Source organism: Uranotaenia lowii, chromosome 1, assembly GCF_029784155.1.
Source record: "Uranotaenia lowii strain MFRU-FL chromosome 1, ASM2978415v1, whole genome shotgun sequence".
Taxonomy (NCBI): Eukaryota; Metazoa; Arthropoda; class Insecta; order Diptera; family Culicidae; genus Uranotaenia; species Uranotaenia lowii.
This window is the reverse complement of record NC_073691.1, coordinates 84,931,334-85,003,422: the sequence shown is the minus strand read 5'-3', so window position 1 is coordinate 85,003,422 and position 72,089 is coordinate 84,931,334. Positions and strand designations below refer to the sequence as shown.

Here is a 72,089-nt window from a genome sequence, read left to right as displayed (position 1 = left end):
AAATGAACAGACACTGAGCTGAACTAGAGGCTGCCCTTTACAATAGAGGATTGATGTTTTCAAAGTTGTTATATGATAGTTTAATGGCATTGCGGTGAACTTTTTACTACGAAAATTCTTGATAGAAGAATTAAAGATTGAAATTAAATGACGGATAGACAAAGCAGATGCTTAATAGAAGGAAATTGAAAGATGTTGGAAATGAGCCAAGAGCATATTTTATGGAAAGCTTTAAAGGTGCGTTCAAGACCTTTGTCCCGCATCAATTGAATGACTGGGAGAAGAAATAGCGAGAGGCGCAATTACGTTCACCCATACATCCAACCCGATGGATTGGCAAAGCACGTGCTTCTCAATCGGACAAAAAAGTCTAGACCGCACGGCTCTGGTGAAGCTTTCCTATTGCTGAGCCAGTTCAAGCGATGTGTTATTGGTTTTTTCGGATTCCGTTTTTATCGGCAGCGCTACTTATTGTACTCACGCAAGTACCGTAAACGTCCCTACTTTTGCCAACTATTTATTTTTGAACAGTATTTTGAAATATTTTCCCCTTATTTAAACCTCCCAAAGCCAAATGAAAAATAATCATAAAATAATCAATAAAAAATCATTTGGCTTTGGGAGGTTTAAATAAGGGATAAATATTTCAAAATACTTGGTAAAATCCGTTTGCACTTGCCCGAGGTATCTGAAATGAAATGAAGATTGAAATTAAAAAATAGAAGCAAAAGAAACTTTGATTACTGTTAACCTTCTCGGCGCAAAAATCTACATTTTATGGTTCTTTGTGATTTTTGCATGAATTTCTAGAAAATATTCATACCACCATCGAAGCATGAACAGATTTTTTTTCGATATTCTTAATGAAAAGATAGGGTCAGTTAGTTAAAATCTTTTAAAAGGCCCTCTTCATAAAAGAGAGAAAATTGCTTTGATTCAGTAGAATAACGTAATTTAAATATATTTTTTCACTTTTTAAAAACCATTCTTTTCCTTGATTCATTATTGGGTTACAGCTTATCCATAAGAATTTATTTACACTTTTTGCTTAAACAATTAAAAGTATAGTAATTTGCAGTAAAGAAAAGTCGCCAGATGCAGTTTGGCATTACTTCAAGTTGTAATGTATCATTTCTTCAAACATGCACCGAAAGAATTCTTCACATGAACGCTATGTGAAAATGTACATGGATTTTTGCCACCATGAAAATCTCGTGAAACCTATGTGAATTTCAGGTAGAAAACAGAACTGGCGCAGCAAGCAGAATTCCTGTAATTTTCATATGAGTTGTAAGTGAAAATAACGTAGGTCGAATGTGAAAAGGGAAGCGTTCTGCTACAAACGATTCACGTAGATTTTATTGAAAATGTGTTGATTTTTTTTTGGATCCGATGCACTTTTTATTTTCATTGGAAACTTTGTACACTTTACATACCTTACACATAATACCGCATCGAAGATGGTATTTGGTTTGCCTCCATAGTGATTGCCTGGTCGTCCTAGCTGCCCCAATTCTGAATTCTGATAAAATAACAAAAATGTAAATGACGAATACACACAAACATTTTAACTACTTACGAAAAACCAGCTTCTTTATCACCTAGAATTTCTCTTTCTGATAGCACCAACTCCGCCATATTGAGTAGTGTATTCCGTCACAAAGATTTTACTTGAATAAGTTATTCAGAGCTACGTGAACGTCACACAGAGTGCACAAAATCCCTTTGTACTTGGTGGATCACTGGATTTACTCGTAAATCGAATGTGTCTTCGTTTTGACAGCAAACAGCCATGTGAATTTCACGTACGGATCAGGAGATTTGTATTAGCTTTTAATTGATTCACGTAAGTCGAACAAAAATTCACGTATTGAGCGCCTACGTGAAAATCCAAGTGAATTTAACGTTTTTAATTCGGCTAAGTGTGGGAAGGTATTTAGGTACGAGATATGTATTTATGAGTGTTACAAACCTGTCTGCATTGCAGTGTTAAGATGGGAGGAACAAAGGGAGTGCTATATGAATTGCGTTGAATAGCTTGGAAGCTTATCAGGGCTTCCATATAAGTTTGTTGACATGAATCGAGAATTCATCGAGAGAGGTTGTTTGCATACGAAAAATTTGAGACCCTTCCTTATTTCTGGGTAGAGTTGGAAAAAAGATCTTTATTCATATTATATTTGGCATAATTCAAAAACTTGTGAGACAAATAAAGCGAAATTTTGCGTCATTTAGAAACAAACAATGATTTAATAGAAGCACTTCTTGCATTGCAAGAGGGAAAGGACTGGAAGTCTATATCATTAAAACATACATTTTGACATAATTATGAACTTTTAGAAGCTTATAAAAACAGAGTAAAATTTTCAGATCTTGTAAAACAAATCTAGAGATCAATTTTAAGTAAATATTATTAAAACATCTTTGTACTGTAGTTGGAAACTTCAGGTGTTGCTCTTTCTTTTAAGGCATTTGCTTCTATATTATGTTAAAATTTGGTTTGAAACGCTGTCTAGGCAATGAAACTGAATTTTAATTATTTTAACAAATTTTATTAAATTTTGGAAGGTGGAGCAAAGCACACCGGGTCAGCTAGTTTATTTATACGCTTTGAAGTAATTGACAACCCGCTTTTTATCGGTAAGAAACCAAATGCATCAAAAATTAATTATTTTTCTATGCACTAGTCACTAAAGGGTGATACGGTCAAAATTTGGTCAATATCAACTTGACTTATTACTTTCAATTTTGCATTTAAAAAACCTGAACACCCCTCATTTTGAAGTTGTGTGTGCGCGTAGAATGTTGCTCCTATTTTGATATTAAAATTCACTCTTCAGTTGTCAAAATGCCGTCCAAGGAAGAAGAGCAGCGTATCAAAAATTTTCTCGCGCATCGCGAAAATCCGAGCTACTCGCACGCAAAGCTGGCAAAATCGCTAAAAGTTGCCAAATCAACCGTTACAAATGTAATAAATGTGTTTGGGGAACGTTTGTCGACAGCCAGGAAGTCTGGATCGGGGGAAATCGAAAAACGGAAGCCGCTAAGACGACAAAGAGAGTTGCCGGTAGTTTCAAGCGAAACCCTAACCTCTCTCTCCGAGATGCCGCAAATAAGCTGGGTGTATCGTCTACAACCGTGCATCGAGCCAAAAAACGAGCCGGAGTATCGAGTTACAAGAAGGTAGTGACTCCAAATCGCGATGATAAACAAAATACGATGGCCACAGCGCGTTCTCGAAGGCTGTACACGACGATGCTGACGAAGTTTGACTGCGTGGTAATGGACGACGAAAACTACGTCAAAGCCGACTACAAGCAGCTTCCAGGACAGGAGTTTTATACGGAAAAAGGAAGGGGAAAGGTAGCAGATATTTTCAAGCACATGAAACTGTCAAAGTTCACGAAGAAATATTTGGTTTGGCAAGCCATCTGTTCCTGTGGCTTGAAAAGCAGCATTTTCATAGCTTCCGGGGCTGTCAACCAAGAAATTTATGTGAAAGAGTGTTTGAATAAACGTCTGCTGCCTTTCCTGAAGAAACACGGTTGTTCCGTACTGTTTTGGCCGGATTTGGCATCTTGCATTACGGTGAAAAGGCCATGGAGTAGTACGCCGCCAACAACGTGCAGGTGGTTCCCAAGGACAAGAACCCTCCCAACACGTCAGAGCTCCGCCCAACTGAGAAATACTGGGCTATTATCAAGTGGAACCTAAAGAAGACCAAAAACTGATAAGGACGAGCAGCAGTTCAAGGCAAACTGGCTGTCTGCGGCGAAGAAGGTGGACAAGGTGGCTGTACAAAATCTGATGGCAGGGGTTGAGTATAAGGCCCGGCAATTCGGATTTGGAAAAGCGGAAGCCTGGCTGTATATTTTTCCTGAATTTTATACTAATTAAACTTGAAGAAGAAATTTAATTTGATTTTTTAAATATAAATTTTGACCGTATCACGCTTTATGTCGCTTCAATCTTAAAAATTCGTTGCAATCGAGCCGGTAATGCTCAATTTGTTTTGGTCAATTTAATAAGGATAAATTGATGATCTTGATTTAATTAAACCAAATGGCAGGCATGGTTTAAGTTTTTAGCCCCTAAAGATTTGAATCCGGGAATCTCCAAACATCTCCTACTTACCCCTCTTACCAGCTAACATTAAATCTTATAACATAGTAATAGAAATAATAATATAGTTCGTTTATGAAAGGGCACCCATATCCCAGCATTTGGAAAAGCGATTTATGAGATTTAGTTCTGATTTGCATTTTGTCTTTTGTCATTTTTGACTGAATTATAAAAATATTTATTTAAAAGAATTTGGTGATTGTCCGAAAAATATTCATACACCAACAGTGTTGGTATTTGATAATGAAAGCAATATAAAGTTTGTAGGTGATATCGTTAAGCCAATCGTCATACGAGGTAAAGTTTTTTACAGCATCGAAAAATGAAAAAAATTGTACATCTATTGCTCGATTTTTATAATTTTTTATTAAAATCAAAAACTTTAAAAAACTCTTTCACGATGTTAAAAACTATGTCATCATCAATTTGCTATCATTCAATGATAACTTTATTACAGTATATTGAAATAAAAATTGAATGAATGTTGTGGTATACAAATATTGCATCTAACCCTGCTTTTGTATGATGCCCCGTTTGACGGTAAATTAGGGAGTAAAGCAGAAGAAGACATAAATAAATCATGTCTTGAAGTTGTATGTTAAAAGTTTAGGAATTTAGGATAAGTGTGCGCTCTTGATCAATAGCACAAGTCCACAAAATAAAAAAAAACTCCGATGTTTTAGATAACTTTTGAAAAATGATAAAAATTCTTTTAAAATTTGTGCGCTATTAATTATTATTATTGCTCTAAAATATTACAAATATTTTAAAAATAAATAAAATTTAAAAAATAACAACAATTAACATTTCCGGAGACCACGAGTAATTTTGATTTTAAAGAAAAAAGTTATGGAAGTTTTGATTTCGTTTTTTTTTTCTACACCACAAAAAACGGGAATATTGACGAAATTTTAGAGAAATTTGATTGCGAATTTAAAAAATTTAAAAACATTTAAAAAAATCAATATGCCAAATCGTTTCGCAGTCTGCAAAAAAGTTGTTATATGAGTCAAGATCTATAATATCAAATAATCAATAACTTTCTTGAATGATGTGAGAAATAGCTGTAATCTTATCTATTCCAAATTTTGAAAATTGTAGAAATTAATTTTTCCTCAACGTTGCATTTCTGAAACAAGAACATCCAGGCAAGATCTGGTTCCATTAATGTAGAATAATAAATGGATTCAAAATCTGCACCAAAAATTCTGTTCCCCTGTGTAGTATTCAGTATGAAAATACTAAACGATACGTGTTTAGGAGTTTAGAGTGAGTAACACAATAAAGTCGCTGTCTTTTTAACATAAAATATCATGTTTTAAATCAAGATGTCAGCAAAATAGCATTTTTTTTAAATATTATTTCAATAAAAATTTTTTTAAAAGTTCGATTCGATTTTCATACCGAATACCGATTTTTTCGGACTTGAAAATACCGATTTTAAAGGGGCATCGCTGCTTGAGCAGCACTAATTGCTTCTTCATCTGACCGTAAGCTGCGGCAAACCCGAAGCAATCGACCATGTGCTCGCTCGGCAAAAATCCCGAGTCCATAGGTGGTGGGCAGAGATGCCAATGTGCCTGATTTTTCAGGTATTGCCTGAATTTTCGAGGCTCTGCCAGACAACCTGGGAGATAGAGAAACACGAGAAATCAATAGTGGGAAAGATCACATGCAGGATTATAACATGATGTTTCGATAGAAGGCCCACCAGTTGGTCGGCAGATCTCGATTTCTCGTGTTGGCCGATTTCTTCACGTTCACCGTGGTGAAATTGGCTAACGCGCCATTGTACTAAAGCGGAGATTGCAGGTCCAAGTCCTGCCAGATACAACGGCTCATCTTTTCCGAAAAATTCATGATATTTACGGCTTATGTTCTTTCGTTCTTTGTTTCTCTAATTCTTTCCATCACCTACGAAAATGTAATTGCTTTATTTTTGTTTCACTTAAAATAACTGTCGAAAAGAAACAACTCTCCCATTTGGCTTCCTAAACAAGTCATTTACAAAAAAAAAACCTTTATCATTCAGAAGCAAAGGTCATCCGCAAGGCTACATCAATTTGTCAGTTGGAAAAACATCATAAAATATCGCACCTTTCCAGAACATCTGCTGGCCGTACAGCATAGGTGCCACGTATTAAAAAATAAAACGCTGCACAAAAACATTTGAAGTGATTTCTCCCTTTCATTCGCATTCATCATTATGACGATTTCTATTATTCCAGGTACTCCGTTGACTTTGGTGTTGGGTATCGGATCCTGATTTGATTTTCCCGGTGTCCTTGAGTTTAATTTAATATTTAATATAAATATTATTTTTCCCTTCTTGAGTGGTTCCGGTGCTGTCAAATCGTGTGCGCTTCTTCTGTAGCAAACTATGAACAGCCCATAGAAGAAGATATGATAATCCCGCTAAAAGTGCTAGAGAGGGCTTCTCTTGGGAAGTAAAAATTACAAAAAATTAAATCCTTCTTGCCATTCAGTTTGCTGCGAATTTCCATTTCTAAATGATGATAATTGCAAGTACACTGGCACTTGCTGGTTCATCCCTGCTGCAGAGTCTTATTTACCTGAACTCATTTTTTTTTGCAAAACTGATCAACTGATCTACGTTTTGTGTGTTTGATGGAACCGAAACTACCGTTTGACACTAGTAGTGAGGGAAAATTGGAGACTCTGTGTTGAGCAAAGCGTAATCATTCCAAGGAATCCCAGAGCAGTACCAAAATCAGAACCTGGCAGTTCCAGGGCAAGGATTAGAGAATCGTATCAAGTTTGCCGCATTGCAACCTGCAAACAGAACCGGGGCAACAAAGGAGTGCATTCTTTTTTTTATCTCTCCCCTGAGCATGTTGCTAAATAGTAACAACAAAGTCAGCCCCTTTTTGGCTTTGCGCTTTCGCTCCTTTTTTAAGGGACTTGATGCCGCAAAAGATCGGACCTCGGAGATTCACCGAGTTCGGTGAAAAGAAGATGAGCCACCGAAAAACAGAGGCCGCAAAAGGCAAAATACCTATCTGCTAGATAAAGAAATGTCAAAACGATGGTAAACAATGGCATCCAGTGCTCTTTTTTCCGGCATAATTGTTTTAAATCCGATCTATTAGCTTAGGGATTTGCGAGAGCCATAGGGATATTTTTGTAGTAAAGTGGACAAATACTTTCTGCTGAACGTGGCAGAGGCTTCGATTGATCCAGTACCTGGAATTCCCAAAACAGTTTTCAATGGCTTATTTTCAATCATTTTTACAGACTGGTTTCCATAAGATTTTAGACGAACAAACAATGTGTTAAGAAATATATTATTATTGAATAATTCGAAAAACTTTGACCCCTTAATGTCTCGGATTGTTTTAAAACAACACCAACTAAAATCAAATTATTTAGAAAAGGCGTAGATATTGTTGAGTCACATTTTCACAAAAGGTGAACCAGAAAATCAAAGAAATTGGTTAATTTTATTTTTATTACTGACTTTTTCATTTATGTAAGAGATATATGAATGCTACTTGAGAAGATAGGTGAAAATTATATAACTTTATACACACAAAGAGGTTAACTGGTGTTGGGAAAAAGTGGTAGAAATTTTGTCACTTTTAGCACATTTCGAAAATTTAGCCATGCAAAAACATTTTCAAGATCTGTGGCCTTCAAGTTTTTTTTAACAACACGGGTTGTAGTTTCGCATGCTGTGATGCAAAAATAGCAATATTTCTATCAAATACGGCTGAAATAGAAACAGTGCTGTAAAAAAATACAACGCCCAAAGATCTTGAAAACATTTTTGCATAGTAAAATTTTCAAAATGTCAAAATTTCTACCACTTTTTTCAACACCAGTAAACTTGCTCTAAGCAAAAAAAAAACATAGCATCATTTTATTTTTTGCTTGTTAAAAATGAATGATTGGCCTTCGCCAACATTTTTTCCTACAAATGAGACCTTCAGAACCAAAGGGGCATATTTAAGTGCAAAGAGTGTCGATTTTGAGTTTATCATGCCAAACAATTCTTCATACTTCAAACTTGTATATACAAGTCGGACTCGATTCTATGTAGACTCGATTACCCATGATTCAATTTTCCGTGTATTTTGACTCGATTATCCGTTAAATTTGTTTTTTGCAATTTAATTAAAAACCAATAATTTTGTCCACGTTTGGAAAAAAGTTTTATTAAAACTAAAGTAAAAAAGTTATGAATCAAAATCATCATTCCAAGCGTATTTGTTCTTGGAGTTACAGAAATCCTCCTTAACCATAAATGTTTTTCTAAAAGCAAACGGCTTTCCTCTGCCTAGCGCCGAGGTATCAAAAATAATCTTATCGTTTTTTATCACATTGGTATGTTGATCCTCACTTCATGAAGGAATCGCTGTAGTCGAAAATGTATCATAGTCTCAAAGAATGAAGAATCGTTATTGGAATTCAAAACGCTCTTCACAATTTCTTCATAATTCATTACATCAAACGATTTTTCTAAGTTGTAATATCTGTTCCATCAACTTTTGTTGAATTGACGACATTAGTGGCCCCTGATAGCCACCAGCGTGCTGGTGCGGAATATCATCCTCATCGTTGAAATCTGCTTTATTTTTTTCCTAATTTCTAAATGGAAGACGATGGAGCTTCATCGTGTTGCATTCCATGCCTCAGCTACCCAAAATAATGCATCTTTGATGTTAATATGCTGAAAACTTTCGTAAAATTCTCCGGAAAGATTCAGAAAACTTCGCATCAGTATCTACCGATAACTTTATTTTATCATTTGAATAAAGTATAACCCATATCGGCTGGAGCAATGCCGTTGGAATTGAGGGCAACAAAGATGTTGAAATTGAGCCATCGACAGTTTGAGGATCTTCAGCTTAAAAGTGGGCTGAACAGTTGCAAATGTGCTACTTTATGGGGGGTTAAAGAATTTACAAATCATACACGCAATTTGGAAATTATTACTCGTTTATCATCATAGGAAGCTTAGCGAACCATCAACATTACTTAATGGCCTGAACGTCACCCATTTATTATTAACTTTTCTTCCTGGCTCCAATAATTTATGTATTGGCACAAATGCGGAAGTATAGGTGGACTTTTCCAACCAAGTCCACTTTCATTTGCATTGAAAATCTAACACGCGGACATTAATTTTCTCCTATTTCTTATTTTTGAAAAGCGTTAAAAACCATTTATTAACATTCAGAAATAGTAAAATAATACGGGTTTTATGTTTTAATTGATTATCCGTCGGATTCAATGATCCATTCCGAAAAAATGCGGGGAAAGCAGAATCAAGTCCAGCCTGTATGGTGATTTTTTCAGATTTGTTGAGCCTTTTTTTCATGCTTTCATAATTTTAGAAAAATGTATGGAAAATGACCAAACACAACAACTTAAAAGCTTGTTTTCTCGAAATTAGTTTTCGAATTTCGAAATTTAGTTTTTATCCACTTACCAAAAACGGTTAACATACAGATTCCTCACTCTTACGGAAAACGGAAGACAAAAAAATAAGCGCCACCATCAAATATGACGGCAGAAAAGCAACTAAAACACATATTAACACATCCATGTCCCTTCTGCTTTCGACAAATCCGGTCAGGTCCAGCTTTTTCGGAATGATACCTGGAGGATGACGTGGAATACACCTCAAAGCTCTGTGGTCCGATCTGGAACAAAAGCAAAGTATTATGACGAGAACCAGCACAACTAAACTAAATGATATCTAAGAAAAGACTCACCAATCTGTTCCAATTTTCACATATTGAGCACCAAACAAACCTTGTTCCGAATGGCAAAATAGCTTAACCTAGGGTTGCCATTCGTCCCGCAAAAGCGGGACATGTCCCGCTTTTTGGATGAATGTCCCGCCGTCCCGCTTTTTACTCAAAATGTCCCTCTTTTTTCATGGAAAACCTTTATAAAAATCACTGACTTACACTGTAAAAAATCAAACTTTTGTCTCAATTTCAATTCGTTGGTTCAACGCAAAAAAAATCGAATATGTCGTTTTCCCTCAAAAAGACAACACAACACTCCTTTTTTTTACTTGTCTTTTTTCTCAAAATAGGCATCAATTTTTCACATAAAACCATACTGAACAGTAAAATTCTGATTCTGTTAAGCGCGCTTGCAGCACTTTCAACCAAACAATGTAAAAAACTTTGGTATGAAGAAAATATTGTACAAAGTTTGAAATGATGGAAGTTTTCATGATTTTTTAAAATTAAAAAAAAAATTAAAATATATGTGTTATTTCACAAAGGTTTTTACGCGATATATCAAATCCGCTGTTTACATGCACTTGAAATAATTCTCTCAAATAGCGCGTTAATTTGCGAGAACAGTAGAAAATAACCGTGTTTATGGCAAAAAAACCGTGTAAACAGAAGTCTTGTAGTAAAACTGAACAAAATCCGCGCATCCGCTTTGAAAAAAACCTTTGTGAACTTTCTATGAATAACTTTGGCTGATGGTATACGTATAAAATTGGCAATACAATTAAGCCTTTTTTAGAGTTTCTTAAATGTCCCGCTTTTTTCGGCTGTGTCCCGCTTTTTTGACGTGAATTGTCCCGCTTTTTTTTCTGAAAGTATCTGGCAAGCCTAGCTTAACCTTAATAAACGAGTTCGGAAAATAGTTACTTTTTTCGAGATGTACTGTATCGTTTTGTTTAGCTTAACTAAGGTCAACTTTACCTCGCTACGAGGTAAGATTTACCTTTTTTTACATTAACCTTGTTTCTAGGTGAATTATACTTCTTATTCAGCTCAATTCAAGTGAACTTCACCTCGCTACGAGGTAATATTTATCTTTTTCGGATTCAACTTTTTTCTCGGTGAATTGTACCTTTCTTCCAACCTCGCTATCCTTGCTATCTCGGTAAATTTTTCCTTTTTATTATTTTCTGTGTACTGAACCGATCAATGTGAACTTCAGTATTCATGAGTTTTTGAGGTCGGAGATGGTTTCTTAAATACTTTCAAACCGCTCCGATTTGAAGGAATGGGGGCTCCCATACAAAATGCATAGGGCCGTGGTAAAAGACCTCCACTGTTGACGATCCGGAGCCAGCGTCTTCACTTGGTCCCAGTCAAGATTCTCGTCAACAGTTCGGATTTCAGCGGCTAGGCTTCGCCGCCACGAGTTTCTGGGTCTGCCTCTTCTGCGATGACCTTCTGGATTCCAATCTAGCGCCTCTCTGCAAATCTCGTTTCTCTTCGCAGCGTGTGCCCAATCCATCTCCACTTACGTTCCCGGATCTCGATTTCTAGCGCCCTTTGATGACACCGGCGATGTAGTTCCTCATTCGAGATCCAGTTGCCAGGCCACCAAGCGCGGATGATATTCCGCAGGCAGCGATTTACAAATACTTGCAGTTTTCGCGTCGTTACCGCATATGTGCACCAAGTTTCGCACCCGTACAGCAATACGGATTTGACGTTTGAGTTGAAGATTCGGATTTCCGTTCGTAGAGATATCTGGCGTGACCGCCAGATGTTTCGGAGACTCGCAAACGCAAATCGGGCATTTCTGATCCGGGTTTCGATGTCTTTTCTGGTACGACCATCAGGCGCTATCTGGCTACCAAGATACTGGAAGCACTCCACTTTCTCAACTTGTTGCCCAGCTACCATGAAACTGGAGGGATTTCCTGTGTTGATCTCCATCGACTTGGTCTTTCCGACATTGACTTTGAGACCTGCTGCCTTGGAATTTTCGGTTAGGTCGTCGAGTTTGCTCTGCATATCTGGTTGTGTTTGGGTGAGCAAAACAATATCGTCTGCCAGGTCAAGGTCGTTCAGTTGCTCCACTGTTGAAGGATTCCACGGCAATCCTCGGTTCGGTGCACAGTCAATCGATCCAATCAGAATCTCATCCATTACGATTAGAAAAAGTAGCGGTGATAGAATACATCCTTGTCTCATCACTCCAGCAGTTACCGGGATTGGTTCGGACAAGACACCGTCGTGCAAGACCTTGCACGAAAATGCCTCGTACTGTGCTTCGATGAGATGGACTAGTTTCTCTGGGAACCCTCGTCGCCTTAGAGCCGCCCAGATGTTTTCATGGTTCAGTCGGTCGAATGCTTTTTCGAAATCAACGAACACCAGCAGAAGAGAGTCCTGGAATTCGTTGATTTGTTTCAGTATGATTCGTAGCGTTGTGATGTGGCCCACACATGATCGTCCGGATCGGAATACAGCTTGTTGCCGTCGGAGTGTAGCGTCGATTTTCTCTTGGATCCTGTTCAGGATCACCTTGCAGAGTACTTTGAGGGTTGTACAGATCAACGTTATGCCTCGCCAGTTACCGCACTCTGTCAGGTCTCCTTTCTTCGGGACCTTTACGAGGATACCCTGCACCCAGTCGGCTGGAAATGTTGCAGTATCCCAGATGTCCGCGAAAAGGCGGTGCAACATTTGTTCTGACGGGGCAGGGTCGGCTTTCAGCATTTCAGCAGGGATGCAATCGATCCCAGGTGCTTTGTTGGATTTCATGTTTTTGATTGCCGCTTCTATTTCAGCCAGCGAGGGCGCTTCCGAGTTGACGCCATTTATGCGACTCACTGTCGGCGCTTTGAGCTGCGGGTTCTGTTGGCCATCGCTATTTGTGACTCGGAAGAGTTGTTCGAAGTGCTCAGTCCATCGTTTGAGCTGATCTGTTCGATCGGTCAATAACTGACCTGCTCGGTCTTTCAGCGGCATTCTTGCATTAGTCCGTGCACCACTGAGGCGGCGAGAAATGTCATATAGTAATCGGCTATCTCCATTGGCGGCGGCTCTTTCTCCCTCTTCGGCTAGGGAGTTTGTCCAGGCTCTCTTGTCTCGTCTACAAGCTCGTTTAGCTGCCTTTTCCAGCTCCGCATATCGTAAGCGGGCGGCTGCTTTGGCTGACCCGGTACATGCCTGCTCAATTCCGACTTTTGCCTTTCTCCGATCATCGACCATCCTCCAAGTTTCATCCGACATCCATTCGCTCCTTCTTCCACAAACTTTACCGAGAGTCGTGATAAAGGCATTCTTGATTCCACACCACTGTTCTTCGACTGTTCCGTCTGTCGGCAGTTCCGAGGCTCGGGATTCTAGCTGTTCAACGTATGCCCTTTTCACCTCTGGATTCTCCAACCGGCGGACGTCGTATCGACACCCGACTTTCTCCTCGCGCCGTTGGACATGCGCAACTCTCAGTCGTATCTCGCCAAGGACGAGGTGATGGTCAGATGCAATGTCTGCGCTTCGTTTGTTGCGGACATCAAGAAGGCTCCTTCTCCATTTTCGGCTGATGCAGATGTGGTCAATTTGATTTTCTGTTCGGCCATCTCGGGATACCCAAGTGACCTTATGTGCTGGTCGATGGAGGAAGAGCGATCCACCGATCACCATGTTGTTGTTGCCACAAAATTCTACAAACAGCTCTCCGTTTTCGCTCATCTGTCCTAGGCCATGGCGCCCCATGATGCGCTCAGTCCTGATTGTCGGAGCCAATCTTTGCGTTGAAGTCGCCCAAATGGATTTGAATGTCACCCTTCGGAATTCTCTCAACCACGCTGTTCAGTTGACTGTAAAACTGCTCTTTCTCCTGCAAGTCGGCAACGTCAGTTGGCGCATAACACTGGACCATTGTAAGGTTTCTAACCCGTGTTCTGAAACTGGCTATGATTATTCTTTCGTTTATCGGTTCCCATCTAATGAGGGCCGCGTAGGCCTGCGGGCTTAACAGGAAACCAACTCCTCGTTCGCGAGTAGCATGTTCTCCTCGTATGCCAGAGTAAAGCAGGACATGCCCGGATTGTGTCTTGTGTTCTCCAGTATTAGGCCAACGGACTTCGCTCAGTCCCAAAATTTCAAGCTTGAGGCGGCTAGCCTCTCTAGCAAGTTGTTCAAGCTTGCCTTGTTGGGCAAGGGTTAAAACATTCCAAGTTCCAATTCGTGTCCGTGTTTTCATGCTAAAGGTCGTCGTCAAAGTTCCAGGTCTATCATTTCTTTCGGAATCCGTAACAATTTCAAATCAGGAGCAGTAGGTTGTTAGCCTAAAGTCCCTATCCCGCGATGGGGCTGCCATCTTGGACTTAGCTGGCGGGAGCTGCATTTCATAAATTCAGCCGCTTGCTGCAAGACAGACGCTGTTTGAGCCATGATGCCTCTAGATATGGTGGTCTCACTTTGGCAAAAAGTAGACGAAGGTTGGATGCGGAGGAGGAGCCGAAATTTGACAGCTGGCTGTTCGGCTGGCTGCTGGCTGGCTGGGATGCCAGGTGCTCTGATTTTTTGTAAAACACGAAGTTTTGCCAATCACCAAGATATTGCTTAGACACAGATTTCGCCTTGATTTTTGCAAATATAATTCATAGAATCGAAACAAAATCTTCCGGCTGAGCTCCGGGCTGGTAAGCAAAGCTGGAAGAAGTTGGACCTATAAACGACGGTGCCAGCTTTGTCGGTAGCGGTGAGTAACATTAATGTTGCATTACTTATTGCGGAAATTGCACCTTTTTAGACTCCTGTGCAAATAATTTCCACGCAGAAATATTTTCGCACTGACGCACACATAGACAACCCGTGTCAGTTTTTCAAATCAGCCGTTGCTCGCTTCTGATTTTTGAATCACATATCCAAACGGCATAATCGTTATTGTTTTGACGAAAATTATTATGAAATGCATGCGAACCAAGAAGTTGAATAACGAAAATTGACCGATCAACAAATGAAAAGAAACGAAAACAAAAAACATAATGCATTCTGTACATTCAGGTACAAGAATGTACAGAACAAATAAATCAAGCATTATTCGGGCGTTTTTCGAATTACTGAAAAATTAGCCAAAAAATTATGGATTCACTTACATTTTTTACTGATACACCAGTCACAATTGTTTTTAATTCAATTCTATCCAAAGATGTAAAGAATATCGATATTTTTTTTGTCATTGTCTATGTATAGGTCTGTGAGCAGATTTTACTGCGCGCAAATTATTTGCACGGGGGTCTAAATAGGTGCAATCTGCGCAGTTTGTTGAAGACGGCAACGGTGCGTATGAAAGTTGATTTTTTGGTAGAAATAATTTTAAGTAACTGAACTCTGATGTTGGTCCTTTTTTCATATAGTCCCTTTTCAACTTTTAGCACATGATATTTTATATAAAGAATGTGATGGTGTTAATGAGTGCGGAATTGTTACCTGTCAAATCAGATTCTCTCAATAGTCTAAAAATTCATGCGATTGACAATATGACAAATTTATGCTTATTCAACACTTTTTTCTTTCAAGAGCTATCTAGAAGCAGCAGAAAGTCATCGAATCGGATGGTAACATGGCGATGCGTTACATTCCATCGTCCGAGAAGCGCCCTCCTGCAGGAACATCCGATCTTCATCTAGATGAAAAAGCTGCTTCAGGAGGACCCCCGTCTGTTGCCATCGCTGCTCCAGAAGATCCAATCGAGTAATCCGGATCTGATGGGTAGCATTTGGGAAAATCAGATGAAGTTTTTGGTACTTTTGAATGATGGGACCGATGAGCTGAAATAGGAAAATAGGCGCAACGTTAGGCGCCTGAGCAGCATGACGATAAGTCCGATGAGTGGGTTGGGGAATCAGTTCGATCCACTGCAGACTATTGATTGTCTAGAATGGATTGAGCCCCTGAAGGATTCTGCAGGTGATGCTGTCCAATTGCTAGTCATCCTCAAGTGCAGCAAAGCTCCAGCTCAGCGCTGCTCGTGGGTGGTGGTGAAGGTACATTAACTGAACATGTTAATATTGAAAAAGGCTTAAGCAGTATTTACATGATGCAACAGTTATTTGAAAAAAAATTTCGAACCATAAAATCGTTTATCATTTAATCATGAAAATTATCAATAGCAGAATTTATAGCATTCCTTTAGCAGAACCGATTTACTTTTATTTTCATCCAACACTTTTCGATTGGAGGGAAACAAAATAGCTCTTTGGATAAGGTTACAAGAATAAGGAACAAGCAACATCCGGTTTAGGGTTTTGGTTGTTTGTTCCACCCTTTAAGATCCTTTCTATCATAACGGTCAATGAAAAGTTTTTCTTTTTCGGAACATACGGATAGACCGAACTGTATTGTAATTTTATTATAAAAAAGTGTTTAGAATACAAATTAATTCATTGAATATACTCATATCATTGCTTTTTTCCGAAAACTCAATTTAAATATAATAAAATAAACTAAACCACAGTACGGTTTTAAATCTTTTGATGTTTCGTTTACGATTGGCTTGTACACATACACACTTTTTTGCCATCTGATTTTTTTATCTCTAACATCTGGCATCCCTGGACCCCTTTTTTCGTAAACACTACAGCTAGCTGTCAAAACTTTTTTCAATATGGCGGAATGGCGATTTGGCATATGAGATCACCATACTAGAGCCATCATGGTTTGAGCCGCCCCTGACCTGGAGAACAGACGCTCGGTTGTTGTTGCACGCCGCCCCTGACCTGGAGAACAGACGCGTGCGGCCACCTTCTCAGTCTGCATGCGACCAAAGCATCCACCGGGGTGGGGTACCCGATCTCCGCTTAGGTTACTCGCATCCCAGCCGGCACCACGGGGAGGTAGAGATAGGAGTTGTGAATAAGAGGTGATATGACCACTATGGGGTCTCGTGTTGCACATTATCCACCGTTTACCAGCCAAAGTTTTCAACCTTCCCGGTTTCTAAAATTCTATCAAAAGCCTACAAATTCTGAATCAAAGCAATCGAAAAATTCCTTTTAGTTCAACCACAGTAAAGGAAAAGATACCGATTTTACGATAGCAACTTACTATCTTCTTCAGACTGAAGAAGATAGTAAGTTGCTATCGAAATACCGATATCTAAACCTTTCTTTTACCGTGGTTGAATTAGAGGAAATCTTTCGATTGCTTTGATTCAGTAGAATTATTCAACCAAGTAGGCTCACAATACATAGCTTCCAAATTCAAAAAAGGGGGGCTTCAATACAAAATTTACAAAAACTGACAAAATCTCAACAATCCTTGAAGGATTTGTGTTAAAAATTGATAAGCGTAAGCGCTCTGTCATAATGACATGATCTATTAAATTGACAAATGAGTTGTAACTAAATTTGATGATATTTAGACGCTTCCCGTTTTAATGAATGAAGACTCTCATCTATACAATATAAAAATGAATGTTTGTCTGTCTGTTCCCTATAGTCTTGGTTTATGGTTATAAATGGTTATAAATTTTGTATGTAAGAGTTTTTGGGATCGAAGATGGTTTCTGAAATAATTTTAAAACGCTCCGATTTACAGGATGAGAGGGGGGTGGGGAGTTCCCATACAAAATTAATGAAAATATGACACAATTCGAACAATTTCCGGAAACTACTCCGTTCATCGTGAAATTTGGCGTGTAGCCATTTTCAAGACCAGGAATGATTTCTAAAATACTTTCAAACCCCTCAAAATCTTAAAATTGGGGGCTCCTACATAAAATTAACAATAAATTGACCAAATTTAAAATTTATTCGGAAACTACTGAATCGATAAACGTGAAATTTGGTGTGTAAGTGTCAAAAAGGGGGGAGGGGCTCCAATACAAAATTAACAGAAAATTTACGAAATTTTTACAATCCTTGAAGGATTTTATGTTGAAAATTGATAAACGTAATCGTTTTGACATAATGTGATGATTTATTGAATTGACAAGTCAGTTTTTACAAAATAAAATGATATTGATAGACGCTTCCCATTTGAATGTAAAGACTCTCATATTTGATAAATATTACAAAATTTAATGTTTCCATAAAGTCGAGCACACTTTTTGATCATACATATACAAATTTGCCTGTATCTGAATACTCCTCCCGTTTCACAAAGGGCGATTTTTTTTTTTATTTGAAGGGTTTATTTATTGTATTGAAGATTCCTCCTATTTTTTTTCTAAAGGGTGGCTCCTTCAGCCTTCAAACCTTCAAAATACTTTGAGACTCAAAACAATCTTTAAACTCAAATACAATGAAAAATAGAATTATAAAAAAATAGAATATAAAATTAGAATTTAAAAAATAACGAAATCCCGTGGCTTGGCTAGGATTTCGAGGGCAGTTGTAGCTTGCCCTTCTGGTCAGCAAAATAATAATATAATCAGAAAGAAAAACACTTTATTTCAGATTTACTTTTAGACTTCAGATTGATTGATTGGATCCACCAATTAACCCTCATTCAATTTTCACTGTCAGTTGACAAAAATGTTTCTTCCAACCAAAAAGTGAAATTCATTGAAGGAAACAAGACAACAAAAATAATTCAAATGTTGAATATAATCGCGCTTGATGAAACAGCGTTTCAGCGTTTCATCCGGTTTTCTTCGAAAGGCTGGCTATCCAACATTTTCCGAAGACCTCGAATTTTATTGTACAAATTAAGAATTTAATAAACCTCATCATTTAGATGAAATTCTTCTGCGGTGTAAAGTGAGCCATTGGTATAAATTCGAAATGAACTTATTCTGATCCGAAATGATGATTTCATTCCTAGCCTTGGCAGCTGCTGATTGCACGAGCGAAACTCTCCAGCCAGCGAGTGAATTTATTAAAATACCGCAATGCTAACCATCTACAAGAAATGTCATAAAGCTTTTTACCCATTCCAGTATCAATTTGAGCACCCTTCGAGGATGTAAAAAATGCTCCGCTGTTTATAATTAGTTTTTTCCCTCCATCTGCATTATTGTCAATGAAGAAATTCAATTGTTTTTGGCGATTGTAGCGAACCAGAAAACTTGTTGAACCCTTTGTTGCATTTTACTCGGTTCCATAAGTTCGATTCCGGTCAACTGGACCATGTGACACGAAAGTCGAAACAATATGTAGGTACCTATGCGAGAAAACAAAAATACACCTTCTCAAGAGAGCAAACCGCAATTTTTAATTTATTCCATTGTTGGCCGTGATTTGGTTTCTTTATCCAGACAAACGGATCAAACAATGCCTAACTGTTCAGGGCGTTCTATTGCGAATCCACGCTTCCAATCGGAAGAGGGTGAATTCAACTCGGCACCTATTTACCGACTCAACCGACGACAGCCAACGAAGAAACGGCAAGAAACAACCGAAAAGGGGGAAAGGACTTTTTGGCGAACTGTCGCCACTTGAGCGCCTTCACAACTGGCAGTGGAATAATTGCTCAAGTGGCCCTCGAGATTGGTACAAAATGTTGATACATTTGAAGAGGCTTTGGTGATTTTGCTTCGTGAGTGAAGAGAAAATCTGTCGCATGCATCAGAATTTAGCGCAATCGAAGTTTTGCCGATTTTTTTTATTGAAAACGCACTTGAGATGCTGTGTGGTACTTTGGACGTACAAGCGGGCAAAGATTAATTTGAAACATTTCCATCGACCTTCGGGACCTCAACGCATTCTGCTAGAGAAGAAAGAGTTCCCATTCGAAGCTGTTCGAGTGGTTGCTCGCTTATTTGCGAATCGTTCTCACGCTTTTTGTTGTAAAAGGAACCCGACATCATCACCTGGTGCAATTCTGTGGCTTTCTTATGGTGGTTACTTGAAGTCAGCTCCAGGGTGCCGAGAAGATATCTTAGTTTTTCACATGACCTGCACTTGAAACTTGTCTGACCGTAGTTCACAGCCGATAGCCGAAGTTTAGCGTAGCGACTTTAATGCCTTTACTATATTTTTGATTTCTCTAAAGACTTTCCCATGAAGTTTGTAAGAATTTGAACTAAGGCTATTAAGGTTAAGTTGAAATTATGATTTTTTTTTCTGATAAACCAACGGAGACTCGGAGAAATATCTACTTATCTGGAATCAAGTTTAAGGAACACACAAAACTTTCGAGGCTCCACTTAGCAAAAATACCGTGTTACTTTCGATTAGCAATAAGGGTTGTTTAACTAACACGATAGCAAAAAGCTTAATTTGCTTGATTTTGCGAAAACTAATTTTGTTAGCCGCATAGAAAACAAAAAGTGTAGTTACGAAAATTCTATGACGGAGTTGCTTTTGGTGAACAAGCGGACGACGAAATGGTGGCCTAGTGTACACAGGAAGCATACAGGTAAGAATCAATCTAGACACTGATGGATTTTCCAGGTTTTCAAGTGGTTTTTTATACCAGGTTGCCGTAACCAGCGGATAAAACACCAATACCCGGGAGTCAGCAGAGAAGTTGCAAAGTCCTGACAGGATGGAACTTTGTTGATTCCGGTTGGCCGACGATAGAAACATCCGGAAAACCACCAGTAAAAATCCTAAACACATCTGGAGCATCTCAGTCCAGGCGCCGGAAGAAAATCAAAGTGAGTAAAAGTGTTGTGAAATAGATCAAATATCAAAAATAAAGTATAGAAAAATAAAAAGAGTTTGTGTATTTTGTGTATAATCTGATACCCTACGTTTCGAAAAAAAAAAATTGTAAATTTGCTCGGTATTTTTCATAAGTTTTTGCTAAAATTTCAGTATAAATTTTCTATGGCTCATTTTTTCCTTGTTTGCTAAAATTTTAGCTAAAAATAATTGCTAAATGTCTAGCAAGTCAAATTTGAGCAAAATTTTGCTAATTTTCGGCCTCGAAAAGTTTGTGTGTAGATTGTCTTTGATACAAATTATTTACTCTGATTGTAAAATATTGCGTATTTAGGGGCCGTCCATAAATGATGTCACGCAAAATTTGGAGAAAATTTACCCCCCCTCCCCCCTCTGTCACATATTGTCACAACATCCGTAACCCCCCATTTCAAATGACGTCACGTTTTCCTAACCCCCCCCCCCCCCACCTTCCCCTGGAGTAAAATTTTTGACCCTTTAGAAATTTGATAAAAAATGTTGCTATTTTCAAATTCATCAGTTTTATTCTAAGAATTGAAAAAAAACGTTAACAACTTTCAACTAGACTTCAATCATTGCTTAAAACACATTTCAATCATGAGTCCATAATCCATGTTGATGACTTTCCATATCAATGATCGGGTAAGTCGAGGCAGCAGCTGCAGCATCAGCGACGATGTCGAAACCATTCAAATCTAGTTCTTCTTCTTCAATTCATTCGCAATCAAATCTTCTCCACAGGTTAGAATAGCCAAGCAATCCTGTTCAGATTTTGCCACAATTTTAGTGGGACGGACTTTCCTGAGTGTTGCAGTGGAAATGTTCTTGAGAACTTTCATATGCTCATAAAATTGACCAAAAGTGATTACGTGAGTATAATTATTCATTCAGTGAATGGTGCAAGTATAATTTTATTGAATTTACGATAAAATTATTTGTTATTGTTATTGCTATTTTTTTTTTTTTTTTTGAAATGATAAGTGATGTCACGCACAAGCTGACCCTCCCTCCCCCCCATGTCACAAATTGTCACAAAAATCGAAACCCCCCCTCCCCCCCTAACGCGTGACATCATTAATGGACGGCCCTAGAGAAAAATTGGATTCAGGCAACGGTAGTATTGCTCTTTCAGATTTATTTTGGATTTTCTCAACTCTTCCTGAAGAAGAAGAAACACTACCGCAAACCAGCGGTGCGTAAACTCGCTTCGGAAAGAATCATTCGGCTGATTTCTTCCGAGTTTAACTTGTTGTGTGCAGATTGATTTTATCTTCGTTCCAATCATTACGTAATTGCACATAAAACGAAGAGAACAGTTCTGCATTGATGTTTTCCATGCCTCGCAGGAATAAAATCACACCAGCGAAGCGATACAACAGAACGAAGCTTACCGTACACGAATGCACACGAGCGATCGTTGCCCGACGGGCTGAGTTAACATTCCTCGCACCCTTCTCTCGCTCGTTTCCCGTTCCCTTGTATCCATCACTTTAAGCCACGCCCCCATGCGTTGTCCGATTGATGTGTTCGGCTGCCGAACGAAAACTATTTGAATTTTGAATTCGCAGAACTGTACGCACAGAGAACAGACGTACAAGCTCGAACAAAAAATCTTCAGAAAAGTGTGTAAGAATTTGAAAGCTATCATCAGAAAAATACGTTAAAAATTGACTGAAAACAGTGCCATCTGTTGCGCCGTTCAAAAGTTACAAATCAACTTCTGAAGCGCTCAGTTTTCGAAACGGCGTAGTCGTATATTAAGCACAGAGAACAGAGTTCGGGCTGGAGCTCAAGACGTGTGTGAGATTACCAACCTAAGATTCAAACCAATTCGTAAGTGGACTAACATCCATAAGATGTCGCTACCAGTGCACTTATTTTTTTCCTTTTTTCGACACGCTTATAAATTAATACTCATAGCTTATCTTAAAGGAGGCCAGTGCAATATATTACAGTAACACATGTTTTTATGTAAAAAAATTTAAAAACATCATGATTTAAAAAAAATGCCAATCATATTCCAATCACACTTTAATCGCTGTCATATGTCTCAGCATATGCCCCATATTGTTCTATCAATATTGGCGCTGAATTGAAAGTTGAATTCCAAGTTTTGGAGTATGGGCTGGGATTTTACTATCAGTAAACAATTTCCTAAAACAGAACTTGTGAACATAAATGTTATAATTGTAAATTATGGGTCGATATTCCGGTTAATGTTACCTGAGATTGATACATGAGGACTTGTAACTCAGGATAAGTAATCAGTATAGAAATGAATAAAGTTATTATTAATCATGATTTACAAGTCCTCTTCTATCGATCTCAGGTAACATTAACCGGGGTAATTTACAACTATAACATTTATGTTCACATATTCTGTTCTAGAAAACTATTTACCGATAGTAAAATCCCAGCCCATACTCCAAAACTTGGAATTCAACTTTCAATTCAGCGCCAATATTGATACAACAAGGCATATGACAGCGATTTACGTGTGATTGAAATATGATTTGATTTTTTTTTTAAATTATGAGGTTTTTAAATTTATTACACAAAAAATGTGTTACTGTCATATATTGCACTGACCCCCTTTAAGATAAGCGATGAGTATTCATTTCTAAGCGTGTCGAAAAAATGAAAAAAAAAATTGTTGTACTGGTAGCGACATCTTATGGATGTTAGTCCACTTACGAATTGGTTTGAAACTTAGGTTGGTATTCTCAAACACGTTTTCAACACATTTTTGTTCGGGGCTCGCTATCTGTTATCTGTGTATTAAGTCATGAGCAAATTTACCAACATCTCAGTAAAACTAACGGCTTCAATTTATTGCTTGATTAATGCAATTAGAATTACCTTTTACTACTCAAAATTTTCCTTTTTTATTTAAGCACTACTTTGGCAGAGAATATCTGTCATTTTTTGGATTAAGCTTTCGCACTTCTTGAACGGTTTTCGAAGTCGGAGGAAGCAGCGGCTATTTACAGTCAAATAAGAACATTCTGGACCATCATTCTCACCAAGCATCTCAAAGCGGGTTTCATTGTCGTGTCATATTTGCATCCCATTGTGCGGAATTTAGTACTTCTTGCAAGTTTGAAGAAAATACCGGATAAATTTTAGGATACTTACATTTTTTACGCAACATGACGAATGTGTTACGAAACTTCAACAGCGATTTTCTTGAAACATGCCAAGTAGCTCATAGGACCTGTTCAAAACTGACTTAAATTTGGTTATTTTTTTCAGTTTTGTTCTGACAGTTCTCTTTGGTGTGTTTGGAGACATCTGGTGTCCCAGCCAAAAAACAAAAATGGGTTCAAAAAGAGCGTTGGAATTTTTACACAAGTGTCGTGGGCTAGCTTGTACGTCTGTTCTCTGTGCTGTACGTTCGCTTTGCTGATGTTTCCCCCGATTGCTGTTTACTTCTGCCGAGTTTACCCGAAGCTTACTTCCTGATGCTTTCCGAGTTGAACTTTCGATAGCATCATTGCAGTTTGAGTTTAACGAAATAAAATCGTTCTGCAAAGAAGGGCAAAGTGCGAGTATGTAAACTCACGATTTTAACATCTCTGCCGCAAACGTCAAACATGGAAACCGAACTTTGAAACTGAAATAAATCTTCAGAACACTTTCATGCGTTGGTTTACTAAGACAAACATCATGTTTCAGAATCAATCATGATTGTTCAGCAACAACAAGAAGAAGAAAGAATGCAGAGCTTATTTCGAATTGTTTTTTTCCGCATTTCTATACACAAAATCGAAGGATTAACATACAATATAATGAATTTTTCTTACAAACTTTGAATCTTTTGCAAATTTTTGTGTTCGGAACAAATTGTCAAAAACTTATTCCAGAGTTTAGTTTTATTAAAAATGCCAAAAAGTAGTTCAATGACTTTTGCCAGTTGCTGATGTTTTTGTGCTTTTCATCCGCAAGGATGATTCAGTGCTCAAGATTTTTCAATCAAAAACGACTGAAAAATGATGCAACCTCAAAAATTACGTAGTATTTTTATCATGTTTATTCAGAAATTGTTTTATGAAAAAAAATCCTGAAACCGTGATAAATTAATAATAATTAATAATTATTTAAATATTAAGTAAAAACCAATAACTTCAAACAGCTTTGTTGCAAATCGCCATTCGACTCAATCAAACAAATATTCTGCATTGTTTGGGAACTGACAACACAAATACTTCCGACAATCTAGTACAAACATATTTTTTCTTCGTTTGAAGTTCAACATCTGAAGTTAAATTTAGTGCTGGTGCGATAGAAATATTGAATAGAAATTAAACTTTAAATCCTTAATTTGAATGAATTGAGTCAACACAAACATTCAACATTATCACATAATATACAGAACAACGAATGTTTCAAATAAGTCATAAATGTTTTAAAGTAACCGACTCTTATCGATATCTAATAACTCACAAAACTCGCCGAGAAGTCGATTCATTTATTCAAATAATAATTTATTGCATTTTTAAAAACGATATACATACATATCAAATGATGATTTGCTTAAGTGTTTCATGGCAACACTGACGAAAATGCAACCTATCAGCAGAGCTGTCAAATTACGGTTGTCAAATTTCGGGTCTATCTACCGTTGGGAAAATCCATTTTCTCTCTGAATACGCAATAAGACCCGAAATTTAACAACCGTAATTTGACAGCTCTGCTGATAGGTTGCATTTTCGTCAGTGTTGCCATGAAACACTTAAGCAAATCATCATTTGATATGTATGTATATCGTTTTTAAAGATGCAATAAATTATTATTTGAATAAATGAATTGACTTTTCGGCGAGTTTTGTAAATTATTAGATTTCAATAACAGCCGGTTACTTTAAAAAGCATTTACTGATTTGACTTATTTGAAACATTCTTTGTATGTATATTATGTGATAGTGTTGAACGTGTGTGATAATTCAATTTATTTAAATTTAGGATTTCATTCGCACCAGCACTAAATTTAACTTCGGAAGTCGGACTTCCAACTTCCGACGAAAAAAAAATTTTGTTTGTACTAGGTTGTCGGAAGTATGTGTTATCAGTTCCCAAACGATACACAATATTTGTTTAATTGAGTCGAACGACGATTTGCAGCAAAGCTGTTTGAAATGTAGTTGGTTTTTACTTAATATTTAAATAAATATTTTCCCGGTTTCATGATTTTTTTGTATACCAATTTTTGAATCTTCTAATAAACACGTAAAAATACTGCGTAATCTTTAATGATGCCGGCATGCATTTTTCAGTCGTTTTTTTGGGTCATCCGCAAGGATGATTCATCTCTCAAGATTTTTCAGTCTTAAGTAACGACTTCTTTCTTCAAATAACGATTGAAAAATCTTGAGAGATTAAACATGTTTGTGGATGAAAATCACAAACAATCAGCAACTTAGAGAAAGCTGGCAAAATTAATTTGAAAGAAAATGTTAAATGATATACTTTTTTGTATTTTTACCAAAACTAAACTCTGTTTTTATTTTTGGTTTATTTATGACACTTTACCACCTACCCAGACAACCATTCGGTGGGTATTTCGAATTCGCAACGCAAATATACGTGCAAATATACGTGTAAACATATCGTATATGATGTAGCAAAACCAGTATATACGTATCATTTTGGAGGCCATATAGGTACATTAGCAAACATATTCTTGATTTGGATTGTATTAAATTACGATTTGCACGACTTGTCATGCGCATCATTTACGACTACCCTGATTCTTTTTGGAATATACTATGACAATTTACATCATCGTATAGATGATTGAGGTTGTAATATACGACATTTTTCGTAACAATATGGAAAGTTTGACGACTTATTTGGTCGTCTTTTGCGACTTGGGTGCAAGGCTCTCATTTTCCGTCAGTTGAATAAAATAAGATTATTATTATTTTTGTATTTTTAACCAATTGGTTTATTCATTCCCATAAATAATAATAATAAGATTATTTCAAAGAAATGCTTTTTTGCTGCCAAATTCAAGTTTATATCGTACAAATTTATTATTTGCCTGACCTGGACTTGATCCCCTGACCATACGATCTGCAGCTCATGATGCTTCCTCGACGCTATCTGGAATATATAAATTCAAGAGGATTTTCTTCAAAGGCATTAAACCAAAAGCAAATCGTATATTTCTATAACTAAAATCTTTTAAATCGTAGAACACGTCATCGATGATCTAAAAATAGATCAGCGTTTTGAAGTTTCTTTTAATACGATTCCAATCATCGATGTCCCATTATCATAAACGATTTTATTGAATATTTTTGTATTCTTTTACGATTGCCAGCAAATACGTTTTACGAAAATCAGACATGCGAATTAATTTGCAAAGGTATACGATTGCATGCACATTATTACGAATCAATGCAGTTATATACGTTTTTTATTTCGAACTATTTTATGCATAGCACGACAAAATCTCTCAGTCACGGCTGATCACCGTATATCCACAGACAAAGTATATCTGTCGTTTCACGGATTTTTTGCGAATTGTCGTACACAAAGGTCGAGTTCATATGTACATAATTACGAGTCTCTCTTCTTGTCGAAATAAAATCATGCAATGCTTTTAAATATACGATAAAGAATATGCATGAACCGCACATTGTAGGTGCAGATATACGAAAATGAGTATGAATAACATTCTATACGATGTAATCTGTAAAAGAAAATACGACTTCTGGTTGTCTGGGTAGTGGCATTCGTGTCTAAAACTCTGGAATAAGTTTTTGACTATTTGTTCCGAATATAACACCGAATGTAACACCGTATAGGGACCGTTCTTCAGTTTGTCAATTAAATAAAGTAAAAATAAAAGAAATAAAAAATGTGAAAATTTGCCAAAAAGGTTCAAAGTTTGAAAGAAAATTACTTTTTATTGTATGTTAATCCATCGATTTTGTGTACAAAAATACGGAGAAAAACAATTCGCAATTTGCTCTGCATCATTTTTCTTTTTCCTTATGATTGAAGTTTATGTTCTTATGTTCTGTTTAAAGCATAAATGCAATATTTTTTATCGGCATAACGTAATATTGGAGTTTTTTTATTCAGGATACATTTTTCCCTATTATAAATATCCTACCACTTTGAAAAGCAAAATGTATTAAAGTGAGTCGAAAGTGCAGCCAGGAATTGGAAGCTATAGATGATCAAAGGAATTTTGAAGTCCGTTAGGGACACGCTCATTTTCATTTAACCATTCTTGAATGAAAAATAACCATTTTCAGGTTTTTACTGCAGAACTGCCAATATGGTTATTTTTCATCAATATTTTAAGGAACAATTTTAACCATATTCCTAGTTTTCGAGTATTATCCGAAAAAAGAATGAAAATTTAACCTCAATCGAAAAACAGAACCAAAAAAAAACATTGTTTGTCTCCTCAATCGATCTTGCTTAAAATCAAATTTTTCCTAACAGTTATTCCCAAAAGACTACACTGGTGCAATTATTATCGAACAAGGTAGGTGAACATTTTTAAACATTAGCAGTGAACTATAAAAACTAAATTTATTTTCAGGAATCGGATAATCTCACCGAATATTTCGTTACCGTGAATGGAGAAACCCATTCCCAGCAAATGCAGGACTTCGCCCGATGGAATCTGGCGCGACAACTGGCAAGACAACAAGCTGCCGGATTCGAATCATGCGACATACAGAATCGAAACTTATGGCCATCGAATGTCGGTCGCACCGACAACTTGAATGATCCCAGACGGCCAAAATCTTCCTTCCGACTTAGCCTGGAGGAAAAAGGCAGCGGAGTGGATCATGTATCGCTAGGCAATGGTTCACCGCTCAGCTTTAGCTCCGGATTCGATCGACATATTGCGGACATATTGGCCGGACCGCACGGCAAAGTGTCTGTACAGTTTGGTGAGTGACGGGCAACTTTCGTCCCGGGCTTCTACGCTGGAAAGTGAATTCTTTGTCTCAAGTCCGGATCTTAACACGGGCGATACGATTTTCCTGCAGCTATCTGAAGAATGTCAGTTTTAAACATAGAACCATGCGTGGCCTGGGATAACTCTACGTACGAATCTTGAACTCCTGAGGAAACTAAGTGCATGGTAACAAGAAATTGTTGTTTGCACTGCAGTCAATGTAATTTCTATTTTTAATTCCAGGTTTTCTCGTACTGATCTGAACGATATCCACCTAGTTAGATAATCAAAATTTAATATGGGCTGGACCTGTTCAAGGTTTAGCGAAAAATATTCATGCCGCACAAGATTTGCTACGGAATTTTAAGTTATACGATAAAACCATCACACGATTCTAGGCCCATTAGTGAGCAACCGATGCCTCTATTGTCTCGTAGGATTTAAATTTCATGAAAAAACATTGAAATGTAACAATAGAATGATGACATAATTCTGACAATAAACAAAGCATTCCGAAATCAAAAGTTCTTTCTGACTATCCCAGATGAAATTTCCATAAAATAAAAAATTGTATTTCAATAAAAAATAACCATTTTCCAACTTCTTCGTCATATTCAATACGGTTGAAAAATAACCATATTTCTACTTCTCCCCGAAAAGTCATTTTATGGGTTCTCATGAAGAACTCATAAAATGACATTTCCCGGGAAAAGGTCAAAAATGGTTATTTTTGAAACATAAATGGTTTAATAGTTTCTAGCGTGGAAGTCATTATTTTCGTTTGAAAAATGAAGTTCACAGATAAAAAAATGTAACCTTACAATACAAGTGATTTTACATTTTTACATCGTCGCTTGAAATTTTTTGAAAAAGAGTATAGCAGCTCAACCATTTCTTTGAAAATTACATGTCAATGCATGCTTATTCCAGCGCCAGCGGCATTTTGTCAGTTTTGTTTTGTTTTCATTCCTGTTCGTTTCCCGTCCCGTGCTGCGTCGGCATAAGTTGTTAGTCATTTTGTTTCAATCAAATATTCGATCCTGATTAAAGGTAAATCAATATTGAAAATAGTTGTGATTGACTTAATAATTTCACACTAATTGCTGTTATTTACAGGAAATTAATGCTGCATCCCCAAATCATCATAGCTGTCTTACCGCACCAGCCGTAGAGCCGCCGTCGTCGGGGGAATCGGCGACGAAGATCAGTGCAAGTGTTGATCAATTAGCAAGTGTGATAAATGTGAAATAAAAGTTTTTTTACTGCATCAAACCGGTGACTTTTTTCTATTTTGCGAAACCACATCCTGTCCAATAAGATTCGTGAGATGTGCTAAATAATGTAAATGTACAGTAAACAACAGCATTTAATGCTGCCGGGAATTTACATGAGATGTGCAGTATTATCACTTGTAAATAGCCGATTCCTTTCTACCCATGTAGTTGCATGTAAATCTACGTGAATTTTTCTAAGTGTGTTGTATAGATACCCAGACAGGAAAAATCGCCCGAAATCGGCCCGATTTTCGTCCGTTCATCTGCTCGACCGGTCCGAAATCGTATAAGAAATCGGGCCGAGTTTAGTAGAAAATCGTGCGAAAATGAAACACTTTTTCGGACGACGATAAGTTTTTTCAACCAGTTCGAGCAGAACAAATGTCAAAACAAGCGGACCGTTTTCCAACCGAATCTGAACGGTTTTCGAACAGTTTCTGAGCCGATTGCCGTAGCGTCCTTCCGAAAAAAGAACCGATTTCGGACCGAATCCGAACGATTTTTCGAACCGTTCCTGGGCCAATTGCCATAGCGTCCATCCGAAAAAAGGACCGATTTTGGACCGAATCCGGACGATTTTTCGAACCGTTTCAGGGCCGATTGCCATAGTATCCGCCCGAAAAAAGGACCGATTTCGGACCGAAACCGAACGAATTTTCGAACCGTTTCTGGGCCGATTGCTATAGCGTCCATCCAAAAAAAAGACCGATTTCGGACCGAACCCGAACGGTTTTTCGAACCGTTTCTGGACCGATTAGCATGGTTGCCATTCATTCAGGTTTTTCGGTTTGTTTACAAAAAGCTAAAGACTTTTATTTGATTTATTTTATTTTTCAGCTTTTTTTCTTCTAATTAACTCTTTTGCTGCCTCTCCTACTACAAAACATTGCGATGCCTGGCGCAAGTTTCTTTTTTTTTTGAGCGATTCGTTTAACTTCAGGTGTAGATTAAATCCTTGGGATGACAACCACATCATGCGAAACCATCTTCGGGGTCCAATGTTGTGAGGAAATGACTTGACGTTGTTCAAGTTTTCAACTCGAAGCTCATTCGTCATCATCCGAAGGTAACATGAAAAGAAATACAATAAGAAAAAATAAAGATAGGATAATAGTTCATATCATCTATCAATATATAATAAGAAGCCTAGCCCAAACTAATAATAAATCTACACACTATTAATTTGTTGGTGTAAATTTATGTCAAATTGGACGCACAAAATTGAAGCATCATTTTTGACATAAAATTACACTACAAAAAACAGAAACGCTTGAAGCCATAAATTATAAGACATAAATTGAATGGCATTTATGACGTAATATTAAATCATAGATGATGTAAATTTATGTCAATTAGGACGCACAAAAGTGAAGCATCTTTTTTGACATAAATTTAAATCGTAAATGACATTAAATTGCGTCGTGTGAAATATCGGTAACGTAAACTTTCCAAGACATAAATTTTTGAGAAATAAATACACACTATTAATTTTTTGAAGTAAATTTATGTCAAATAGGATGCACAAAATTGAAGCATCACTTTTGACATAATATTACACAAAGAAAAACAGAAACGCTTGAAGCCATAAACTCTCTGCCATTAAATGTATGGCGTATTTGACATAATTTTATATAATTAATGATGTAAATTTATATGAAATCGGACGCACAGAAGTAAAGCATCTTTTTTGACATAAATTTAAATTGTCAAAGATGTAATATTGCGTTGCGTACAATTTTGGTGACATATGCTTTCGGAGACATATAATTTTAGAGAAATAAATTTTCATGGACATAAATTTTTGGTAAACTTTCACACTTAGCGAAAATACTTGTTATTAAACGCTATTCAAGTTTCTAATCATTGGAATCACAGACACTGAAGTGTGATTAAAATATGGCTTGAAACTTTGTTAACATTCAAAAACAAGTTTTTTTTTACAAAATGTGAATTTTTGCTTAAATATACATGAGAATGAGAATTTATTTTTCTAAAAAAGTGTGCCTCCGAAAGCCTTATCTTTTGAATTATGTAAATGAATCAAAAACTTTTTTTGGAGAAAAATAATTCTACGATCGTCAACTATGAAGTATCTCAGGTATCAACAAAGGACATGCTTCAAAAAATTCAACAAACCATGAAATTTTTTTTCTAATTTTATTAATTGTATCGACCAAATTTTTATGATTAATGTTTTAATTCATTCTAATAAATGGTAAAATTTTGAAACTTAATTCGCAAATTACCTTTTCTAAACTAGTTGAGCAAAAATATTTCTTGTAGCTCACATGCATTCTTGGCACTTATTTTTTCACATGATTCCGAAGTTTTAGTAATGATATGTTTAGTAATGAAGTTAAAATTAAAAATTCAGCAATGACCTCGGCAAACGGCAACCCCTGCTGTAGAACTGGTAACGGCATTTGGAAGATGTTTGATAGTCTGGTCAAGCTGATATGTCGCAACTGAAAGTCGATGACGAAAACTCCGAATGTTAATCCTTAGATTCATCGATGTACAAATTGTGTTCCTCGAAACTGAGTATTGAGGACCTCTCCGTGCAAGTTACTCAAAGTAACAATATCAACCTTCGGTGATACTTGATCGTCCATCAGTTAAAGTTGAATTCCAATTCGAAATCTGAAAAATAAAAAATGTTAAAGTTGGTCCAAATCTTTCCAATTTGCGATGGATAGAATAACAATTGAACATTTTTAAGTCATTTTTAAACATACATTGAAGTATTTTTACTGATATCAACATTTTAATCGAATTGAACTTTAGAGGCATTAGATTCGATGTACTGTTTCAGCAAAAACATTTGTAACAACTTTTTATAAACTCTTCGAGGCGAATACACTTAAGTTTTTTTTTAAATTATCATCAAAACATGGAATTGCGAGAGTTAAAAACTAAATTAAAAGGTTTAGGAAAAAAAATTAAAGCTGATAATTCCAATTTCGTAAACGATGTTGCAGCCTTCATGAATATCGCGGACTACAGTCTGGTCAGTTGTAGATTTCACGATGTACTCTTTAAAACACACCTTCTACATTTACGCCGGATTCTCCGAATTGAAGGGATTGATTAGGTAGCCACCGAGGAAAACTCACTTTTTTCAAGGTTCCACAATCCGGAATATAAAAATTTTCGGCCGAAACAGCCGAAACAATTTCGTGGTACGTTCATTTTTTAAATCAAAATAAAATCTACACGAAAAACATTTGTATACGAAAAATGAGATGGATTTATTCTACGTAACTCGGCTTACCCTAGAATTGAGTATTTCATGCTCAAAATTAAGTTTCCTTAGCTTAAATTGAGCAGCAAATGATTAACTATGTTCCTCGCGATTTTTTTAGAGAGGCACAAAGATTTTTGATTCTAGGATGAGATAATGGAAAGGGGGTTAACTGAGTGTTACCAAAATAGCTGAACAGGTTACTGTTCCATCGAAGATTTAGCATTTGCAGGGCCAGAAAAAGTTATAGTTATCGGTTGAATCGTAGTTGAAGATGCACAGAACCATGCAAACGACTGTTATAAATAATTTTAAGAGCCCTGAAACTCTGCGGAAAAGCGCCGAAATCCGAGCTGTCGACGAGAATTTTGACTGGAACCAATTGAACCAGTGGAGGTATTTTACCACGGCCCTAGGCGCCGGAGAATCGACGCGGAACCATTAAGTAAGTATTGTCAACATTCAATGATGTGCGGCTTAGAATGTAGAGAACTTCCGGACGTTATATTCTCTGGAAGGATCCGGAAGTTTTCATTGTAGTTTTGATCGGGAGTGTTCAAATTTGAGCTGGGTTTAGCGAATGCTAGTGGCTCAAGTTATTTCACCAGTCGAGCTTCTGTTTTGAACCTAAGTACTCAACTTTGAGTGTGAAATAAGGAGCGTGTACAAGAATTTGACAGACCAGAGCAAGATATATCACAATATGAACCTCAGGTACAACATTTTGGTGAACCTGCATGTGTTGGTGAGTGGCACAAAATAATATAAAATTTAATTTAATTTAATAATATTTAATATATTATATTCGAAATTCCATGGTATAAATTTCAATGTATTCTCAGATGTGTTTCAAGAAATGAATTATTTTAAGTAGGTCCTGATACAAGATAAAATATGCTTTTGCGTACACTTAATACAGATGCTCGGAAATAAAGTTTGAAAATACTATCTAAACTCTGTTTAAAATCCCCTTTCATCAATTATAATTTATGAACTTTTGAGGTGGCTGTTTAACGTTTTCAAAAGGGAATTTTAGGTCTAAAATAATTTCATAACTTAATAATATTTGAAACTCGTCTGAAATACATGCAAACAAATCAGAATGCCGTACCGTACCTGGTAATTATATTTATGTTTGCTCACCGTGTTGATACAAAAATAAACATAAATAATATTCAACGTTTTTTTAGTAATTTTTTAATCGATTTAACCGTTCTGATTGTGTTTAAAATCTTTGGAGAAGAATTTGTTTATCCCGCTTGAGCAAAAATTTTGAGATCTTGGAGGTAAGTATCAAATATTTAAATTAAATGAACATCATTCATGCTTCCGTTTTCAGTTAGTAGCTGCCAAACTGTTCCATAACGCTCACTTTTCGGTGGATCGTTCCAGACAATTTTACAATCTGGAATCTTTAGAGATGGACTTCATTGAGAAACTGCAGAACTTATAAGTTTCAAAAAATGAAATTCTGGAGAAAGTGCTTCGAAAGAATGGATAAGAAATTTAGGAAGAGCTCGCCTCTCAGAGGGAAGTTGCTGAATCAAGTCCCGCTGCCTATACACGATCTTTTATTGCGAAATAGTCATTTTCCATTTCCCTGGCTGATGAAACGGACTGTTTTTTTTTTTCGGAAACATCGCCCGGAATTTGCTCGACCGAGTCGTGAGTACATATTTCTATGTGTTTAAATGAAAACCGACTATAGCCGATCCGAATAAGTTGGAGCCTCGTGAATTGATCAAAAGCTATCACAGTGTGAATATGAATGTCAAACGCACCAAAAAACTCACACGATCACATTTCTACCAAGAAAACTTCGAAGCAGCAAGCGACCAGAAGATAATGAGGCTGTTTCTCTGAAAGGTATCTGTATCATTCCTGTTTCTGCAATATCTACTAGCTTCTGTAATAATGCTCAAATTCGAGCTAAAGAATAAACACGTCACTGTTTCACATTCTATCACACCGAACATTAACTGACTATAATAATCGTTCTGACGGATCACTATACCAGAGAAACACGTATCAAACTTATGAGTCGTTTGAAATTTTGGACAATTCGGTTGAAGACAAAGTAGCATAAAATTCAGATACATCAAAATCGCCAATATCGCACGGAACGTAAAAATTAGGTCAGGGTGGGTCAATTACGAAAAATTTATTTATTTTTTAATTCTTACCTTTGGCTGGAATTTGGTTAGTCCAGCAGCATCAGAAAGTTTCACTCACATGCTCCGAGAACAATACTTTTCATGACTTTCATGACTGGCAATCAAAATTTAGTGTTTTTCAAACCTAAAATTTAAAGATAAAAATATTAACAGAACATCTTACTTAATTGTGTCATTTTACCAGTGTCTTACCTCGGATTACCAAAGACTGCTCAGACTGCGGATTACCAAAGACTGACCATATTAAATATTTTAATCCTTACTGTACTGCGCAAACCAAGCTTCCCTCATTGAACACACAATTTCTTGAAAACATTTTTCACCTGATTAGAAGTTTCACTTTGTTTTTAAGTTATGCAATATTAATTATTTTATTCGCTATTCTTTCAACAAATTTTCATCACGGATTCAGCGGCTAATAACACCAAATAATTGGAAGCTTTTTAAACTGCACTATTGCGCTGATATAGGTGATTGAAAACGGCTGTGCGTTTGGTTGAAAAAAAAAAATACGAAAAAATGGCTATGTACGTAATTTTACATCTTTTAATACTTATTTTTGGTTGACATCTGATTTATACTTATGCGCATTTAATAATATGTGTGTAAAGATGTAAAATTAGATCATATTCAAAAATAAATCAAATCTAATTATGGCTTGAAGCGTTTCTGTCACCAATAAATTTGATTATTTTTTGGTGTGTAGCCATGGTCATAAATTTTGGTAAATTTTCAAAGTTTGCAAAAATATTTGTTAACTAACGTTTTTTTATTATCTGAATTATAGCGAGCTTTAGTTCGATTCCTATAATTTGGAATATAAAAAAAAAAAGTTTAATAACGAAGATATTGCAAACTGTGAAAATTTATCTTAATTTATGACCATGAACATTTATTTCTCCAAAAATGTCTGCGTCCAAAGGCTGAATGTATGAAATAGTGCGAATAAATCTTAAACATTTTTTTATTCTATTTTATGTAATTCTGCAAGTAAATAAATTCAATGTTCAGGCCTTGTGTACAACAAAATTCGTGTTTATCAGCTGTTAGGCATTGTTAACATAAACAGCAAAAAACGAATCATTGAACCACAAATTGACATCGTTATAGGAAATTACATCTGAGCTTGTAAAATCACAAGTGACTGAAATAGTGAACGAATGTTAATAAACGATTGATTTATGTATAATACTTATTTGAATTTCGCTTTAAAATCGATTCAAATTTGAACTAGAATTCGCTTTATATGGAGGCATTAAGACATTAGGAAATTAATATGCTTTTATGATGATAACCTCAAAATGTCTAATAGTGATATATTCACTGCGCATATCTCCATTATCGTCCTTTCGAATAAATAATACATGTTACTTACGGTTTCCTTAGTGCTTTTAGACCAATTTAAGATTAAGATAATTTGGTGTTGATATGGTTTGAATCCAATTGGATATGTCATGGTTATGGCCGGATCGGTCCTTCGGTTGTTGTTGATGAACGTTGCCGGATCCGGATACGATGTCCAGGATGACATTCCACCAGAACCCGTACCGTGTGGACATTTCCTTGGAAGCTTTGTTTGCATGGGTCGATGTTTTCTATGGGGACGATAATGGGTTAGAAAATTATATAAATAAAATTTGATTATTAAGAACTTAATCAATCAAACATTTTCAAAATTTGAATCGAGATTGGAGAAAAAATTCAGTTTAATAAGCAAATAGTAAATAATTGTGCCAACGACACTCACCTTGCTTTCCACTTTGAAGTTTCACACCAAAAACTCATTAAAAGTAATCCAAGTGATCTGAGTAGGTCCGCGGTCCGGATCCTTTGTCCGGGATGACATTTCACCAAAGCCCGTACACACGGGACATTTTTTTGGAAGCTGTTTTTGCATGGGCCGATGTTTTCTATGAGGACGATAATGAGTTAGAAAATTTTGATAAAATAAAACTTGATTTTTTAAATTTCAACAATCTAAACATACCTGGCTTATTATTTAATTACACTAGTTTACAAAATTTTGAAAAAATCGTGAACTTGATTAACTGACCAACATTTTTAATGTAAAATCGGGCGCTGAATCCGAAAATGAAATTCAAAAAAATCTCAGTAGAACCGTTTTTTAGTTATGCTCCAAATATGAAATTTCGAAAAAATTAAAAAAGTTCTTGTACTTAGATTAAAATATCTCGGACGGCATAACAGTAATTTGAAATCCCTCTTTTGCATATTGAAGGTGAATAAGTTTTCTTTCGATCATCTGAACACTGTTTTTGCGCTTGACCAAAAGTATTGTTGATATTAGTGACTTTATGAGAAAAAAAATTATAAAAAACGCATTTTTTTAGAAAAAAAATTGTTTCAACGAAAGTTTTAGACTCAATAGTAGCATTTAAAAAATCTTATTTTCTTTTGCGCTTTAGTTTCAGTTTAAAACAAAGATTTCAAGTGGTTATTTATCAAAATCGGTCGAAAATTGAAGAAGTTATGGCTACTTTACCATAACTGAAATTTTTGGAGTTTTTAATAATTTAACGAACCGCAGTACACTTATCATAGTATAGGAAGAATGAAACATGATAAATCTCACTCGCTCCAAGTCAAAATTATTTATTAGCTCGCCAGAAGGTCACATGCCAAGTTTCAGGAAGATCTGACCATAGGGAAGAGTTGCTTAAGTCTCAAACGTGAATAAAATTTTGAGGTATTTTGCCCGGAAGGAACGAAAAATACTGGTTTTTCATCAATAACTTTTTTCATCACTAGCTGATTGTTTTTTATGGTTGATTTTCTTAAAGCCTAAGTTGAGACAAATATTTCACCCCAAGACTGTAACTCGATGGGATTTGAATTAGAAAAGTTATTGCGGTTCAAAGGCCGCAAATTTAGTCCAACACGCAATGAGTACTTTTTATGCATTGCGTTTTATACGACAATTTTCGACCAAAATACAATCTTTGAACCGCAATAACTTTTCTAATTCAAATCCAATCGAGTTACAGTCTTCAGGTGAAATATTTGTCTTAACTTAGACTTTAATAAAATCAACCATAAAAAACAATCAGCTAGTGATGAAAAAAGTTATTGATGAAAAACCAGTATTTTTCGTTCCTTCCGGGCAAAATACCTCAAAATTTAATTTACGTTTGAGACTTAAGCAACCCCTCCCTATGGTCAGATCTTCCTGAAACTTGGCATGTGACCTTCTGGAAGCCTAATAAATAATTTTGACTTGGAGCGAGTGAGATTTATCATGTTTCATCCTTCCTATACTATGATAAGTGTACTGCGGTTCGTTAAATTATTAAAAACTCCAAAAATTTCAGTTATGGTAAAGTAGCCATAACTTCTTGAATTTTCAACCGATTTTGGTAAATAACCACTTGAAATCTTTGTTTTAAACTGAAACTCAAGCGCAAAAGAAAATCAGATTTTTTAAATGCTACCATTGAGTCTAAAACTTCCGTTGAAACAAAATTTTCTCTAAAAAAATGCGTTTTTTATAATTTTTTTTCTCATAAAGTCACTAATATCAACAATACTGTTGGTCAAACGCAAAAACAGAGTTCAGATGATCGATAGAAAACTTATTCATCTTCAATTTGCAAAAGAGGGATTTCAAATTACTATTATGCCGTCCGAGATATTTTAATCTAAGTACAAGAACTTTTTTAATTTTTTCAAAATTTCATATTTGGAGCATAACTCAAAAACGGTTCTACTGAGATTTTTTTGAATTTCGTTTTCGGATTCAGCGCCCGATTTCACATTGGAAATGACCTTCAGTTTACTGAGTTCAAAAATGCTGTAAACTAGTGTTATTGGCGGACAATGGTTTCTTCCAAATAGCGCTCAAAGCATTTTTGAACAGCAACGGAAAAGGCAGAAACAGAACTGCGACCAACAACAATCACGCACCAAAACAATTAATTGTTTTTAAAACACGCACCCGAATTGCTGCGATTGAAAACTGCCCGAGTTTCGTTTTGTTCATCGCAGCACTGCGAAAAATATCGTCTGTTTTCGAGCATTCGAGCAGACGGATGGAAATCGAGCCGAAAACCGATCGAATTCTAACCGCTAGAATTCGAGTGCCGCCATGTCTGTTTTGCAATCGGCCCGATTGAGCGAACGTTCCTGACAGGGTATGATTAAAAAATATGCACAGTAGGTAATTTTTTTAAATTATTCTATCCAATTCGCAAAAAGGCTTGTTCTGTTAGCATTCAAATACTGACAAAAAATTAAACCAAAACCATGTGAAATTCTTTTAGTTTCCGAATGTTGACGAAAGGTACAAAAGTTCAATAATAAAGCCTGGGTGAACGATGTTTGTTTTTTATCAACATGATTCACTCTAATATGTGTTCCGAGCCTACTTGGTTGAATAATTCTTTGAATAATTTCTATATTATTTCGTTAGCAACTTACTATCTTCTTCAGTTAGCGTTTCCGATTGATCAATAGAAAAGGCTCACAGAAAGAGATAGTGAATTGCTATCGGTTTCTGAACTTTTCTTATACCGTGGTTGAATTAAAGGGAATCTTGCGATTGTTTTGATCCAGAACGTAAATCAGCCTGCATCAAAGTTCAAACAAAAGAAATCTGAAATTCTGAGATTCGAACCAAAAGTTCTTTGACGATTATATGCGATGCTTTTTTCAGAAATTTGATAAATAAGATTAAAAACTATAAAATCTGGAAAAAAAATCTAGAATCAAGAACGTAGTTTTGAAGATAGTTGCTTAAAAATATGTGAAATTAAACATTTTTCTGTGATTTTGACAACTCTGCTCAACATCTCAATGCAATGATCCATTACAGAACTTCAAATTGAAAAACGTTTGCTTGATAGTATGCTTTGCAGGGGCGATATTGGTTGAGCTAGCAACCAAGAAACAGTTTGTTTATATTTCCAAACACCTAGCGATGTTTGTTCAATAACTGGTACCTACATGCATTTCTTTACGAAATCAGTACTTTCAATGGGATCGAAAGTTACGCGAGGTATTGCTGATCCACTCTTTTTTTCTATTTCTGCGATAGCTGATTTGGGCTCCCGTAGGGTACCACTGTAAAAAAAAATTACAGTATTCAAGAAAAAAATGAGCATTGTTCTACATAAGGATTATTTATCGACTGAAATTAAATCGGATGAACAAGCGGAAAACATTTAAAGATGATTTAATAAAAAGTTGTCAAACAAACATGTATACCAAATATTATTATCGGATTATCTATTGTTTATAAAACAAAAAATTGTGTTTGCCTTGAGCTTGGTCAATCAGCGGTCAAAATCACGGAAAAGGAATAATAAAAAAAACTGTTTGCGATGGGATCAATCAGTGGACAAATTCACGAAAAAAAAAGCTGTAGTTGTTTAAATAAGTTTAGAGTTCGACGACACGGTAGCGATCATTCATTGAATGTTGGATTTCGTGCTATGTTTTGCAGTCGGAGTTATCCGTATAAAGTTTAACTGAAAAGCGTGTAGAAAACCGACAAATTTTATACTGATTTGACAGATCGCACAAGTTTCGCAGTTATGAGTGTGCAGTCCAATTTTTTGCGATGCGAATGGTATTATTTCCTATAATAGATCATTATCCGTACACAACTCCTTTTTTTAACTTCTCATATACGATTTGTTACATTTTAACGACAGCATAATTGAATTCGACCAGCATATAAAGTATCAAAGACGCATTTATCGCATCAAAAATCTTCGTCATGCCAAATTCGTTAATTCTCAGGCTATGGAAAAATGTGTTTTCAATAGTGTTCAATATTTTTTGTTTTGTCTGGGATTTGAACGCTCGTAATTAATTCAATCTCAATGAATACTAAGAATAATAATATTTCATTCCGATGACTTCATGTTTTGTCCTCTCTTGCAAAATAATGATTTGAAGATTGATTCAAGAATTTACTTCTTAACTTTTCAATGAAATTAGTGAGTAAGAGTGAATTTTTTAACTGTGTTTACTGCTCCGGCTAGCCTACCGCACGGAAGGCTACCGTCGCTCGATTAGAAATTTTCCCAGTAACCGCAATACTATATATTTCAGGCATGCAACTTAGCTTTTGTGATCCGTTCAAAATTCTATAGGAATCATAATTTTCGATTTAAAATGGGTTTGAAATGTTAAGTAATATTGTAGTTTTTACTCAGAAACCCGTCTAAAATCTACTCATATCGAGCTAGAAAATAACACGTTTTATGGAAAACTAGTTAATTTTTTCATCTTTCTTAAAAAAATCACCTTTTTTATAATTTTAACTAAGATTAATACTCCATCTTAACAAAATTTAATTGCTTCGTTTTTTTAACTTTTACATAATTTTAAAGCAATGTGATTTCAAAATAATTTAGTGTTCCATATAATTATTAAGAGCAAGTTCACTGGTGTTGGGAAAAAGTGGTGCAAATTTCGACACTTACGGTACATTTTGAAAATTTTGCCATGCAAAAACATTTTCAAGATCTGTGACCTTCCACTTTTTTTTTTACAACACGTGTTGTATTTTCGCATGCTGTGATGCAAAAATAGCAATATTTCTATCACATACGGTTGAAATGGAAACAGTGTTGTAAAAAAATACAACGCCCCAAGATCTTGAAAACATTTTTGCATGGTAAAATTTTCAAAATGTCAAAATTTCTACCACTTTTTCCCAACACCAGTGAACTTGCTCTTAATAAATTGACTTTTAAAATCAAGGGGTGATTAAATCAAAAATTGAGCAAAAAGGGGCAGTGAGTGATAACATTTGCAATGATAACATCCACTGCTTTAGATGGATCATATAGGGAATGAACTCAATCAAAATGAAAATGAAAAATTTGGAAAAGTTTGATCACAATAACCTATTCTAAAACAACACATTTCCTCCACATTTTTCTCATATATAAAAATTGATAACTTGTCGTGCTGAAAATGACATTTAATAACTTTTCAAACACTATGTAATTCTATTCATTGTTCCTGCTACTCAATTCTTCGTACTTTTCAAAAAATCGAATAAACAAAAATTTGCCTCCCTTGAAGAGCAAAAAATACTTTAAAAAATAACAACCTATACAGAGTTACAACCTATACAGAGATATTATGCTGTAAACTGAAACAATTCGTTGAAAATTAAATAATTTCCGCATTTTTTTTTAGGTTTCTTTCTTAACGCAACCCTCGTGCCCCGCTCAACACCAGAAGCAGCCACAGCGACAACTGAAATAATTTACTCCGCACATAACAACCTCACTGCCGATTAATGAACTTCCAGCCAACGTCAAAACATACACGAAATTTATGGGAACAAGAATGGGCCTAAAGAAGCGACCCTAAACGAAAACAGAGAAACGAAAATTGCACGACGAGACCCTCCTGGCCTAGGCTAAGGGATGAATGGCCGTGTGGCTGTGTGTTGTGAGTCAAATCATCCCCGCAATAAAATCATAATTTCTTTTTCCCCTTTTTTCAATTTTCCGTCCACACATTTCGAATGCAGCAGAGGACATCGGACGGAGTCGAAGTGTCTCTCTAGCTAGCTCTCATCTGGAAGATATCTGGCTATGGCTTTCCGAGCTTGATCCTGGCACACAGCGAGCTGAAAATATATGTCAATTTGTCAGCTTTTATTCTTTGGGTATATTCACTTTCCACAATAGCGTAAATAGTCGAAAATGATGAGGATTATTTTCTTTGCTTCATTCTTGAAAATCTGTGCCAATCTGGCACAAACGGTCAAATTTGGGGAATAAAAAGTTTTTTTTTGCTTTCTACACTTTTGTCCTTTATCGGCTTTCTTCGGAACAGTTCTTTTCTTGGGCTAAGCCAGATTGGCAGAAACTTAATAGTTCTGATGTTCGGAGCTGTGCTGCTGGCTATAGGCCTCGATGCAGTAGCTGCTTGCCAAGACGGTGCCGAAAGTCGAAGAAATTTTTCGCATGATATAGAAGTGACCTGAAACTGGAATCCTGGAAATGAACGGCTCAACAGCACCAAAGGTTTCCGTTCTTCGATTTTGCTAGGCTAGGATTATCGGAAATCTGCGCAAATGCTTCGCAATTCTATAGCGCAGGCACAGAGGCTACACAAATCAACTAGTCAGATCCTTTTTCATTGACTGGTTTGGTGAGTGTGTATAGATGCGTATCTCTGTCTCACCCTGATTGAAACCGAAACTTTCCTAGTAGGTATGCATGCGTGCGTGTGATCAAGCGTCAAGCTGACTGGTTCTCTTTTTGCAACCGGTGATGCGTAAACTTGATACATGTTGCGGCGCATCTTCAACCCTCGAAAAAGCAAACTCGACGTTAGATTGACTCCCTTATTGCAGGACAGTTTTTAGATCTACTCACCCCGGGTAAAGCTATCGCTGTCTAAAAACTAATACCCGAAAAAACACGTTGCATTTAATCTAGAAATTTTAATGTAAAAATTAGGATATCCATCTTATTATTTAATGCAACATAAAGCCTTCAGACAGAATTGAAACAAAAACAATTGGCCGTATTTCAGGTATTTATTATTGAATTCAAGATGTTCTTTTATAAAATTGTAGCGTTTTCTTCATGCTTTTAAGGAAAAATACGGATGAAATGAAACTATTTGTCACGGTTTCGAAGGAATTCCCGATTTTTTCCTGTAACAAGGCTCATTAGGCGGCGCACACCTTTTTCGTTCATCGATTTAGCTATCTTATTTCACAAGGTCTTCATCCGATTGATGTCTTTTACAACCTTTCCCTTTGCCTTGAGCCTCCTCGTTATGATTGCCTAGTATTTCTCAATAGGGCAGAACTGGGGGCAGTTGGGTGGGTTAAGGTTTTTCGGAACAAACTTGACTCCTCTCTCTGCATATCATTCTTAAACGACTTTGCTGTAATGACAGCTTGCCAATTCTGACCAAAATATTACGGCATGATCGTTGGAATTTTAATTGGTAAAAAATTTTGTTTTTTCAGGTGAACTAACTGTTTCTTGCTTGCTAGACCAATTGGAATTGTCCTATCAACAAACGAACATTTCAACCTGCACTTTTTAGAGCTTGTCACATGTCATGCATTACCTTAAATACTTTCAGATCGTTCTTACCCGCACCGCTGAGATCGTGGCTGTTTTAGCTGTAATTTTCAATTTTCTGATCGTTTTATTTTAATTTACTTAAGAAAACTACAGGTTCTGCTAGTTGGACAGCTCTATTTTTTTTAAAGCAAAAGCTATGTTCTAAAGTTTTAGTACACATCCGCTAAGCAAATGGGTATCGATTTTTAAATACGGCGAATGCGCCAACTGTAAACAAAACCAGATAATCACATAAATGCGTTAAACTCTTTATTTTACATCCTAAAATATGATCTTCTTTTAATTTTTCTTATTTTAGTTTAGTAAATTTAATTTTTTAAATAAGGCGAATAGCTTTTTTTATGAGTGTGTAATCCCACAGTTCATTCGCCCATTTCCCCTCAAAGTTTCGTCGCGAACAAAAAGACCAATAGTTTTTTCGAGATAGAAAAAGGGCATTGAAGTTTTTGAAATTTGTTTTCCAGGATTGGGTAATGCACAAATTAGTATTTATAAGATCGTTGAATGTGCTAATGTTTTAATGTGATCATTTGGACCCGCTTTCAAGCCGAAATTTGCTTGAATATTGCTTCTTTAATGAGTGATCCAAAAGGCGCACGCTCTTTTTTTTTAACTCAAAATTAAGTATGACCGAGGTTCAAAACATAGTTCGATTCTATGAACTTAAAGTTAAGTACCCTTTTTTCCTCCTTGCGATGGATCAAAACGGAGTTCGAACTGCGAATTCAAAATTGATCCCTTTTTTTCCTTCGGCGAGGGATCAAAGCTGAGTTCGACCTTATGAACTAAAAATTGAACTCTCTTTGTTGGACTGAAAACACTTAGCGAGTTCAGTCCGAACCGGAACAGCAACCAACGAACACGTCGCAAAATTTTGTCGTTCCGGAACAATTACCGGACGACTATGAAGGAACTTCATAATGAATGCATGTTCACCGTGTCAGCGTAAAATTCTGTCCGTCATTGTCATCATATGGTGAGCGGCTTGGAATGTCCGGAAACTTCCGGATGTTGTTTACTTCCCGTAGGAAGTAACATCCGGAAGTTTTCTTTGACCGGGAATGTCAAAACTTTCCACCGCTCTGTAATTGCAATGCAATGTACCGGAACAGCAGCATCCGGGTACAACAAATTTTAATCATCTTTTTATTCCCTGAAAAAAATTTACCCTCAAAAAAAAAGGATAAATTCGAGTTCGGCTGCCGAACTTAGTATTGAGTATGCCTATCAGAACTTAGTTTTGCTATTGCCCAGTCAAACTCAAAGTTGAGGGAAGCCACCGAAGCGCTGTTTTGCACCAAAACTACTTAATTTTGAGTTTAAAAAAAAGAGCGTGCGAACAGTCATTCTGGAATTCAAAAGGGCGCTCCAATTTGGCGAATGAACAAAATGAAAGCACCAGTCTGTGGTTAAAGGGCCCACAGTTATATTTATTAATTTTTTGAAGTAATTAGTACGGAAAAGCTATATTTATCGATCGGGTGATGAAATTAAATCAATTTGAAAGCATTTTAGCGACTTATTTAGGAAAATGATTGTATGCAGCTAAATAAGTAACTGATTTTATTTTTTGAAACTTGGAATGCGTTTTTCTCAAAACAAAGGTCTTGGCGCATTCGCCATATTAAGGGGGGGGTAGGGTCTAACACTTTCAAAAAATCGATTTTTTTATTTTTTTATTTTCTTATTGTAAAACATTTCAAGAATGTTGTGTCAAATTTTCAAGTCAATTGAAGCAAAACTGAAGAAATTATAGGCCTTTATCTCCTCCTATCTAATACTGCAAGAAAGCAAGAGCAGAAACTTCAAACGCGTTTTTCTCGAAAGCACATTTTAAAAGTCCGTGGACATCGTCATTTGAAAACTACTCATCCGATTCTTTTCAAATTTGGAACATGTTTTCTATATATAAAATACCAGACCCCAACGTTTTTGTTTTTTGTTTTTTTTACTTTGGGGAGATTTTACAGGTGAAAAATGGCGGATTTTTTCGTGAAAAATCGTAATTTTTACTTCAAACAGCCACAAAAATTTCATAAAATTTTTTTTAAGTTAAATAAAAACGTTGGGGTCCAGAAAAACATCTATTAAAAATATTTTGCTCTGATTTTTTGACCTCAGATGATTCTGTGCTGAGATACAGTGTCCACCGCAAATCCTGTTTTTTAAAAGGCATCCTCGAAAGTGCTCCGTCACCGGCTCATTTTTAAATATTTTTCTACGAAAAAAATACTAAATGTTCTTTTAACAATGCTTTGTATAATGCAAAAAATTTGAATACATTTGTTTGAACGATAGCTCTAGAAAAAAATCGTGAAAATGGTGTTTTTTTATAGCCGTTAGACCCTACCCCCCCCTTAAAAAATCGATACCAAAATGTGTATTCATACCAAACTAAGCAAATGCATTGAGCTTTTCCTTTGCTTGATTTCTAACTAAGTAAATGCCACCGAAGCAATTGTTAAACCTTATTCTTACCACTAATTGTCTTATTTGTAACGAAAACTTTTGTTTTTTCTTGTCACATCTGCGAAAACCCTGTCAAACCATAATATGTCGAAGTTATCGGATTGAAACTTGCGACATATTGATAGAAAAATCTTGGCCTCAATATGAAAAGAATCGATAGGAGAAGCGATTCGGGGACACTTGATCGTGGCTATGGCCAATCTGCCCGGTTCCGGAATGAAATATGTCAAAGTTATCGGATCGAGACTTGCGACATATTGATAGAAAGCTCTTGGCTTCTTCGTGAAGGAAATCGATAGAAGAAGCAATTCGGAGACACTGGGTCGTGGCTATGGCCAATCTGGCCAGTTACGGAACAAAATATGTCAAAAATATCTGATCGAGACTTGCGACATATTCATAGAAAGTCCCCGAATCACTTCTCCCATCGATTCCTTTCATGAAGAGGCCCAATGCTTTCTATCAATATGTCGCAAGTTTCAATTCGATATTTTTGACATATTTCGTTCCGGAACCGCCCAGATTGGCCATAGCCACGACCCAGTGTCCCCGAATTGCTGCTTCTATCGATTTCCTTCATGAAGAGGCCAAGAGCTTTCTATCAATATCATATTGACATATTGACAATATGTCGCAATTCTCGATCCGATATTTTCTGGCCAAATGTCCGACAGATTGCAATTCCTCTTAATCGTCTTCAAATTCTTACCATGCAGTTTCCGGTCAAAAGTTCCACTCCGATAATTGAGTTGAGGCTTCCGAATCGTCGTCACTGTTTCCTTATACCGTTTGATAACACGCCATACGGTTTTTCAAGGTAATTTCAGCTGTTTAGCTAGCCTAGATGCAGACCACAATAGATTTTCCAAATAACTATGCACAATTTTTTTCCCTTCTTTCGGCTTCCATGTTGATTGTTAACGAAGTACATTCGATTTGCGGAATGTCAAAAATATATACGTGAAGCTGACGAAATTCCCGACATTATTTTATTTTATTTTTATTTATATAGTATTCCGTCTCACGACATAACTTGACGAACATAATTCCTAAAATTCACTCGGTCCATGGCAACCGTTCTCCAATTCCTCGGGCACCCCACGTTCGCCAGATCACGCTCCACTTGGTCTAACCACCTCGCTCGTTGCGGCCCCGCTCGTCTTGTTCCTACCGGATTCGTAGCGAACACCTGTTTTGCAGGACAGTCGTCCGGCATTCTCGCAACATGTCCCGCCCAGCGTATCCGGCCAGCTTTCACCACCTTCTGGATACTGGGTTCGCCGTAGAGTCGCGCGAGCTCGTGGTTCATCCTTCGCCTCCACACTCCGTTCTCCTGTACGCCGCCAAAGATGGTTCTTAACACTCGTCGCTCGAATACTCCGAGTGTACGCAGGTCCTCCTCGAGCAATATCCATATCTCGTGCCCGTAGAGAACAACCGGTCTAATGAGCGTCATATACAGGTTACACTTCGTGCGAGGGCTAAGTCTTCTCGACCGCAGTTGCTTGTGAAGTCCATAGTAGACACGACTTCCGCTAATCATTTGCCGCCGCATCTCACGGCTGGTGTCATTGTCTGGGGTCTCCAGTGAGGAGAGATAGACAAAGTCTTCGACTATCTGCAACTCGTTGCCGTCGATCGTGACCTTTTTATTACTGGACAAGCGGGTTCGGTCGGTCTCGGATCTGCAGGCCAGCATGTACTTCGTCTTGGACGTATTAATCATCAACCCAATCCTTCCTGCTTCGCGTTTCAGTTTGCGGTAGATCTCCTCCACCACCGCAGATGATCTGCCGACTATATCAATGTCATCGCCAAAGCAGATAAGTTGACTGAATCTGTTGAAAATCGTGCCCCGCATTTCGCCCACCACTCGTCGAATAACACCTTGTAGCGCCACGTTGAACATCATGCAGGATAAACCATAGCCTTGTCGGAGCCCCCTGTGCGATTCGAAAGAACTCGACAATTCACCCGAAATCCGCACACAGCACTGCGTTCCATCCATCGTCGCCTTGATCAGTCTGGTCAGCTTCCCGGAAGAGCCGTCCTCGTCCATGATTTTTCATAGCTCCACCTATTAAAGGAAGTCTTAATCGGGCGCTTTCACGTAGGTATGTGCTTCCAATTGTCCAAACACAACTTCGAATGGAAAACCGAAGGTTTGGAGTAATACAGTCATGTTATAAGATTAAATTCATCAAATTGCAAAAGGACGTTTGCGCCAAACAATCAATGCAGAAGGTTGTAGGTACATAACGCTTAGAAATAGCAATTTTAACGCCCATATCGAATACATAGTAATATTCTTTATCTATTTTACGATTGGTCCAAGTTTTAAGAAAATTCTGAATGCCTGTTTGAAAACTAGAATTGAAAAGTTATTTCGAAACTTCCACAGCGATTTTCTCGAAACTCGTTAAGTCGCTTATACGACTCAATCACAACAAACTCTAGAATTAGTTCAAAAATCGGCTTTCAATAGAAATAAAAGGAGGGTTGAAAATAATACCAGTAATCATACTGTTGTAGTCAATTTTTGTATGAAATTATTTCTTATTATTTTAATAGTAATTTTCATTAAAAACAAATAGCAAACATTTCAAGTATAGTCCAAAATACCAAATAATACTTTTTGCCATCTCGTCGTATGGAACTGCCCCGCTCACGAATGTTTGCCACATCGTCAAGAGTTCCTCAAGGGAGCCATCTCGGACCCCTGCTGTTTATAATCTTCGTGAATAACCTGTGCTCAACACTTCAGTCCAATACACTGCTTTAAAAAGATCCATAGCACTGTTGACTGTCTGACACTCAAGCTGACTTCGCTAGGCTAGATGAGTGGTGCCGCTTAAACCGAATACCAGCAAGTGTAAAAAAGTGTCAGATTATGAACTGTTCTCGTGCAAGAAGAACGATCCATCAACTAACCGGAGTTAGGCTGGAGAATGTTAAGTCTATTCTCGACCTAGTAGTGAAGATCGTCGTTTTGAATTAGGTTTAAACAGAATTTCGTAGGTTTTAAGTCATCAGTCTGTACGGTAATTGAACCAAAAATGAAGTAAATAAATTAAATCTTCAATTTGACTGTCTTAGAAGCAACTAGGTTTCGGACTGAACGTTTCCCATCCAAGTAAAAACAGTGTAGAAAATTGGTACCGTAAACTTGGGGAACATTCATTTTTGAATATTTTGGAAGAGTTTGCTTTTTCGTTATACCTTAAAGTTTTAAAACACTAACTGAGGTTAGGAGTATAAAACATGATAATTGGTTGCAGTAAATTCAAACGACATTGGTGGTTATCATTGAATGCTTGTTACCAAACCAGAATTCGATTTTCGGTGTAACTTTGATCACTATGGTTTTTACGTACCTCAACATCTTTAAAATTATTGTTATGGTGCCATTTAGCACAGAAGGCATAAACATTAATAACAGTAATTTTTGTTGGAACCTGAACTGATTTTTATAACCTTTTTTTTTTCAAAAAGATTTATAATCAAAAGATGGACAATGTTGCTGCATCTAGGGGTAAAAATTATAAACATTTTCCCAATTTTTTGGGCGTCAAAAACAAATGAATTTTTGCCATTATGCAATTCCCTAGGTCCTCACCCTTTTTCCATGTTCTTTTTTTTCAAATTCAACCATTAGATAGAGTTTTAGCCATTTTTACTATACGGGCTTTCTCATGGAAAATTACCATTTTTTTGTTTTTCAATATCCAAAAATTTTCACCAAATGACCATAACAATATCACTTTAACTAAACCTAAACAATGGGAAAAGTTGCGCTTCCACAAAAAACAACCCATTTGCTCCTAAATGCATAAATTTGATCAGGAGAGATGTTTGTTTGTGAGACTTCGAAAAACCAGATATTTTAAGATTTTAAAATTACATTTTAAGTAATATCAAAAATATTCTAATAAAAATCAAATTTAGCTTATTTGTAACTCAGTCTATAGTAAGGTTGCCAGATTGCCCGATTTTATCCGCGTTTGCCCGGATATTTGATACAAAATTTGGGAACAGTCTGGTCCGGCCCGGTTGCCCGGATTTCTATGAAAAATGCCCAGATTTTTTCACTTTATTTGGGAAATCAAAGAAAATAATAATAAATTGTGTTGTAATTTCTTTTTAATTAGCCACCAAAACGAAAATTTTAGAACCGATTTTGCAAAAAAATATCCTGAAAGGTTTTTTTGATGCCTTAAATACGATTTAAAATCTGTTTATGAATTTTAATAAAAAAAATATTTTCTTTTAATTTTTTAACTTAATAATTGAGGAATCGGAGGGTTTTGACAAAATTTGCCCGGATATTGCCTGGATTTTTGGTCGTCAATTAGAAATGAAATGCCCGGATTTTGCCAGGGTTTTAATAAAATTGCCCGGTTTGTCCTGGCTCCGGATCGCCAGCAGTGAAGATCTTTTATATCTCAGCCCAATGCGTCGGTCAATCGGCGCTGGACCCTTAGGTAGGTAGGTAGGGTTTGTCTTGCCCGGATACGTGCTAAAAAATTCTGGCAACCTTAGTCTATAGGCTTTCAAACGTAGTAAACAGTTTTCAGATAATTTAATTTTGAACTCAATTAATGGTGATTATCTGCAAAAATTTCATGTTGATCAAAGTTACCTCGGTGATCAAAGTTACCTCAGTTTACGGTACTTTCTAGTTCATAAGCATATACAGACCCCCTTTGATTTTGCCAACATGCCCGAACATTTTGTGTTGCTAAAATCGAACGGTTTTTTCTCAACTCTTTTTCACTTTTTTTTACAAAAAAATCATAATTATTATTATTTTACTAAATGTTTAGTCCAATTTTGATCATTTTATCCATTTTTGATTTTTATCACCATGTTTTGATGCATTTATCACTTTTCTTGTTTTGTTTATAATGTTTGTTTTTTGTTAGTCATATATACTATTTTTACCATTTTGCGGGATCTTGGTAGGCTGTGGACGAAGAAAGCAGACAATTTTGTTGACAGGAAAATTTTCTGAAATTTGTTATATTGGTGAAAAATTCGAGAAACAAAGCTCTTATGGTGGTTGAAATACGAGAAATGGAACCGACCAGTGCCCCTCCCAAAAGAAAACCTACTATCGAGCCTTGGTTCCTCCGAAGAAGCGAAGCCGGCAGTTTTCCCAATATCACCTGATCCAGTCAAGTCACGTTCCCGGAATTTTTTACAGGAATTAAATCTATTTCTGCGTCTTGAATCATCCTTAATCATCGTTTCCCTTTGATTTGGTGAACTCGTTCTGTATTATTTTTATTCTTTTTTTTATCTTATTGTTCTCCCAAATAACCAAAACTCTATATAATCATATGAAGCGTTTGGTAGGGAACTCCACGCTTTATTCCTCCCTTGAATCTGTATCTTTTGCGTTTTACATCTCATGGTTGGCCTGGCCGAAGTAGTATCTGCAATGCATGTTCTATGTATCAGATACTATGTTGAAAAGAAAAATAAAGCACGCAAGTTTTTCATTTTCCAGGATGTTTACAAGTTTTGGCCATGTTGGTGTGAGAAGAAGAAGAAGAATATTTACTATTTTTACCATTTTGCGTCAATTTTGAATTATTTTTTTGTCATTTTAAGTCTTTTTTTGTATTTGTTTTTTTTTTATTTTATGAAATTTTCATTATTTTTGTCATTTTTGAAAACTTTATAATTTTTTCTAAAATTGTTTTTATCGAGGCTGGGTAATTCGGCCGAAAGTCATGAGGCCGATAGCCATTCGGCCGAAGGTCATTCAGCCGATGGACGTTAGGCCGAATGGGCTATCTGGCCGAACAGGCCACTAGGCCGAAAGGACGCAAGGCCGAAAGGATGTTCGGCCGAATGATCACTAGGCCGAAAGGTCATGAGGCCGAATGGTTATTAGGCCGAATGGTCATTAGGCTGAATGGTCATTAGGCCGAATGGACATAAGGTCGAATGGTCATTAGGCCGAATGGTCATTTGGCCGAATGGTCATTAGGCCGAATCGTCGTAAGGCCGAATCGTCGTAAGGCCGAATGGTCGTAAGGCCGATTGGTCGCAAGGCCGAATGGTCGTAAGGCCGAAAGGTCCTAAGACCGAATAGTCGTAAGGGCAAATGGATGCTTGGCCGAAAGATCGTAAGGCCGAATGGTCGTTAGGCCGAATGGTCATTAGGCTGAATGATCGTCATGAATGGTTGCTAGGTCAATAAGAAATCTTTTACACTTGTCTGCATGCTAGGCGGAATGGTCGTTTGGCCGAATGGCTGTTAGGCCGAATGGATGCTATAAGGTCGTTAGGCCAAATAGCAACTAGGCGGTTGGTTGTTAGGCTGAATGGTCGTTGGACCGAATTTATGCTAGGCCTGTAAGACATCCAACCGTTTGGCCCGACGACCATTCGGCCTAACGATCTTTCGGCCTAGCATCCATCCGGCCTTACGAACATTCGGCCTTACGACCATTCGACCTTGCGACCATTCGGTCTAATGACCATTCGGCCTACGTCCATTCGGCCTGATGACCATTCGACCTAACATCCATTCGGCCAAATAATATTCGGCCAAAGAACCTTCGGCCTAATGTCGCATTCGGCCTATTGTTCTATTCGGCCGATCATCCGTAGGCCTTTTAACCCATTCGGCCAAGCGACCTTCGGCCTAACATCTTTCGGCCTATCGGCCTTCGGCCGAATGTCCGACCCCCGTTTTAATCGGTTCTATAAAGTAACTATAACTATAAGGTAACTTTAATTATAAGGTAATGTCGCTTCAAAAAAATGTTCAATTTCCGGAAACGAATGTTGCCAAAATTGAATGTTGCCAAAAACGAACAGCGTCTCTAATTGGGTGTAATCTGGATTGAAGTAAATTAAAGTAAAGTAAAGTAAAGTAAAGTAAAGTAAAGTAAAGTAAAGTAAAGTAAAGTAAAGTAAAGTAAAGTAAAGTAAAGTAAAGTAAAGTAAAGTAAAGTAAAGTAAAGTAAAGTAAAGTAAAGTAAAGTAAAGTAAAGTAAAGTAAAGTAAAGTAAAGTAAAGTAAAGTAAAGTAAAGTAAAGTAAAGTAAAGTAAAGTAAAGTAAAGTAAAGTAAAGTAAAGTAAAGTAAAGTAAAGTAAAGTAAAGTAAAGTAAAGTAAAGTAAAGTAAAGTAAAGTAAAGTAAAGTAAAGTAAAGTAAAGTAAAGTAAAGTAAAGTAAAGTAAAGTAAAGTAAAGTAAAGTAAAGTAAAGTAAAGTAAAGTAAAGTAAAGTAAAGTAAAGTAAAGTAAAGTAAAGTAAAGTAAAGTAAAGTAAAGTAAAGTTTAGTTTAGTTTAGTTTATTTATTTATTTCGTCAACCGTAACGTAGACTACATAGTTTGATACATGTGAATTTCCTTAAGACTAGGTTTAAGCAGTGTCTGCTTTACAATTTCTCCTTAAGAGTTTAGATTTCTTCGATTAAAATATTGTTTGAGTTTTTGCCGAGACATTGTAAAGTCAATGGTTTCGCAGTGTTGATTGTAAGAGGCCATCATGCGATTTATTGGCCCGTTTTTCGCGTAGTTTGTGCGATAGTTATTAATGAAAAATAAATTTCGATTTCGGAGTTGCCGAGAAGGTGCATAAAAGTTTAATTTTGATAGAATTTCTTTTGAGTCAATACGCTGCGAAACAATATCGTTTACAAATGAAACCATTGCATATTCACGGCGTTCTTTTAGTGTTTGTATGTCAATGAGCATGCAGCGCGCTTTATATGATGGAAGTGGAAATGATGTCCAACCTAATTTACGAAGAGCATATAGTAGAAATTGCTTCTGTACTGATTCTATTCTTTCTTCGTGTGAAATTGAAGAAAGAATAGAATCAGTACAGAAGCAATTTCTACTATATGCTATAAAGTAAAGTAAAGTAAAGTAAAGTAAAGTAAAGTAAAGTAAAGTAAAGTAAAGTAAAGTAAAGTAAAGTAAAGTAAAGTAAAGTAAAGTAAAGTAAAGTAAAGTAAAGTAAAGTAAAGTAAAGCAAAGTAAAGTAAAGTAAAGTAAAGTAAAGTAAAGTAAAGTAAAGTAAAGTAAAGTAAAGTAAAGTAAAGTAAAGTAAAGTAAAGTAAAGTAAAGTAAAGTAAAGTAAAGTAAAGTAAAGTAAAGTAAAGTAAAGTAAAGTAAAGTAAAGTAAAGTAAAGTAAAGTAAAGTAAAGTAAAGTAAAGTAAAGTAAAGTAAAGTAAAGTAAAGTAAAGTAAAGTAAAGTAAAGTAAAGTAAAGTAAAGTAAAGTAAAGTAAAGTAAAGTAAAGTAAAGTAAAGTAAAGTAAAGTAAAGTAAAGTAAAGTAAAGTAAAGTAAAGTAAAGTAAAGTAAAGTAAAGTAAAGTAAAGTAAAGTAAAGTAAAGTAAAGTAAAGTAAAGTAAAGTAAAGTAAAGTAAAGTAAAGTAAAGTAAAGTAAAGTAAAGTAAAGTAAAGTAAAGTAAAGTAAAGTAAAGTAAAGTAAAGTAAAGTAAAGTAAAGTAAAGTAAAGTAAAGTAAAGTAAAGTAAAGTAAAGTAAAGTAAAGTAAAGTAAAGTAAAGTAAAGTAAAGTAAAGTAAAGTAAAGTAAAGTAAAGTAAAGTAAAGTAAAGTAAAGTAAAGTAAAGTAAAGTAAAGTAAAGTAAAGTAAAGTAAAGTAAAGTAAAGTAAAGTAAAGTAAAGTAAAGTAAAGTAAAGTAAAGTAAAGTAAAGTAAAGTAAAGTAAAGTAAAGTAAAGTAAAGTAAAGTAAAGTAAAGTAAAGTAAAGTAAAGTAAAGTAAAGTAAAGTAAAGTAAAGTAAAGTAAAGTAAAGTAAAGTAAAGTAAAGTAAAGTAAAGTAAAGTAAAGTAAAGTAAAGTAAAGTAAAGTAAAGTAAAGTAAAGTAAAGTAAAGTAAAGTAAAGTAAAGTAAAGTAAAGTAAAGTAAAGTAAAGTAAAGTAAAGTAAAGTAAAGTAAAGTAAAGTAAAGTAAAGTAAAGTAAAGTAAAGTAAAGTAAAGTAAAGTAAAGTAAAGTAAAGTAAAGTAAAGTAAAGTAAAGTAAAGTAAAGTAAAGTAAAGTAAAGTAAAGTAAAGTAAAGTAAAGTAAAGTAAAGTAAAGTAAAGTAAAGTAAAGTAAAGTAAAGTAAACAAATAACAAAGAAGAACAACTCGTGAAAATAGTATCAATTTTCAATTATATCAAAATTTCGCTCACTGGCGTGGCGTACATTTATCTAAACAATCCCTAAACAATGTATACGTTGAAAAGAGAATTTACGCACTTCTATTAAGCAATTCATGTTCCGCATGGAAACTAAACACAAACTTGCTAAGCTTACATCAAGCAATTCGGACATCACTGGACACGGCACGCGGAGCCCTTTGTAAAAGGCCTGGGTAGGTATTGTGCGCTCGACGAGATTGCCCACGAATTAGCCGGAGCTCGTACGAAATCGAGAGTAAAGTATGTAGGTAAAGCTCTAACTAAACGAATGACTAATGCTCGCGCGACACAGTTTGATCCGCTAATAGTATGGCATACCCACGGCTATTAAAGGTACTGGTACTGGGGGAGCAATAAATAGTAGTATGTAGGGCGGGGGCTGTCGTACGGATCGTACAACGTCGGGCTGGGTTAAGGAAGAAAAACAAGTTTTCTCGCTTATTACAGCGCCGATGTCTTTTTTGAATCGCTACGGTTCATTCGTCCAACAAGAATAACCATTTCCTAGTTTTTTCTTCTCTCGTGGGTATCGTTTCTCGTTCTTTCTCAGAGGTCGTTTCGCTACGCCTTCATGCCCCTTTGAGATTCGGGGTGGTTCGGTGTATATTTACCTAGAGGTTGGTACCTACTATTTAGTCACTGTCAAGAATGAACGTTACTTACCGATCATGCGCGCGGGGGAGCTGCTAGAACGAACAACGTGTTTCTGGTTTCCTTGTTTCGAGATTCGGAGAGCAAAACAAGCTGAGCTCTGTTGAATGGGTCCCTGGTATTACAGAACCGTGTTGTTGGGGAGGAAATGGTGGGCCGCTCGAGATTGAAATCGAAAGTATTTTGCAATTAGAGCGGGTGGTATTTACGTGCCGCAAATCGGCACGTGAAACGATTTGAATGAGACAATCGAGTTTGAAAAAAGTCAACAGAACACTAGATTGTGTTATGATTTTTTTTTTCGCTATGAAATAAATCTCATGGACCGGACTACTAAAACTTCGAACCGTTGAAATGTCTCTTACATTGATTCAATCCATTGAATCGGTGATCGGTTTCAAAATCTCGAAATGAATTTTAAAGATCGACTTACTTTTAATTGCACTAATTTGACAAAACTCTTGTTTCGAAATGCTTATGAGATCTTTAACGGATTGAAGATTGTTGATCAATTTACAAGGTCTACTTTGAATGCTTCCACCAATTTTGATTGAGTAAATCAGTAAGTTCGGAAGCTTGAGCCATAGGCGATTGGTCTATCTGGTCACGCTTCATAAGGAAGTGCCGGAATAAGACGGTCGTTGCTTTTGATGCGAATTCCTCGGAACAGTTGCTTGCAGTCAACGCTCTAATTTATGCACCCGAATGGCCGCGCGCTAATTGGTGAAGGGTGTTTCTTTGTGGGTGAAAAAAGAATGATCACTCGACAGGCTCATGTGTTTAAATTGTTTTTTCATTCATATTTTTTCGATACGATGTTGGTTTATACAATCAAAGTGTTCCAGATAGTTGGTTTGGTTAAGTGAAAATTGGAATTGAAAAAAGGATCATTAAATAAGATCTAACTGAGATAGGCAATCCATTAGGTCTCTCCTACGTACTTATATCACAACAGGCAGTAACTCTTACTCGACTACTTAAACAAATACAGAATACGCGCGGGTTTTGGTTCTACTCACGACCCGAGGCCGTGGGCAGGGATTCTGAAGGGATCCAAAGTTGTGGGGGAGAAAGGGATTCCGCTGCGGGATCTGCAACTTGACACATTCTCTCGCACACATTCGGTCACATACTCATACTCAAGCACTCTCAGAATCTTTGACTTAGACCTTGTTGAAGGAGTAGCTGAAACCGTCCGGGGTTCTGTTCAGCTGCAGCTTGCCTGGTGGGTAGAATCGGTGTGGAGCCTCGGTAGTGGCCCAGTCCTGTCGGGGAGCTGGCTGAGCTTGTTGGTGTTGGTAGTTGTTGTACTGAGGAGCAGGAGCTACTGGTGCTGGGGCTGGAGCTGGCTGATGATGGTAGTTGTGGACTGGAGCTGGAGCTGGAGCGGAAGCCTTGCGGGGCGAGTGCTGTTCGCTGAAGGCTGGGTCGTTCCAGCGGGGATCGTACTGACCATCATCATAACCCTGGCTGTCCAGGCTGCGTCCGGAGCTGGAGAACTGAGGCTGGTACTGAGGCTGCTGTGGTTGATACTGAGCCTGGGGCTGGTACTGAGGCTGAGGCTGATACCGGGCCTGTTCAGCAGCAGCAGCATGTGGAGGAGCAGCTGGAGCTACTGGCAAATGATCACCAGAAGCCTGGAATCTGCGGAATCCGGAAAGGTCAATAAGCTGAAAGTCTCCTCTAGTACTACACTGCTAGACTTACCCATTCTTTCCAGCACTGTAGGAGATAGTTCTTCTTTGTCCCGAGGGGTCAACGTAACTGTAGGAGCCGCGACGAGTGCCATCGGCGTCAGTTTCCTCCTTGAAGTTCGTTCCATCTTCCTGGTCGTAGGCGGCACCAAACTTGCCATCCCCGGAAAGATAACGCTGTTCACTGAGGATCGCGGCCGTCTTAGGATCACGGTTGTAACCCTGATTGTACTGGGCGCTGGCCGCTACCAGCAATGTTGACACCACAATCTTAAAACACAGAAAGCAATCAATTAGTACACTTTCAAAAGATGAATTAGTCCATTTTTCCCAATTCACTTAACAAAATTTCCTCATTATCTCCCTTCCCCCCGAAAGGACACTCACAAATCGAAACATTTTTGCTATCACTCTTTATTTCTTCCGAGAGGTTTCCCTGTGTGGTAAACTGCTCTTCCTGGTTCCGGAACAAGCCTTTACTGTAGAAGTACACACGCACGCTCACGAGTCAACTACTAAACCAGATCCTGATCCCGATTCCTGGATCAAGACACTGATATATGAACTGCTAAGAAAGAACTGACTTAAGCCGGGACTGTCAAGTGGCTTTTATACGAGGAACCTCCAGCAATTTTGGTCTAGAGCTCCAATTCGTATCGTCGTTGGTCGGTTCGTTCGCGCGCGCCTTGGGAAATAGCTACAACAACAACGACTAAAACATGCATTTTCTGTTTTCTGCTAGCCGATCGCCATCGATCGCGCCACGAGCCGCCGAGAGTCGCGATATACTCGCTAGTACCCGAAAAAAGCTCACACTGTAGAACCACCCCCGATCCTCAACAGCTCACTCTCACTTACTCTCATCCATCGACGCCACCCCACCCACCAGCCCCAACACCCAAGACCAAGAACGTTTATACTAATTGTTGTCGTCGTCTATAGAACCCAAACACAACCACTAACTAGAAAAGTTTGCGGAAAAAAATCACCTGAATCAAATGGATCCCAAGCCATCGCGGGAAAAAGCTGGTGGATTAGCAGCTTGTCCAAGTCCGGCATTAGTAGAACAGAAGCCGTCGTCGCGTCGCGTCGCTCGCTGGCTGGGGCGACGAGGAAAATTCTTGGCTGCATGCTTTTAATTTTCTACCTACCAACTTCTACCGACTCCTATAAACAACCAATCAGCTCCAAGTTGCGGGAAACGAGCGGGCGCTAAGTGGTGTTTTATTATACACGTTCGTGAGTGTTTCTTATTACTTTACAACGGTGCCACTAATGCTGGGAAATTGTTCTAATTTTCTGGGAAAATTATCGTGCCGAAGCTTGAAATAAACGGAATGTTTGAGATGATTAATGGAATCAGAGACAAAAAACGGAATCTGGACATTGAAACAGAAACCGTAGTCCAAATTCCATGCAGTTCTGTGAAATACCTATGATAATGATTGAGATGTTTCTTTAAACTTAATTAGCTCTGGATTTTGTACTGGAAAGCTAAATTGTTTTGGACGAGAAAGTAAGCTTGTAACAACACAGGAAAACAGTAATTTCGGTGTCTATATCTCAACAGCTGATTTGGAAAGATATTGACGCCCAAAACTCGAATGTTTAGTCAGATATTGTCTCTCGCCTCTAGTTTTGGTAATATGTTCTTATGATTATCTAATTTGAGTGAAATCAATCATCAGTTATGTGAACTGACAAAACCACATGAAAAACAAAAACTGACTTTGAATCTTTTTCTTTATATCCCATATAGGATTCAGATTTTGTCTTAATATGCTAGTATCAAGACTACAAAGTTTGAAAAACATAAATTCTATCTATTTAAAAATGGATTTCTGTCTGTCTGTCTGTCTGTCTGTCTGTCTTTTTCCTATAGACTCGGAAACTACTGAACCGATTTTCGTGAAACTTGGCAGGTGAGGGTATTGGAGGCCGAGGAAGTTTTCTTTTTTTTTTCTTTTTCTAGGAACACCCTTCAAGTCAAGGTTCCTTTAATGGTTTGAGACCCCTTCCTCTCTCATGGATGGGGGAGGGGCCTATCAAATAAAAGACAATTTTATGCATAACTCGATAACTACCTTACAATTTTTCATATAACTCGTAAACTAATCAAGATATTGAAACCAAATTTGGCACGGGAAGGTATTTGGATACGAAAAATATTTCAATGATTATTTGAGACCCCTCCCTCTTTCCAGTAGAAAGGGGGAGGGGGCCTCTTTCATTTTTTTTTACTTAACTCAAAAAATAATAAAGCAAATGGAACCAAATTTGATATGGGAGGGTATTTGGATACGAACAATATTTTTATGATTATTTGAGACCCCTCCTTATTTTCAGTAGGGAGATATAAAGAGAGGAGGGGGGGGGGGCTCTTTTATTATTTTTTAAATAACTCAAAAATTTAAGCAAATAGAACCAAATTTGGCATGAGCGGATATTTGGAACCGTAACTTGTTCTAATCATTGTTTGAGACCCCTTCCTTCTTCCAGCGGGAAAAAAATAAAGAAGGAGGGGAGTTTCATACAATTTTAACTGCACAACTAGAGAACTACAACAGCAAATGGATCCAAAATCGTCATGGAACGGTATTTGGGTACGAGAAATGCTTCTATGAATATTTGGTATCCCTCACTCCTTCAAAGAGGTGGATAAAAAGGGGGAGGAGAGGAGGGCCCTTACAAATTTCACCATATTTGGCATGTGAGAGTATTTGGATACGAGACATGTTTCTATTATAAATTGAAGCCCTACCTTTTGTTCAGCGGAAAGATATAAAGGGGGGAAGGGGGGCTTCCATACAATTTTTTTGCATAACTCGAGAATTAATCTAGCAAATGAAAACAAATTTGCCATCAAAAAGTATTTGAGTACGAAAAATATTTTTTTTATGACAAACAATTCCTTTCTTGCAGTAGAATGATAGAATTGGGAATATAGGAAGGGAAGAGGAGGCATAAGCATAAATTCTAAATTTATGCTAACGAAGCCAACAAATGGAAAGAAATATGGCATGAAAAGGTACTAGGTTATGAGATATGCTTCTACGATTCAAGCAAAAACAATTAATTAGAGACGCTCCAGACAGATTAAAATTATCAGATCTTCAACACAAATTTATAGAGCATGTTTCAGAGTATTAGTTTAAATTATCTTTGTGTGACAATTCGAAACTCCAGCTGCAGCTCTCATTTTCTAGCAGTTGCTTATGAATTATGTTATAATTTGATTTTAAATAGTGCCAATAAAACTACAAAATTTGAATAATTTTTGAAAATATCATTTGATTTTGAAAGGTGTAGCAAAGCACACCGGGTCAGCTAATCTCTTATAAGGAAATCTTTATTCATTGAGATTCTTAGTGTAAATTAGTTTAATGTATCGCCGCATTTCCCACATTAGATGAGATAACAATGAGAGAACTGTCTAGAAAATATTGTCGCTGGCAACGATTTGAAGGCTATGAGAGCAATATCTTACGCTCTCTTACATTCTTCCGGAAGGTACGAATAAGGTGTCGGATAGCGCCCAATTGGTATAGTTTGCGTAGGGGAGGAGCGGGCTATATGCGCCTATTAAGCAGAACACTAATTTAATCAAATATCATATCGAATATGTGTACAAAAACTATATACACGTGTGCAGGCATCTGTTTTCTATACATTGGAGTAATTTTTATGTTAATATTTTCTTCTGTTTCCAAAAAACATGATTTTATTATAAGTATTGTCTAAAATGCCGAACCTCAAACCGTGCGGGCTAAATGAGCCTATTTATGTTTTGAACATAATTTCTGTTTTTTGGAATTTCATTGAAACTGCTAGAAAGTAATAATTTCGGTACGACAATGCTGAAGTTTTAGAAAATCCTATGTATATTATAATTTAATGGAATAAAACAAAAGTTAGGGTTGCCATACTATGGAGGCAGTTCTTCCATTAGAAAAACTTTATCAAATCTGTTTTTAGATCTTCAATTCTCTCTTAAGATGTTTTTTAGAGCTTAGATTTGAAGGTTCAATGATAAAAATCATTTATTTATTCTATTTAACCTGTTATATTAGGATGGAGGCATTTTACAAACATGATGAAAAACATTCAATTATTCCACTATATAACCATTATTAAACCTCCACAAATGGGAAAATATGTTTAATTTCTTAAGTTCATTTGAGTAAGAAACAAAAAATATCCTAGTTTTTGTTTCAAGCTTCTTTACGTATAATTTTTAAAAGTCGAAATATTACATCAAAATGTATCGCAACCTTGTATTAATTTTTAAATTTTTTTGAGTTGGTTTATTCATAAAATTCTTTCTTGCCTTATGTTCTAAGCGTGTCACCCTCAAAATGCATTGGTCAGATAAGCATGCATTGCTCTAGTCAGCCATTTCATCAAACAGCTGTAGGGTCATTTAACCCGATAGGCCCATTTAGGAAACCTTTCCCCTAGCTTTAGAAAGACATGAAATTTATTTATGAATATTGCCTCCACTTTGGTAGGTAAATGCTGCTCATACGAGCATTCTATAATGTATATGTAACGTATATGAAAACAGCATAAAAATATAGCTACAAAAAAGTTTGCTGGGTGGTTGTCGAAATACGTTCCCCGAACACTTTTATTGCGTTGCTGACGGTTGATTTCGCCACATTCAACGATTTCGCTATTTCTGCGTGCGTGTAGTTTGGATTTTCACGACGCCTGTACAAAATTCTGATTCGTAGCTCCGCTTGCTTGCCAAGCAATGCTTGGGCGCCATTTTGAAAATTAAAGATCTAATGTCGAAAGCCAAATAGAAGCATTATTCAACACACACACTTACGAAATGAGGGGTGTTCAGGTTTTTTATATGAATGATTAGAAAAAATACGGCGTATTTAAGTTGACCACTTTTTGATCCAATGAAAATGATGAGTGCATCAAGAAAAAAAAAATAAAATAAAATACGTTTTTTCCATTTTTTTTAATACATTAATTGTTGCAAATTTGTTACTTTATGAAACGAAGGGTTAATTATCCGGGCAAACCTGGAGAAAACCGGGCAATCTGGGAACCTTAATTTAACTGTTTTCTAAAAACAATTGAGACGTTTAGAACTAACAGTATAAACACAATTTAGAAGCAAATCAAGTTTTTATTTAACCTAAATGTTCTCTTTTTTCGATAACATTGACCACTTTTTTCCAGTCTTTTCCGAAGTTTTCGGTATAATCAGCAGGCCTCACCTGTTTTCTCAAATACGATTTATCAAGGGCCCAAAGTTTCAATTGGTCTCTGTTGAAGACTGTTTGGCAAATTTATCTCTTTCGGTACGTTCTGAACTTTGTTGGATTGGTACCGACCCAAAGAGTCATTTAAGAAAGGAACTGATGCCAAATCCGACCAAAGCAGTACTGGGTGATCATGCTTGCGGATCATGTACAGCAGGCACGCTCGGTGACATCCCTAACTGAGGCATTCTTCTGACTGGTGGCGCATGATTATCCGGTCCAAAGTTTTGTCCACCGATCTCGGTTACTGACTTATTTTTTGTTCAAGAAGCAGAATCCCTCTCCATACTTAAGCGCCGATGTGGTCTAGCGGATAGGCTGGCGCGAGTCTGGTTTTGGTATGCCAGGCGAACTGGGTTCGATTCCCGGTATCGGCAAGAAAACTTTTGCGTTCAAATCCCATAAGTGGCCGACAGTTGCCAGCTGGCCAGGTAATCTACACGGATACCGAGATTACTTTTTCCATTTTCGCCAACAAACTCAACTGAATATGGGAATAAGGCTATGATCATTTAGTATCCGGGCAGTTACAAACGTGTGTATTTTAAAAACTATTCATTTGATCGAAAAACTTTCTACGAATGAAATGAAGGTGTTAATATGACATTTAATGTAAAAATACAAAAAAAAATATTAATCTACGATTTCAAGAAATACTCTATTTTTTCATAAATTCTCTTTTTTATCTTTGCACACTTTTTTCAGTCATGGATTGATTTGTTTTTTTTTACCACAGAAGCAAGACCTTTGCAAAATCATGATATTTTACACAAACTCACCTGGAAAAAGCAATTGGAATCGTGTTGGAACCTTTTCATGAGTAGGCATCTCGAAGAATTTGATTTCTGAAATCCGGTTTAACATGAATCAATAACCATAGACTTTTTACCATATTTAAGATCTAGGGTTCCACTACGATGCTTAGTTTGAACTTCGTGAGCATCCTAGAGTGGCTCCTTATACTTCTTAACCATTTGGTCCGAAAAAAAAAATCAGAAAAAATCAGCAGCAGTTGAGCATCAAGTCAACAATGAAGAATTTTCGAGGCGCAAAATGCGCAAAAGGAGCACATTTGTGCAAAATTATTTTTACGATGTCTTTTTGCATCGTAAATATCTCAAACACACGTTAACTTAAAAATCTATCAAAAATAGGCAATATAGTCCTTTTCATAACCAACACAACGCTACTAAAGTTTTGTAAATCCAAGCTTAATTAACATAGATATCACCGAAAAAAAGTGCCCGGATACTAAATGATCATAGCCTTAGTACACCATTTGTGCAAGTTATTTTCTTACTTTTCCGGTGAAATGCTTCTCATTTTCACGAAAATTCACGAGCTCGCAATACACAAAGTTTTGAATGAAATCGTTCAACGTTTTTTTCTCAGCATTGATTTCCTAAATCGGCATTGCAGCATTGAAATCCCAAATTGTTGTTAAAATGTCTATAATTTTTTTTAGGTTATTAGTCTTAGAAATGACTGTCTCCATTCTAAATTTAAAAAAAAATGAATTTTGTTAATCATTTTTATTTGATGCATAATCTGAATTTGAAATGATAAAAATTAAAATTCCCTAATTTTTAACAAAACACAATAAGCTCGAGTTATTCTGTGCCATAAAACCTTGAATATAAAAAATAGTATTTTTCTACAATATTGCAAAAATATCTTTTTTCGCTCTATTCATACACCCATAGAAAGGGGTTGCAAAAATCCAATGCCTATTTGGCAAATCTCTGTGCCTAGAATGCGCTGAAATATGTACTGTGCAAAAGATGATAAAATGGAAAAAGCACTACTGGTATTAAGACTCGAGTTCGCGTACAAAATACATGCAAGCGAAACAAGAAAAACATTTTATGGGATTTTCATCCATTTGGATAATTCATCCCAGAAACAGGAAAATTAAAAAAAAAAAAAGTGCCGTGGGAAGTGGGAATCGAACTCACAACACCAATTCTATATCGTCTTGACAATCTGACATCCTACCCAGTGTAGTACCTGAGCCGGATGGAGGGCGAGGGATAATTGTCATAGGATTTCTGCCACCGATCAATCACAAAAGAAGGCACAGATTGGTGGCTGCCTGGCGTTCGGCCTCCTTCAAGGTAGTCCTTTATCTTGTGAAGGAAACGGGAAAGGAAATGGATTCTCATTGAATGGGAATTGGGTACGAGAAACTGTGTTGAGGAACATGCTCTATTATGCCTCACGAACATTTTGTGTAAAAGCGAGTGTACTCGTTTAAGAAAAGGGTTTTCTACAATTTTTTATTAATCAAATTCATTTAGTTGCCTTAAAAACGTTATTTTGAAAAACTATATTCAAAGCCAAAGAACAAAAGCAAGCTTGTTCGAATATCGACGATTCTATTTCCTTTTTCTACGACAGTATATATGCTACCTTGGACGTGATGGTTGCCAGAAGAACGTTAAAACCGAACTCAACGAACAGGAAGCCGTGGTGGAATGCGAATCTTAGACTTCTACGTAACCGCCTACGGAAAGCACGTAAACGTATCTTCCATACGAATTCTAGCGAGCACAAATCCATCCTTTTGGACGTGGAAAAGGAGTACGAGCGTGCCCAGGAATTCCATTTTTGTGAGTATATAAGTCGCACTCAAAACGAATTGAAATCCAATCCCGCCGCTTTTTGGTCGTTTGTTCGAGACCGAAAAAAAAACGAGTAGGATCCCAGCTGATGGCGCTTACTCTGGCAGAACTGCGGAATCATTCGAGGATTGTGCTAATCTGTTCGCCGACTTTTTCCAATCAGTCTTCCAAAATGAAAACGAATTACCCTCGGATCTACCCTCTGCATTTTTACCGCCATATAACGTAAATATTCCTAGTCTTAGACTATCTGTCACTGGAGTCTATGATGCACTGATCGCAGTGAACGCTTCAAAAGGACCTGGACCTGACAATCTGCCCCCGTTGTTTGTAAAAAACTGCGCAGCTGCCATAGCGATTCCTCTTACAAAAATTTTTAACTTGTCTCTGTCCTCTGGAATGTTCCCACAAGTGTGGAAATCGGCGTCGATTACGCCGGTTTATAAGAACGGAAGCACTCATAGTGTCGAAAATTATCGTCCTATTTCTATTCTTAACTGTTTGGCGAAAGTGTTCGAGACCTTAGTATACGATACTGTTTACCCGTCCGTGAAACAATTAATTAGTGACGCCCAGCACGGTTTCATGAAAAAACGATCAACTACCTCGAACCTGATGACATTTACTAATTTTTTGATGCCAAAAATCGAGAAACGTCAGCAGGTAGATGGTGTATACATTGATTTCTCTAAAGCCTTTGATCGAGTGCCTCACAGGTTACTAATAGAGAAACTCCGACGCTTGCGACTACCTGAATGGATCACAACTTGGTTTGCATCGTACTTGAACTACCGCACAGCATATGTCAGAGTGAACTCCTACTGCTCTTCGAATTTTGAAATACCGTCTGGTGTACCACAAGGTAGTCATCTTGAACCGTTACTATTCATTCTTTTCGTGAACGATTTGTGCGATCGAATGACTTCATATAAACTATTCTACGCAGATGATCTGAAACTTTTTCGGTCAGTTACGTCACCGCTAGACTATATTCTACTACAGAATGATCTGAACGCTGTTACGAGATGGTGCATGAAAAACGGTATGCTGGTGAATGTTAAAAAATGTAAAATAGTGAGTTTCTCAAGATCACGCAACCTACTACGTTATGATTACTCTATGAACAACCATTCCCTCGAAAGGATTGAAACAATCAAGGACCTAGGAGTTACATTTGATAGTCGGTTGAGATTCCACACGCACATTACTACCATAACTGCAAAGGCTTATGCAATGCTTGGTTTCCTTCGTCGAAATACAATTCATTTCAACGATGTATACACCCACAAAACGCTTTATTGTTCGATCGTCAGAAGCATTCTTGAGTACGCAGCTCCTGTTTGGGCCCCGTACCAATCGACGCTAAGTCAATCCATTGAATGTGTTCAACGAGCCTTAGATGGAATCCTGAAATCGCTACTCCATACGAACATCGCTGCAACCTTATACATTTGGATACGCTTGCCAGGAGAAGAAAAATTTTTACAGTGTTTGTTCACATACGACATATTGAGCGGAAACATCGACAATGACGAACTCTTACAAAACGTTAGTTTGTCCGTCCCTACACGGTCACTCCGACATCAGCAGTTCCTCTGGATTCCCGGTAATCGGACTACTTATGGTTTCTACAACCCTTTAGACACTTGCAACCGCTACTTCAATCAATGTGCTAACATCTTCGATTTTGGAATCTCAAAACAGGTGTACAAAAAAATATTAAGACAACTATTATTATAATAAGTCTGTGCGAAACATTTGTTCTCGAAGACAATAAATAAATAAATAAATAAATAAATAAATAAATAAATAAATAAATAAATAAATAAATAAATCCATGTGCAAATACGCGCCGCTGTATATTCAATGAGCCCCTATAAGAGCCGAATACCGAAAACACACTAATACTTACAGACACTTTGACTGAAAAGAAAATTAAAATGGAGAAATTTAAAAATGAGAAGATGATTTTGTTTTAAGATGAATTAACGCACAAATGGTTTTTAACCTTTATTTAACTTCCATTGAAAATTGGCTTTTTTGAAAAATTAAAGCCATTTTCAGCATATTACGAGTTCAATATGATTTTCCAGCATAAAATCATAGTTTAGATTCTCTTCTATCGATGCGTCAGAAAATATTGTCTTATTCATTTTTCTCTGCTTGGTGACACCTTATTGAAAGTGTTTTAAAATTTTCATCAATTTGAAGAAAAACCAAAGTTGTGAAATTTTCACGACACAGGTAAAATTTAAAGGAAAAATTCTCATCGCCTGTAAGGAAGTGTTTTTCTTTTCTTGGTTAATATGTGTTGTATGTAACCAATGGACTAGTTTGGAACAGTGATTGAATTTTGCTGAGCATGAGTTGATCAACCATCTCTCGCTCAACGCTTTACTCGGAAGCAAAGGTTGCTTTGAGGCAGCGAAAACGACAAAACCGATGATGTATACGCTCTCAACATGGCCGCCTTCATGAAGCAATATACATTCGAGGCAGCGAATCCTAAAAACCAAACGAATGGCTCTCACTCATCTCCTGTCACAACCTTGAGGGAACCGAATTCAAAAGGCAGAGCAAACCCGAGTCTCCTCGTTTGTGCCTGGATCGAATGCGTGAGGTTTTTCTGCTATTGCTATTATTGCACAGCAACCGCACGCAGGCAGCTAGTTTTTTCATTTCTTTTTCTTCCCCCCTCTTTCACCATACGTTGCGGGCCGTGCAACGCAATAAGTTCGGTTGTTTTTGTTGTTGCCTCAACCTTTGCGGTCGGCTCGAGTTATTCAAATTCAACAACGTAAATGAGTATGTGTGCCTCGTCTTCTTCATGCATCATGTAGCAACCGAACGTTGAGAGAGTTCGTTCGGGGCAGCAAACGGATAGTGTCTCTCAGACAGGGATGCCAGGTGTTGAGGAGTAAAAATCTGGGCAATTTCGAAAAAAAGTCTGTGTTTGTCTGTGCACAGGGAAGATCACAAATTTGATACTAAATAAGACATTTGACGGTGCGTGTGAGCGGGGGGGGGGGGGGGGGGGTTTCCTGTGATATTCAGGTTATTATCGCGCTAAGAACACTGTTTCCTACCACGTTTCATGTTCATCTTATTAAAAAAAGAATTGGTAATGAATGCTTGGTGAAATACCAATGAATACAAGCGAGATTTCAGTCTAATCTGGCACTTACGGATCAAATCCGATGCATAAATCTTGGTTTCATCACTCAATTTTGAAAATCTGTAAAATCTGGGCACTCTCAGCAAAAATCTGGGCAAAATCTGTGTCTGACCAATATCTGGACGAAGGGTCAAAAGTCTTGGTTTTACAGACAAATCTGGGCACCTGGCAACCCAGCTCTCAGAGCACATCCTCCTCATGGGGGGAGGTTTGAATGAATGTATATGTATCGTCTCCTGTATAGCTATGCGAGGCCTCAAAGTGTGTATTTTGAATGCCTCTGATGAGAAAATTGGTGAGGATTTCAATCACTGGTTTGGAACCTATTTGATTTCGATGATCATTAATATAATAGAAATTTCGAACAAATAAAAAACTGAAATAAACAATAAGACTTCTTTGACCTAAGATCATAATTCTGAATGCGAATCAATTCTAAAAGTTTATTGACACGTACTTTTTGACTTTTTGAAAACAATACAGTACATTGTTGTGCGTCCTTCCGGGATATTATCAACGAATTCGTGGGGGTCGTTATTGTATTGTGAGGCAAGTTTTCTCTAGACACGGCCAACTTAAGGAACTCAGAAAGGGACACAATTCGGGGCGGGAGCCACAATAAGGAGCGTTTCAATCAATAGTTTGATCGGATTTATCTCAAGCTATCCACAGCTTTGAAGCTAGAACATATTTTTACTGTATTTCAGGCTAGTAAGCAATCATATTTGTCGAAGGACATTCTAAGGTGCACATTACAGGAAGGCTACAATCATGGGAAATCTAGTTAATCATGCCTTAGGGGTCAAGGTCGGGTACATTTACCCTACTCATGATTGTAATAAAGGCTGAATTTTGGGTGAATAAATTCCTTCAACGTTTAAGGGCTGCATTAGTTTTGATTTTCGAGTGTCATCATGAAATCAAAGACAAAAAAATTTAAGGGCCCCACACCACATAGCTCTGACAACCCATTATTATATAGAAAAAAATCAAATTTTAACCAAAACATGCTGTTAACAGACAGCCACGAGCACTGAGCTTATTGATTCATATATTTATTTGGAGCGTTTTTTTTTTTTCAACCAATACAATACCATTTTTTTACCTTAATGTGGATAATGGCTTTTCATAAACCGTCGAAAGTCAATCAATCATCACTGATTAGCTGTAGTTGGTATAGCCGTTCTCCACAAAAAAGGTGGAATCATGTTTATTTATTTTTTTTGTGAATCAATCCAAAAATGTTTCATTGTCAAGTTGATTCATTGAAGCTACACATTCAGCGCATAGAGCTATCAGTTTTGCTTATTGTACTGGTGAACTTACAATACGCACGAGCTCTATCCGTACTCATGCGTACCAAGCAAAACATCTAAATCACCTGGAAAAAGCTTAAATTCACTTATCACTCAGTATATTTTGCTAAGCCATCATTATTAGAATTCTGAAATAAGAGATCTAAAAACTTTAATTTTAGTGACTTTTTTAAGAAAGATATTTAATATCCACTTGTTATCAACGACCGTTTCTCTTTTATTTTTGCATAAAGCAATATCCGACAGGCTGTTCCTGCTTTGTAAATGTCAAGGATATGGATTGGAAGAAAAAATAAAAGTTAATAAAACATCCCAGACAAAGAAACCTTCCAAGGCTTGATCCGATGTGCGATGGTACCCGCAGAACCTGTCGTGGTCCGATAGCGGAACAGAATGTTGCGCGGTTCTCGGCGTTCGTCGCCTCATTCTTAACCAAATACCAAAGCTTGAAAGCCACGTTCGACAATCGAGCAGCATGATTGTGGTCCGAAATCCTAAAACGAGTTCTATCCAGACCACTCTGTTTATTGAATCCTGCTCATATGAGCAAGTATGTATGTACGTGGTCTCGAATAGCCATGTGTCCGATGATCGCGTTTTCCGCACATGAGCTAAGTACCTGATCATGCGATAAAAGGTGTGGTAATAAAAGTCCGACTCCTACTAACAACAGTTGAGCGAGCGAAAATTCTATCGAAACCGAAAAGCTTCGCGCTCACATCGGCCGTCGTCGTATGACTTCAGTCAGGTTTTGAGCCAATAGCTCAACAGAACCAGAAGTAGTCAGAACCATTCATCGACCTGTTCCGCGGTCCCTGTTCGTTGCTCTGATCGCGCAATCTGTGAATGTACTTAAATCTAAATGTAGTCCGGGTGACGACGACAACGACGACCAATCAAACGATACGCTTCAATAAAACACTGGTCAGGTACCGAGCGACTCGACTCGAATCGGAAACTGAACGAGATCAGTTTGGAATTTGCTCCGGGGTTCCAAGCGTTCGATTGCTGCGGATATTTGCTCGCAGTGTCAAACCAAAAACCAGAATCGGTGACATTGAACAGTGTCTTGGAGTATGGTCTAGTAGTTTTCCTTCCACTTTGGCCGTTCACACTCGTTTGTTAGCAACTTTGGGGTCACTTACCGGGTGCAATGCACTGGGTTGGGTATCAACCAAAAAAAAAAAAACAAGTACTAGTCAGGCGCTCGAGATACGTACCTATTTCTCTCTGGTCCCATCCCGAGTTCAAGTTCAATGAAAAATCTGTCGCGAAACTTGCACGCACTTTATACATCAATCAATTTACCACTCTGTGCGCCCCAACTTGAAAGGTGATTTGTAATACAATACATTACCGGTTTTGGAGTTTCTGGAAGTGAGTGTTGATCTTTTTTACTTCAATTATTTTTTTCTTTATATGTAAAAAGGTGTTTTTATACAAATTCAAACTATATTAGTTGAACAGAATTCCTATCAAGTCCCGAGAGCGTTTTATTTCAACAGAACGAGAGTAAAGCGATAACTTGATTTCATAAAACAACTTCCAAAACATTTAATTTTATTCTT

General features: G+C 36.9%; 1 protein-coding gene and 1 long non-coding RNA gene across 2 annotated transcripts; one reads left to right on the top strand and one right to left on the bottom strand.

Moving 5' to 3' along the window:
* Window positions 1-34,030: 34,030 nt before the first annotated feature.
* Window positions 34,031-42,365, top strand: LOC129740201 (uncharacterized). The gene is made up of 3 exons (XR_008736145.1): window positions 34,031-34,164; window positions 34,218-34,744; window positions 42,223-42,365. It is a non-coding gene; the product is annotated as an uncharacterized LOC129740201 (long non-coding RNA).
* Window positions 42,366-57,208: 14,843 nt separating this feature from the next.
* LOC129755644 (cuticle protein 2) lies at window positions 57,209-58,717 on the bottom strand. Its single transcript, XM_055752254.1, has 3 exons — window positions 58,518-58,717; window positions 58,144-58,400; window positions 57,209-58,080 (listed from the first exon to the last, which is right to left on the bottom strand). The coding sequence occupies exons 1-3, from the start codon at window positions 58,527-58,529 to the stop codon at window positions 57,600-57,602; spliced, it is 750 nt and encodes a 249-aa protein (XP_055608229.1). The 5' UTR covers window positions 58,530-58,717; the 3' UTR covers window positions 57,209-57,599.
* Between the last annotated feature and the right edge of the window lie 13,372 nt (window positions 58,718-72,089).

What these genes read in the sequence shown, in the direction of transcription:
- LOC129755644 (XM_055752254.1), bottom strand. An exon ending in TACAGTGCTGGAAAGAATGG is followed by an intron (nt 58,081 to 58,143) that starts GTAAGTCTAGCA and finishes CGGATTCCGCAG; the next exon opens with ATTCCAGGCTTCTGGTGATC.